Consider the following 56893-nt stretch of genomic DNA (forward strand, 5'->3'; position numbering starts at 1 on the left):
ATTGATAACGCCTAACTTATATAACTGCAAAATCGACTTCTAAAACAGAGAACGGCGCTAAGCGCGAATTTAGGTAAACTGACTCAAAAAGTGATTTTTGCGTAGAAGAAACTGGCTCTCTCTCTGAAGAGGACTGCAAAATGACATGCGGTATAAGGAACGTGCGAAAAGGTGTAACTAACGAAGAAAAAAACGCTAACAAACTCAACAAACAACGCTAACGAGGAGGTGTGAAAAAAATAAGGAACCAATTAGATAAATACGAGCTCCACGAAAAATAATTAAGAAGCGCTCAGATCTTTCACTAATAAAATCACATTTTAAATAATAAATATTTCTTAATAGCTTTTAAGGTCCTGATAAGGAAATTGATATGCTAATTACAGGTCAATTACCGTATTTCATCAGGCCTTGTATTTCCTTCAATAAGCGTCCACGCTCTAATTTTGCCTTGCAAACTAAGCACATCTTTGCAACTCTCCAATTAGCACCTACAAGCTATTTTTTATTTTGGGAAAATGAATTACCCATCATACTCAATAAATTATTACTCTGAAGTACAGTTTGAAAGAAGGGCTTTCCTGGGAACTAGTCTCCAGTATGCAATGAAAACGAGGCTTGATTCGAAGCTTTCCCGCCATCATTGGCTGTGATTCATATTTTATGCAATGACTTGCTGAGTTGTTGCCCATTCTTAAAACAGGTGAGAGAATGAGGATACTTTAGAACATTAAGAGTAAATGAACATTTCATTCAAGATAAACAGAAAAAGATCACGGCCTAGCTACACCAGTAAAACGAAACTGGAGGCTTAAAACCTTCCTATCGATCAATGCATATCGACAGCTCGAGAGCTCTCGGAATTTTTTCGTGTACGTTGAATGGGATACAAGGCCAACTGATGAGTGAGGTATCAAGTTGAATTGAAAATTGAAATTTTTGCAGGATAGAGAGATCTAGTGTCGATTAGTGAGGAATCTGATCGCAAGGTGGTTACGAACAAAAGTAAATTGAAGAAATATGAACGGTACTGTGTATATTGAATGATTAGTCCCTAACGTCAGTATGCATATTCTCCATACTGTTCTCTATACATTTCCTCAGGTGCTGACAAGGAGAATTTGTTTAACAATCAAACGCTTTAAGGAGTGATCACTTCTCGTGACCTTGATGTGAAATAAGATACTAGTCACTCTAAGAGGTCAAATGGTTGATCGACATCAGTAAGCTTGATCGATTCATATTGATTGAAATCAACTGGTTTGAGCTCGTGGATTTTCACACACTGATCAGGAGATGTTTTAGAGTCATTTTAAGATAGTATCAATACCTTACTTTATGTTTGTTTTCTTTCTTTAATTTTCTTTTTTAGTTATAAAGATGCAGGCAGGTGGAAAATACCCCAGCAATGAAGATGGAAGAGTTTATTTTTTCTTTCCAAAAATGGGGTATCCCTCAGGGAACTTCCATGAGGTGGGTGGGAGAGACAAGGAGGTGAAAATCACTTGCTTCCCTTACACCACCCTCAAATTAAACCTCCTGTACTTTCAATTTGAACCTCAACCTCTGCAGATTAATGATTACTGAATGATAAATCTTGCCATTTTTTTCAAACTTTGTGCCCTTTGATAGTTCCTGATTCCTTCTCTTTCTGCACCCCTCTCAGCCCTTATTTTCCTACAACCCCTCTCTCTGCTCTTTCTGGCTTTCTCATCCCCCTCCACCCTTATCTGTTTATTGGCAAAATAATATACCACGCTGTATCAGAGCAGATGCATATAGTTTACAGTGATATGCTTCTATTTTGAGGACTTCTCGTCAGAAGACAATGATAATGGAGCCTGTCTTCTTTCTAGATTATCACAAAATATGTCAATGCACTGCTGAACACAAAGGGAGGTGTCTTGGTGTTTGGAGTTGACCCTGTCTCTTGTAAGTGTCTGGTGCTGTTAGCCTAAGGGTATTTTTTTATGTATATGAAACATTCAATTTGATCAGCAGGTCAATTCAAAATTCCTCCTAACAATCTTCTTGAATTTAATGTGATATTACATATAAGTTTTTGACTAGTTATCACCAGATAAGCATAGTGGCTTCACTGCACTGGACTCAAGGTTGAGAAATCCATCTTTGAGACCTTGCTGTCACATTGCATGATGTGTTCTCAGGAAAGACTCTTACCTTTACTGAGGGTACTACTCTGGAATCTAACCCATAACAGACAAGCACCAGGGGGCCCAAAGAGAACATAAATCAACTATCTTATGGATGATACAGAATGTAGGATTGAAGAACTTCCAAATGCTATTAATGACAGACAAGCATGGATGAAACCTGTCATGGAAAGCAGAGCAAGCTCAACCTGATGATGATGATGTGGGTTCCTTTGCCCAGGAGAATACTTGGGTACCAGCAACCTGTCAGGGCACCTGATAAAATGCTGGGAGGCAAGGGGGGGGGGGGGTTGGGAGGGTAACTTGCGTGGATGAGTATCTCACCCTGGGAGTGCAAATGCCTTTTAGCCTTTTCATCTTACAGAACCAGAGTAAACTCTAGTAGGATGGACCACATAGCAGACAAGTGCTGACTTGATCTTTTCATTCAACCAGGCAAAATTTTAGGATGTCATGTCAACAGAGCTCAGGAGGACCTTTTCAGATTGGAATTTGACAAAGAGGTCAGAAACATGAGACCAACAGTGTCTCCGAGTCTTTGCAGGTAAAGTACAGTAACTCTTTTTCAAGATTATAGTCAAGAAACTTTGAAATTGCTGCTATCAAGCATCATCCTTTTCCACCCACAAGGGTGAGAGGTATCATTCAAGGAATCATTGGAGTGATCAGTGAGTAATTTCTCCTTACAATATTCATATATCGTCTAACAGAAAGGTTATGAGAAGGAAGATAATTATCAACATCATACTTTGTTTGATTAAAGATTATATTCTCAGAGCTAACGTTTATGATGTACATGATGTATGGCAGACAGTGAGAAAAATTGACATTAAGATATTTTGAATGAAAGGGTAAAGTTATGATTGCAATGAATAAGCTTGGGATTTGCTTCTTTGAAATTTAGCTAAGCTATGCAGCATCATTTGTAGGGAATCAGTGAGGTATCCATGACAATCTATCAACCCTAAAATGAAGGGGTAAGTTTCTAAAGAAACTGTAGTGCTGCATCAGTGGGAGAGTATAGCAGGTAATTTAGTGTTAACAACTGAGTTGAAAACGTAAATTAGCCTTCATAGAGGGTAAAAATGCTGACGTTTTGAGCGTTAGCTTTTCGTCAGAGCAATTGAATCAATTGAACCAATCGCTCTGACGAAGGGCTAACGCTCAAAACGTCAGCTTTTTTACCCTTTACAGTGGCTAATTTGTTTTCAACTCCGTTGTTAACACTAAATTACCTGCTATCAATCCTAATAGTCAAGGTCATTTTCACTCAATTGATTAACTTATTTTTTACCAAATCAGGTTTATACTGACAAAGTTAGAAAATTCCCCGCTGTGTGTGCTAGAAGTGAAAATAAGCGCAGCCCCTATTGGAGAAATGTATATGAACTCATCTGAGCAGGTAAGTAACCTAACAACAGCATGTCAAGATCTGATTGTTAATTCTCCCCTCTTGCTGCAACACTTTTCCTTGTAAATTAGTAACAAGAATTTGATGTGAGATCAAGACAACAACTTCTACTTAAAAATTTCAATATTCTCATTACCTGTTTGCTGGATAATGTGTGAATATTATAGGGAGAAGTTACATGTTAGTCAAATCATGGGGATAATTATACTCGTTTTTTGCAATTTTTTTCACTCTACTAAGTGCAGTTGGATAATAAATATTCCTTAGTAGGCATTTTTGTGTGTAGTATCGCAGAGTATTTTAATGAGTTGTGCCATATTTTGGATACTCAGGGATACTCAGTGATACTACACACCAAAACTTCTAATAAGTTAATTACTATCCAACTGCTATATTTCATTTGCATTTCTTGAAAGGTGCAAAAAGCAGAGTAGACAGAGAAGCATAGTGCATGCAGCTGATCAGTGAAACAGGTTTTTTTTTTTTTGGTACAAAATAACCAACTGTCCAATGTTTTAGGACATTTGTACTTGATTTAGTGCAGTTGGATAACAACACCATTCATTATCTATTCAATAGTGATATCATTATTAAAATATTATAATTGCTTTCCAGGTTTATGTTATAAGGCAAAGAAAATTGTTTGGTCCTCTGAGACCTCAAGAGATTAAAGACTTAGTGATTGCCAAATACCGAGAGGTAGTGTTTGCTTTAATTATAAAATTTATCAATAAATACAAGTTAATCCATTTACTCCTATGATCTGGATATCAGTTCTCTATACTGTCTGCTAAATGTTTCTAATAATTTTACTTTTAAGAATTTAGTGAACAATTTTCCCTACTTGATACTTTTCTTACTTCTCGTCACCTTTCTGGACGAAAATGTATTGATATTGTGAAGAGAAATTCATCTTTTATCACCAAGAGTAGTGCTTTCCCTCCTGGATGGGATCAAGTTCCATCCAGCATTTTGTCAGGTTTCACAAATAATTCACCGGTAAACTTTTTTATTCTTTTCCCTGGTTGTTGAAATGAAGGATCATTTGCTTTCCATTGAATAAATCTCAATCCGGCCCTAGTTGTTTGAAGGATGGATAACACTATCCAACGGATAAATTGCTATCCAGCGGAGAAGTGTTAACAAAGCACACTGCGCTATCCATTGGATAGAGGTTTGTCCAGTGAATAGTGTTATCTTCCCTTCAAACAACCAGGGCCAGGTGAGTAGCAAAGTGTGTTTTGTTCACACTCATCTGCTAAAAAATCAATTTATATCCGAGTTGTTCTTAGGGCAGATAATGCTATTCAACCAGTAAATTGCCTTTCAGTGGGTAAGTGTCATCAAAACCTACTGTGCTATCCTTGAGATAGAGATTTACTTTGGATAGAGTTATCCACCCTTTGAATAGCTAGGTTCTGGGTAGAAAGGAGCAATGTGAAAGTGCAGCCTAGTAACTTAATTCTAGAACACAATACACTGACCCAGCTGGGTCTAAAATGGTAACATCTGTGAAATAATTATAACAAAATGTAACTGTTTGTTGATGAAGCATCCATTTACAAATATTGATCACTTATCTAACTGATGATCAGTTTCCATTATTCCAGGGGACTTTTTATGATTTAATTAGTCTTGGTATGTAAAAAGTATTCCAAAATTAATTTTGCTGACAGTAATTTTTTTTAATATTACCAGGAAATATCCTCCACAGTTAATCTTCTCTCACCTGCAAAAGAATCCCATGAACGAGTAAAGTAGTTTCGGAACTATTGCAGAAAAGAACAAGTTCAGTTAAATTCACAATGTTGGGAAAATTTCTGTTGGTCCCTCTGTCTGGACCTTAAGAGTCAGGACAGCAACTCAGATGAAGACGTTGATTAGAAAATGAATCTATATATTTGGTTGAAATTCCATGGGAGGCTGAAAGTCATTTATGCTTTCTCAAGGCGCACACCTCAACTTCAGTAAAACATTTGTATGCAACGTTGAGTTCCAAATGGAAACTTTAATAGTTTGCCATTGGGGATCCTGTCCTCAAGCCATGTAAATTTTGATGATTTCACATTGTTTTACAGAGGACAGCTAAGAAATGTACACAGTTTTAAGATGCATGGCTAAGCTATTTTTCTGTATTTGAGATCTTTTGTTTTGCCAGATCCTCAATGTCATCACGATTTGCATAAGGTTCTCTTAATTTTCAACAGTAACTAAAAGTTTGGTGTGCAAATTAACCCAATTAAAAGACTAGTTCACAAATCACAAAGTGATGTTTCTTATGCATACTTTACATTCAACCCTTAGTCCATTTTTCCACCACATTTTTCACAAGTATCTGCCACTTTCATGTTTTGTTATGTGGTTATTCATTTAATCTGGGTTCAGTAGGATTCCTTGTTCATTAAAATTTTTCCCTCTGCATCTTGACGGCAAGACTTGAGGGTGGAACTGGCTATTCTGATGAAAATATTTATAAGGGCTAGTATTTCTAATTGTTCATTAAAGAGACCTCAGATCTGATTAGATATTTCTACAGTATGCAATAAGATACTACAAAACTTTACAGTGCTCACTGCTCAAAGAGTTTGACACAAAGTCAAAATAGTGAAGAAACATTGACAGCAGTGTTATTTTGAAGGAATACTTTTTTATTCGGTGTCTTAAATAATGCATTGAATTAATTAAATAATATCTGCCATAATATCAAATGCAAAGATAATCATGATAACATCCAAAATAAGATGATATTCTCATTTATATCATTAAGGCTGCATAGCGGCCATGAAACATCACATAAGGTCACATGATTACATGATTATTGGTTAAGTCAATCAATGTTAAGGCTTCCAAAACTTACAAGTGCAATTAAAGCAACTTTGGATTTTGATGGTATGTTTTCATTTTTTGTTTTGTAAGATGGGTTGAGGAGGGAGAGTGATAAATAACAACTTGAGCTAAACATTCCATAACTGATAAGCCACAAACACTCTATCAAATGAATGTTGTGATGAAACTTGTAGAAATAAGATGTGCTATGAGTAATATCTAGAAACAATTCACATAAATTTATTTGGCTCACCTGTTTACACCTTTTTTGCCAGCCAATTGAGATCACTGTAGGGCTAAAATTGTGCACTTAAGCTGATGCAGAATATTTGTTGCCCAAGTGAGTGTTAGGTATGATCTCAATTGGGTTGCATCAAATATTTTATCCGTTTTGTACTAATCACATGTCTCAAAAAGAAGGCACTTGCAATTGCTTTTGTCAACAATTGAAGGAGCCCTGCCATAACATGGAACAATAACTAATATATTCTACTACATACCCTAAAACAAAAAATATATCTACTAACTAATACTTGCTGTTCTACTTCAACTACACAAAAGAACATTTTAACTCCGAGAGGTCCTTCATTTGTAACTCCTTTCAATATCTTCATGTAAAATAGCAAAAGGTGGTAATTACTGAAACACATCACAGCTATAGAATGAAGTCTTGATAAAGTGCCATGTTCTTTTACAAATCTCCAGTGAAAGGTAAAAGAGCAAGGGTGAATCTGAAGTTCAAAGATTGATTTAAAGGCAGAGAAGGGAAGCTTGTAAGGGAGTTTTTCATCAGCAAACTAACAATATTTCCTATAATGATAGAAGATGTACTTCCATTTACATGTGTGTCTGTTTCTGCTCAGTCTTCACAGAACTGTGCATTAGTCGGACTTGTGGTACCTCGATCTTCATCTCATGTCACGTCTCAGTTTCCAAAGATGAAATTATCTTGTCTGCTTCTCTGATTCCACTTAAGTAAGCTCCTGTAACTGTCTGTGGAAATTGTCGATTTGTAGCCTAGAACAGGAGTGGTTTAAAAATTAAAATGTGATCTTAAAACTGTTCATATCTGCTTCTGTCCATTTACAAAATCTCTAAAGGGATGTTCTGTTTGTTTTACACCCCCACATATTAATTTGAAAGCACTGGGTGTTTCTAAAAGGTTTCTCCACACATGAATGTTTGTGCTGAGTACAAAGATTGTCCAAGTGAAATCATCTCCCAAAAGACTTTGGCAATTAACTTTATACAGACCTCTCCTGCAAAATATAACTTGTCATCAACCTCAGAGGCCATATGATCGTACTCTTCTCCAGTGCTACCAATAGGTATGTATGAATAAGCCATGCCTGAGTAGGGATCCTTCCCCCAGTGTGTTACCAAATATGCTTGAGGGTCTGGAATCTGTTAGTAGTAGTTACACTCTTTGTTTAGACAATATTATTTAAATTTACCATAACTGCTCTGATTGGCTCTCCCTCTGTGATAAGCTCCCTCCTCTAACAAGCTCCACTCTCTAAGAAAACCTCTCCTCCCTTAAAAGCCCAGTGAGCTCCTAATCTTAAAAAAAATCTTCCTTCCTCATACACCAAACTGGAAGCCATTTACACGTATGTAAATAAGCCTCTCAGTGGTTTCATAGTATTTGCAGAACACTTTTTCACAACTGCAAAAAAACAGGTGTTAAATAGGCGTGGCCTCATGATTATTAGCTCTTTTTGTACCATTAAACAAATAAAAAGAGATAAATAACAATTATTTGGCTACAGCAAAAGAAAAAAGTTAAAACACAAAGCCATTGTGAACCAGTTGCATTACTTTGTAAGTGAAAAGCTTGCGAAGTATATTCATGCATGAATCTACGACTTCCTTATCTGTCATTGTTTGTGCTTGTAAGGCTGTCTCTCCACATAAAACAGTCATAAGAACATGGCTTGTCTTTTTGCCTTTTTCACTTCCCTTTTGAACAAAAGAAAGGCATTACATATAATTAAGAAAATTTACCAAGATACTCTGCACTAATCATCCAGGCTAAGTGAATAATTATTGAAAAAATTTTCTTTCTTTTGGTAGTCGGAGCCATTTTCAAATGAAAGTCCAGAGTCACCCTGGACTGCATTGGTTTTCCTTTGCTTTGCTTTGTTGTGGGTCCAGAAAACTTTTACCAACCTCTTCACCAATCAGGTATGAAATTTAAAAAACCGGGTAATCCTGAGTTAATGGTTAGCCTTGTCCTGTGCTTTCAAGAAGGTTGCCTGTTTTTATTTAAGGTGTTATTAGCTCTTTGTGACATTTCCATTTGTTCTCATTGGTTGTTGTAATTACTTTGGTATTCATCTTTTGACTCAATCCCAACGTACTGCATAGCCCTGAGAAATACATAGTAGCTGGAAGAGAGTTCTTTCTTAACTATTGAAAAAGACTTTACTGCACATTGTGTATGATAACACATATTACTACCTTTTTACTCAAGTTATAAAAGAGGCCACAGTGACCGCGCCCTTTGTGTGATTGGGGAACATGACCGAAAAAATCTGCTTCTTGGACAACTTTTTCCCAAAAGTTGTATTTAAATTTTAAAATGACCTGCAACACCAAAAATGGAAATTTTTAAAACTAATCACCATGCATGGTATATAAATCAAGCAGATGAGAGATGCAGTTGTTGTTAGATTTAAAAGGAAATCTATTCAAATGATTCAATAACCAATTAGGCACAAGATAGACACACTGAGATAAAGTACTTAGAAATCATGATATATGAAAAAAAAATCAGCACAAAACTGACCAAAACGTGTTGATTCATTGTCAAACAAAACAGGCTACTAACATGAATCACACCTTTTCTATGAGACCAGCTCCAAGATTTGATATAGCAGCTTGCTTCCTCATTGGGAGTGCAGGAATGAACTTAAGTTTGCCTGACTTTAGCAAGAACAGCGGGACAGTTACAATCACCTGAAAGTGAGAAGTAAAGAAATGATTTAAATTTTAACTTGCAATTTTCTTTGATCATACACAAAAATGATTAACCATATCAAATCTTATGGGCAAAGGTAGACTAGGATCTCAGTCTATAATTCACTCAAGCTTTATATCTCCAATTAATCCACTTAAAATTTTACATTACATCACAGGACTATTGAAAACTCTAAGTAAACTGCTGTGTCACCCTGAATGTCACATCTACATGCAGGTTATAGTTATTTTGACATGTAAATACCTTGTCTGCCGTCAGTTGCCTCCCATCAGAACTTGTAACGATTACTCTTTTGCTTTTGTAGTTAATTTCTTTGACCTGATTGAAGAAATAAAAAGTTTCATTAGATACTTCATAGGTACTTGTCCAAGATCATTACATTTTAGAGTGTGTCACTAAAAGCCCTGGGTGAATGGAGATATGCTCCCATCCAAGGGAGTATATAACAAGGTAATTTGGTATTATCACCTGTTGATAACGTATGTTAGCCACCAAGAAGAGTTTGAAAGCTGACATTTTGAACATTAGCCCTTTCCCAGAGCAAACGAAGAAGGGCAAACACTGACAAAGGGCTGATGCTAAAAACATCAGCTTTGAAACTCTTAATTAAAAGTGGCCAATTTATGTTATGAACTCAGCTGATGATACCAAATTACCTTTTGATTTGAAGTTCAGCACCTCAAACCATAAGCCCACTCTTTCTCACACACCCTTAGTAACACCATTCTAAATTACATGTTACTTATAACTTCATAAATTAATAAGTTTAAAGCTGCACTCAAACAAAAAGCACTGAATGCCTGAAGTCTCTTGTTATCTCAGAAACCTGAAGTGTCTTGCTTCTCAAAGCTTTAACAAATATGCTATAGTTTCATTCACATACTTCATACTGGAGTTTGGTGTCCAAATTCTCAGCAAGTTTGTCCAGAAGAACACCAAAACCATGTTGAAGAAGAGTATGATCACCACAAAACTGAGGAAGCTCTTCATTTTGATCCCAGGACATTGACGAGACTTTACTGAGTGGAGCTGCACAGCTGAACTCAAGATTTCCAAGGTGAAATTGCAGCAGCTTTTCTTCAAGCTGGAAAATGAAGATCATAAGATGATAAACAGAGCACTATAACCGATTGAACTTGAAGTTATTGACATATACAGTTACACATCAACTTCGTTTCCTTTAAAACTACTCATTAACAACAACAAAAAGAAAAAAGAAAGTGAGAAGGGTGTTATCTTTCAAAATCACTACATCATCCTCAGACAATTGAAAGGAAATGTCTGACAACTTGAAAGGAGACTTACTTCACTAAATGATACTTGGGTCTCTTCCAAAAACAAACTGTGCATCTCTTGTACTTTATCTGTGCAAGAGAGTACAATGGGGTGATCAAGATGTTTATAACAAATGATTAAATCTTTGGTGTGACTCATTATAATAGTCCATTTTACAGTTGTGTGCTTGGTTGCCAAGCCTTTGTACAGGAATGAGGCTAAGGGTGACCTTGTTATGATACAAACCTTGCTGCTTTTCAAATGCAAATTACTTTGTTATCATGCAAACTACATACTGGTCTCTATCACAACAAGGTCACCTTCAGCCTCACTCCAAATCAAAGGCTTGGCAACTAAGTACACAACTGTAAAATGGCCTATTGCAACACTATTATGCTGAGAGAGCACATCATCAAAATGCACCAATCCCAGCTGTTAAAAACCAACCAATCACAGCTAAGCATAGTGCTCCATTAAGATGATACCTCACCAATCAAACCAGTCTGTTCTGTAATAGACTGCAGTTGACCTCAAAATGCAGTAAGAACAAAAAAGTTTCACACACGAGTCATTACAGTTTTAGTGTTTATCATTACCTTCTAAAGATTTATCCTCCGAGGCCTCTTCCCTGTTTTCAGCAATAGCATCTAAGAGAGCATTGAAGTGAAATTCAACTTTACTATCTGTGCTCACATCTACGCAGTGGCCTTCCTCAGTAAGAAGATCACATTTGCTGGTAATGTGGTGCATGGGAAGACCAGCCTATAAAGAGTGTATGCAGAAAGTTAATCTCATTTATAACTTTTAAGAGATTAGTAATTTAGTTCTTAAAAAAAAAATTAATTATTGTATTGATTGGATCTTGGTTGCCATTGCAAGGGTAGCAGGCAGCTAGTGGGTAGATCCACTTGCTTGCACATAATTATGCCCTGGTTCCCACTTGAAGCCTCTGCATAAATGAATAAAGGGGGTAAATTTCTAAAAAACTGTGGTTCTGTATTGGTGGGAGAGTATAACAAGGTCATTTAGTATTATCAACTTTAGTTAGTCCATAAATAAACGTAAATTGGCCACTGTAATGAGTTTTAAAGCTGAGTCGAACGTTAGCCAATCCCAGAGCAAATGGAGGAATTATGGGTTATGGAGGAATACTGTGACAAGAAAACATAAATAAATTAGTTGAATGAAAAGTGCTCTTGGATACTGTGGGGACTAACAGTGCCAATTTCAAAGAGTAATTTTTTTTCTGGAGTTTGCAGCTTTTTCTGTTTCAAAGAGGTATAACTTTATACTATATAAAATTTTAACAGTTAGCTATAAAAAAGCTAACTGTTAGTAATAATTTTTCTGTATACTTTAACAGAAAGAATTAACCCTAAGCTGTAAAATGGCCAAAATATTAACCATAAGCTGTAACAGCCATTGCCCCATTAAGACCCTCTTGTGTAATTCTCCTCAAATTGGTTGGGATCAAGCAACAACAAAGGAAAACAAACTGGAATGAACTTCAAATAACAGCAAAATGTATCTGAAAGGATCTAAACCTTAACTCTTTACCCCCAAGATCTTATTAGTAATTCTCCCTACTGTCTGCCATACAATACTTATGATTTCAATTTGGAGAATTTGGTATTGGATCGACTTGTAGTCCCCTAATTGAGTTTTCATCTTTATTCTCCTCACTAGTCTGCTTGATTCTGTGTTGATATTGTAAGGAGAAATTCTGTCTTGGTCACTCATGGGAGTTAAAGGGTTGAAGATTTCCAAGAGGAGTCCAGACCTCTATGTAAAGAAAAGGCTCTCTACACCTACAAAACTACTCACCTTCTGTATGAAACAATGTGCCTGTTTTGTATTCATGTGAATATTTCTAATTTATATATTTAAAACTATTGTTTCTAAACGTGTGATTTTTCTCTACATTAAAAAAAATTCTTAAGTTTATCCATCACTTGTGGAAAAGAAAACGTATTCTTTTACAACAACCTATACAATATGAACACATTTTCCAACTAACAAGTGTAAGGATAGATCATTTATTTTCTCAGCTTTGCTATCTTTATATAAAATGGCAATTAATATAAATTATCTCTGCTTTATATAGAAAATGTATTGCTGTAGAAGAGAGGATTAAAAATCAAAAATTAATTGAGTCAAAGGTTGGATTATTATCTACTCAGCAATTTACAGTATACTTTCACCTGCTCACACAATACTGATATTGGATTATTCACACAGCCATTTAGTATTTGTGCTCCAGTACCAACACAGCATCCTAGAGAATGTGTGTCGTCCCATACACGCCCTCCAATCCTGTCTCTACTCTCAACAATTGTGACCTGCAAGAGAATCACAATATAAACTCACAGAGATTGACATTAAAGATACAGTGCTAATTGAATTTCTTGTCATAGTATTACTGCTGAATCATACATAATGGCAGCAAGAACAAAGGAAATGATCACCAATTAAAGCGCTCTTAATTGTTTAAGAAATTCTTCTTGTTTATAGGGATCAGTGTGGATGATATGAATACTGATGTTATGGTGTTAAGGGTTAACATAGGAGGAAATTCGTCATCAGAGACGAGGGAAGAATTCTGTGTCAGTTGAACAGTTCAAGTGTAGTTCATGGCTTTTGACTGGTGAGTTTTTCCATCTGATGATGTTTTTGGCTGTAATTCTCAAATAGTAAGTATTCCATTTACAGGTTAATGAGATAGGACAGCACCTTAATACCAAATGTAGCAAGATGTCTTGCTGCAGCTAAGCCAGCAGCTCCTGCACCAACCACAATGACAGAAAGCTGCAAAGAAAAACAATGAAAAAATCTGACTCAGATGTACCCAGTGCATTTTAACAAATATTCCCAAAACAGATTGGATACTCTGATTGTTTTATACATGCATAGAAGTAAGTTAAACATTTGAACCAAAGATGCAGTATTCACCAAGAAGTTCTAAGTTCACATTTGCCTACTCTGAGCAAATAGCATTTCAAATTTCTTACACAGCAGCCTCGTCTATGCACGAAGATAAAGGCACTTTAATTTCCATTTGCAATACATTATAATTAATTTTCTGTATTATACATGTAGCTTCAACTAAAATTCACCATTATCAAGAAACATACCCTTGTAGCCTTTGGTGTGCTGAGAACATCGGGCACATTGCCTAAAATACCATGATTGACAAATCCTTTTTTTGTTAGAAAAAACAGGACACGTTTAGCCTCTGTAACCATCAATACTCTGATCAGACCTCTCACAATGATATGCTGCGCACACTTATCTGGTGTTAAAAACTCCTGTGGGAATATCAAATAAATAGGAAGGCATAAAATCTTATTTCCTGGTGGCCCCAGGACTGCCAAAGGTTATTCTATGTTGTTTTAAAATGTATGCTATACTGTTTTGTCAAATGATCAAAGTTCACAAGTTACTTCTTTCATCACTGTTTTACAAATTTCATGTGAGCAGATCTGAGCTTTTACATTACCATCTCTTTTCTTGTGGAACACAATGACCCACAAAGCAAAGTTATGGCCCGAATGAATAACAAAAGCACACACACTTTGGCTGATCACATTTTAGACTAGTCTGTCTTCAGACATAAATAAGTCAGCGCATGGTACTAGTCTGTGATGTTCCTTTATCTTTGGGCCACACTGTAGGATGTGCAGGGAGGGGCACACCCCTGGTTGGATGCAAGTCCATGGAAGCTTATTCCCTTTGAGGGGTTCTTTGATTTTCAGGTCACCTGACAGTTTCCTAGTATCAAATCACACTCACAGGTGGAAAGAAAAACTGAGAGAATCATTAAAAGCACCTTGCTACATGACCTGCCCCAAGGCTTGTCTTAGACACCTCATTTAGATCAAGTCTCAAAAGAGTAACTGGCTAAAGTAGCTCCCTTCTCTATATAAACTGGAATTTTCACATCAAATAACTTTTATTATTATTGCTCTATTGAGCAGCATACATTTAACAATAACAGAGGTCTCTATTCACCTTGTGTTTCAGTGTCCACAAAGACAAAATGACATTTCGCAAGGCAAGATACAGCATTGGTTGCCTGAAAAATGCAAGAAGGACAGAAGCAATTACTGACATCATTACTTTCTATTATTCTAAGTGTTAACCCTTTGACCCCTGAGAGTGATTAGCATCTAATTTCTCCTTACAATATCACCCTGAATCATACATTTAGGTCAGGAGAATAAAGAAAGTGATCACCAACTTAAGACTCTCTTGATTGTTAAACTAATTCACCTTGTTAGCACCTTTGGAAAAGTAAAGAGAAAAGTATGGAGAATATACATATTAATGTTTGGGTGTAAAGGGTTAAATGATAAAAATGGTTTTAAATTTAAGTTTCTTTCATCAATCTTTAATTTACAGTTTATCAAATAAACATTCATTAATAAATGATTAGCCACAGATACCTAATATATTCAGGGAAGGTTTCTTCTTCCTCAGGTTCCATGACATCTGGGCGGATGTTGTATGCCGTGTGTGGATTCTCTGGATGATAAAACAACTGAACATATCCTGCAAAAGGGTAAGAGAAGAAGGGGTTTAGTCAGCTTCAGAGCCAGAACACCCACCAATCTTGCTGAAGTTTACAAAAATTTCTGTAGCAAGATGTGACCAGGAGAATTGGCAGATAGTTCACTGGTCCCCATCTACGGCTGTTTGCAGAAAAGTTGTTGGAAAAATTAAAAAGGAAAGGGTGCACAGGACATTCTTGAAAGGTAATCTGGGTATGTGGTTAAAAAACAGCTAAAAAACTGGGGAGAAATATTTAACATGCAAGTGAAAACAAGATGAACAAAACAATAGAATAATCATCATTCACTGGGGTCAGTTTGTTCTTTTTTTTTTTTGTTTTTCATCAAGTTCATAATTAAAAGTCAGTCCTGCCAACAAAATAAATTTATAAAATAGCTATGTCTAGGCCTCTTCCTTACATTGATGTTTTCACAGATTTCCCTAAAATCCTGAGGTCAAGGATCCGTGACCTGAAAACTACCTACAATACCTTCCAGGGTTGTTGCGGGCATCTTTTTGATAACCTTTCTGCAAACAGCTGTATACCCCTGGCTGGGGATATGCAGCACATATTAACCCAGCCACCTGTCTTAGATCTGGTCTTTTTCATTCAAAGTTTAGCATAGTAACTTCCAAGACATTGCATCTCTCCAGACATAAAAACACATGCAAAAGACAATAATTATTTTGCTCAGTAAGAGAACACACTATCCATTAAATTTATCAAATTCATATCAAATTTATTACCTGTAGAATCTTCTAATCTACACCCCCAGGTGTTTGATGTGGGGCTCAGGCCAACACCATCAGGAAAATATGACCCAAGGAATTGAGCTGCTGGGCAGTTTTGAAGCAGAGGAGGTTCTGTCAAGCTTTCCAGCCACTTAGCACTATTAACAGCTGATACTCTCTTCAAAGAAAACATGTTAACAACAATGTTATAACAGTTGCATTCTGTCTATAATCATAGCTACTATTGCTCACTGGAATAAATGTCTCTGTCACTTTCATATATTATCGTGACATGGTGACCTAAAAGTTGGTAAAACAAGAAGAACTCTGAATCTAGAGGTTTCTGTTTGAGCCGTTTTTCACATACCTCATCTTCTGGAATACCACATGGGCTAACTGCTTTCTTTTTTCCCTGTTCATGAGACAATAACAATTCATATTTAAATTTAGAATCTGCAAGTGGTGTACAAAACCCCCCACCCCTCAATACATGTAAGTCAGTATTTGATTCATCCAAAATGTAATTGAAGGGGTCCATGGAAATATACCCCTAGATTCTCCTTCCATAGTAATAGGAACATTACTTAACAGCTTTCTACGGGACTGCATTATTTAGTTCCCCAAATAGAAGACAAAGGTTGCAAACTTGGTCTCCAAAATTTCTTCTCCTTGTCATGGCAACCAAAGCAATTGCATCTTGAAGAACTGAACCCTTAAGTTGCGAACACATTGTCAGCAGTGTACCTTTTCTTTGTTTGTTACTATTGCTGCTGGTGATGAGCATTTCCAGGACTTTATATCATCAGGTGTGAGTTCCTTTTCTGGAAACTCCCTCCATTTTGAACATGACACGCACTGGACCCAGAAGGGCATTATCATCTCTGAAACATACACCTTAATGTTTGCTTCTTTTTTTCCAATAGAACTCCAATCTAGTTTCCATTGGGTGTATGCTTCATAGCCATTTTTAAAGCTTTAAAACAGAAAATAACAAAGTGATGCCCTCAGTAGCATTTGGGGTACATTTACTGTAGGTATCTAACAACCTAAAAACATAGGCATGCATAGCATGCAAGAGTTATTTTTTTGGCTGGGTGGGTTGAAATGGGACAGTTTGAGCACTTAATGTTTTCATTTTTGTCACCGAAAAAAGCATAAATTTCAAAACACGTAAATATCGCAGAAAGACAAAAAAAACCTATAATTTATCTGAATTCACACGGATATTATGTGGTCTACTGTCTCTATTGTCTGAATACTTCTTAGAAAAAATGAAATGCATTGGTGCCACGCTTACTGTTGTCTCTTTTGCAGCCGTTGTTTGGTCTTGTCACACAACACCCTCAATTTCCTTTTTGAGAGAGAACGCATTGCATGATGAAACCAAATAATGGTTGCAAAAGAGACTATGCTTACTGTTGTTCCTCCAACAGAGAGAAAATCAAATTTATTCATCTATAGTTAGTTACCTCAGAGTTTACTATGAAAAGCAAATGGAAACTCTTTTGTACCTCTAATAGACCAAAGATAATTATATTGCGATCTCAAGTACAGTAAGTGAAGATACATTGAAAGGAGAGAAAAGAATAATGTTTCAAAAGAAGGCTCCTTGATTGGTTGTTGCCCATCTGGACTTTGCCCTCTGTGTGTGAAATACGTGATAAAATGAAGGCTGTTTTCCAAGGAATGAACACGTAATTGGGTTAAGTCTAAGGTAGCTTAAAGCAGCTATAATTTGTAGAAAAGTCAAATGTAGGAGAATTGCCTAGAAAATTCAATATCAGTAGCATTTACCTCCGTATGAATTTTTTTCAGCAGGATTGCACCATGTGTTTAGAATAAGTAATAAAATGCAGGTTGTTTACAAGAAAATGACATGCATATTCAAATCCTGTTAATGATTGGTGTGAGATACATACCCTAATGTGGCAATCTGTTGGTGTAAGAAACATACCCTAATACAGCAATCTGATTGGTACGAACAACATACCACTCTATACGCTAACATTAAGTTATTTTTTTTAATTAAAAAAATTTTAATTTTAATTTAATTTTAATTTTTAATTAAAAAAAATAACTCAAAAAAGGGGGTAAGTTTCTGAACTGTGGTGCAACATCAGTGCCCAGGGGCATTACAAGAAAATTTGGTTATCAATTGAGGTGATAAGGGAATTTGACCACCGTAGGGAGTTTCAAAAGCTAATGTTTTGAGCATTAGTCCTTTCTCACAGCAAATAGAAGAATTGTGGGTTGTGTGTAGTTTATATAAAGAAACATCGAGCAACACTATTGGTGGGCACATGGTAACAAAAAAAAAACACATGAAGAAATTTGTTGGATGAAAAGCATAATGAGCCTTGTGAAAAATAAACAAAAGTGCAAGAGTAGTAAGAGTGAGTATTACAAATTAAATCCTAAATCGTCCCCGACTTTTTCTGTGCGACCTCGTAGCTCAGTCGGCAGAGTAACAGTAGGTCGTGGGTTCGATTCCCACTGAGGTCAAAAGATTTTTTCTTTGCCTCGTGTGGTTCCCTGTTTCCCTTTATTAGGGCTAACGCCCTGTGGGTTATTCATGGGTTTAAGCAGCACTTTAATTTACACTTCAGAGTTAATTCTCTGTTTCACCATTTGTGTTCCCAGTGCTACGCGGCACAACATTCATATGTACCCTTACTTTCTCTTCGCCGCGATTCACCATCCTAAATCGTCCCCGACTTTCTCTGTGCGACCTCGTAGCTCAGTCGGCAGAGTAACGGTAGATCTAATCCGGAGGTCGTGGGTTCGATTCCCACCGAGGTCAAAAGATTTTTTCTTTGCCTCGTGCGGTTCCCTGTTTCCCTTTATTAGGGCTAACACCCTGTGGGTTATTCATGGGTTTAAGTAGCACTTTAATTTATACTTCAGAGTTAATTCTCTGTTTCACCATTTAATACAAATTAACCTGAGCAGCTGTAAATCCTAAAGCTGTCAGCAAATAATCATAGGGTGTTGCCTCCATTTCAAGAACTCTAAAATTACTATATTATCATGGAAATAATTCATTTATTCTCCATATGCCAACACACACAAGGGAATTCATGACTGAGGTAAGAGGTTTTGGGCTTTCGGTGATAATTCTGAAAACAACTCAGTGTATTATGTAATAACCAGTCATCAAGATTTAGCTATAGTGTAGCTTGCCTTACCTCCGATACATGTAATCAAAACAGGCATTACAGAAATGTTCCCCATCAGACATGTGATACCATCTCGAGGTATAACCACATCCAGCACAGCTTTATGAAAAAACAATTAATCATTGATAAAATTAACAAACAATTAAATAAATCGTAATTCATACTTACAAGCTGATTAAAATCAAATTTTTTATACTAGCCATTCTATAAAAAATTGCAGCTGCATGTGTGTTATTTCACATTAAACATAACTATTAAAACAAAATAATTGAGGACAAAATGTTTTCTGTCTTGTAACAAATGTGGTAAAATTGATTGGAAAAGAGGCTATGATTGACAAAGAACTATGTGGACTAGTAATATCAAGAAATGGATAGAAGGAAAATTATAAAGAATATCTGAGGAGAGCTGAAGACTAGGAAGGCTGGAGATCTAAATGTGTGATTGCCAATTTACATAATTATATGTGAAGTGGACAGCACCTCATGATCATGAACAAATGTGGGATGAAAAAAAAGTTTCTGAGTTCCTATGAGGAATTGAACCCCAGTCCCTTAGTGCTGTGTTTCTAGCCTGCAAAGCCAAAGAGACTCTACAGTGAGCTAGACTATTACTAAGGTTCTTACATGTAAGATACACAAATCATTTCATTCAACTATTCAAGATGTTATTTACATGGCCAATGACATGTCTGATCAAGTATAACTCACGTTTCATCAAATCTTGCACAGCAAGTTGGTCTACGGGCTGGACAGCCAACTTTCTCACATGCTCTAAATTTCCCTCCTTTTTCATGAGACACACCACCATTGTCAAAAAACTGTTTTCTCTTTGCTTTTCTTGGTGATCGCTTTGTGGTTTTATCCTTTTCCATTCTGATCAATAAATGACATCAGAAACAACACTCCTGGTGGAGTATTTTGCAGTCATACTGTTAAGGACTTTAAAGAGAAATAGATTTCAGCCTAATAATAATAACAATAAGAATTTAGCCATGGACGTTCCACTAGGTGGGTGGCTCTTCTTGTTTGCAGCTTCCAGGTCGAATTGGAATTCAGAAAATTGGTTTTTGAGGAGGAAGAAAAACGGGAGGACCTGGAAAAAGACTCTTGAAGCAAGGACGAGAATCAATGACAAACTCAAACTACATGTGAGCCCAAGTCTAGGAATTCAGCTTGGACTACAGTGGTGGGAGGCAAGCACTCTACCTGCTCCCCACCTAGTTGATGTCACCTCTAAGTATAGTGCTGCTAATTGCGCAAAAAGAGAAAATTGCACAGCATTCTACAGTCACTTATAAGGATCAAAGGGCTACTGTCTGATAGAATTGGTATCAATCATTGCAGAGATTGCAAAGTGTCACTTTTAACCTTTTAACTCTCAAGAGTTCATTAGTAATTCTCCTTACAGTCTGCCACACAATTTATGTGATGTTAATTCTGAGAATTTGGACTTGGATCAACCAATAATCCCCTAATTGATATTTTTCTTTATTTTCATTACTTGTTTGCTTGATATTGTACTGATAGTGTAAGGAGAAATTCTGTCTTGGTCACTAGTGGGACTTAAAGGGTTAAGACGAATAAGGAGTGAGACACCAAGCAAGGACAAGGATATGCAGTTTTACCATCTATTCATATAAAATCCAAACTCTCATTAAGGTTTGCTAAGAGATTATGGTTGGTATGATCTCATGAATGGTGCATTGCATAAAATTTTACATGGGTACTTTTATCACTGCGATCATTCCATTCTCTGAAAAGTATAACTGACTAAAAAAAAAAAAAAAAAAAAAGTTTCGGTGATATCTCATTGGTTGGCAGACATTAAGTGTTGATATCAATCGAATAAATGACAATTCACGTATGCTGTTCCACCGTACATGTGTTTTCCGGCTCCGAGCAGTAGTGCTGACTTAGTAAACCTATGAATGGAACAGTCTTCTCTTTTGAAATCTAAAATTTGTAAACGCAATTTAAAAGCAAAGGCTTCATAATGATCTTGTGTTCTATTTCATTCACTGCCTTATGGACCACATTGGTTCAACTGTATTCAACCACTTTCAGTTACTTGGCTTAATATGAATAATTTAACAGTGAATTTGAACACAACCTCATTCTTTGCTCCAAAGATTGAATCATGAGAGCTATTTGTAGTTTCTTAGTTGGATCAAAAGCCTACGAAGTAAAGATCATGCATGTATGCGAAAACCTAATCAAAAACAAAGTACCATTAAGTTATCATTCAATACTGCGAACCACGACTTTTCCATTCACGGGCAGTAATTCAATTTTGGTTTTCAATTCTACAGTTTCAGAGGTAATTCGATTCTAACCAATCAGCTTCTAACTGAGGAGCTAAAATAACTTCACAAGGACTTTTAACTCACCAGCACAACATAGCAGCCCTTCCCTCCACTGAGGAAACTTGGCAAACGATCGCGCTGAAATTTGACTGCGTCAACTAGTGCCAGATTTCTCCGAGCAAAGTGTCACGAAATGAATAATTTAACAGCTAGTGGTCACGCTTGTGTCACGGTTCGAACTTAGCTTCGAATTTCCACCCCTGGTAAATCCACCCCTAGTAAATCCACCCCTGGTAAAACACTTCGATTTAATTCCTGACTTTTCAAACCTTCCAGCAATTCCAACCAATTTGATTTTTCCCAGGAGAGACGAAAAAAAAAATTTTTTCAGAAGATGTTCGCTATGTCGCACAAATGGGATGGCACAGGAATTAATTTGAATGAGAATACTTTGAAAATTTATCTATACGGATAAATGATTCCTTTGGCGATCAGTCCAGAACTTTTGTCAAATCAATGTAAGTCTGATAACTAATATGTATATATGATATGTATTCAGAGCTGCGCGAGTTCCTGATATTCTGCGAGTCATGAACGCGCCCAGGTGTGTCACGTGACTGTCGATTGATTTATCGAACGGAAGGAAAAACGGTAACTACCTTAATTTTCACCAGTACATGCAAACCTTTCGATAGCAACTTTTTTTAACCCTTTTATTTCTTGTATAACTTTTCGTGTTGTTTACTCTAAATCTACACTATTGTGCCTTCAAAAAAATGACGAGGAGTCTACAAAGGAAACATGTAAATCATAAGTCATTTTAGTTTACTAAATGAACCTCTCCGAGTTATCTAAATCCTATGGATTTTTTTATAACACTTGATTCAACAGATTTATGTTAAATAGTTTCATAAAACACTTCAATTTCATCAGGTTGCAAATTGTAACTTCCTGCCAGGAATGATTTGGCGAAGGAGCTGCCATAACTGTGGCCAGATGGTGGGCCGTAGGTGTATCCAAGGTCTGAGTAAGAATTTGAATTGGATGAGGCGTAGCTTGAGATGTAAATATCGTTTCCTCCACCAAATATGGGTCCATATCTTGAACAACTTAATATGGAATATCTCCTATTATAACTATACCGGCCTTGTTGGGTTAGTTTCACTGGTCCCCAGCCAGGCTTGTTAACCAATGAGAACATAAAGGCGCTCGAAGTGTAGCGGTATCCACAACTAGAAGAAGCTGAATGATAAGTAAATAATTCAGAATAGAATTCAACCGTCTATCCTTTTCAAGGGAACAAACCAATCACCGCTTCACATCTGTATTAAAATTTTCAGCGTCTCATGAAATCCTGCAGCTCGTGCACAGAATATCATATGAGAGGCTGAGGCATTTATCACAATGGTTTATTCTTAGTAACACGTTTACTCGATTAATCGTCGCGGCATTAATTACATTTTAGCGCTTCCCAAGCGGCGTATATCCGTGGGCGGTGCGCCTTTATGTCAACTCATGTTTCTTAACTCATTGACACCAATCCCAGTAAAACATTCGTAAATAGTATTTAAAATGGAAATTTTTTCGAGATCGTTGGTATGAAAACATCGAGAGTCGGCCCAGAAGCGGAAAATCGAATTTCTCCCCGTTTAATTTAAAGAGGCCTTTAGGAAAATTAATCCCTGAGATGACATTGGAATATTCGGGTTTTCTTCTTCTTTTTTTTCCTTTCTTTAAAATTTAGAAATATATAAGTTCACTGGTGTAGGCGAATTTAGATATTTCTAAATTTTTAACCTTTAAATTTTATTTAAATTTTAAACGCGAGCAATGTGCGGAAGAAGTGAATGATATGTTCAAACAAGGTTTTGTTCCTTTATACGGGTTGTTGAAACCTGCGTCATTGACGCAGGTTTCAACAACCCGTATAAAGGAACAAAACCTTGTTTGAACATATCATTCACTTCTTCCGCACATTGCTCGCGTCGTCCTCTAGTAAGTAATGATTCAAATAGTTCATCCATCTAGCGCCAATTCGTTTTCAACAGTTATGTAGAAAAAGATACTCGTTGAAAAAGCTCAACTTAAAAAGCAATCTCAAGTAAGGGCATGATTAGTTTCTATTGCTTACGAGACGCTAGTGGTCCCAATAAAATATGCCACGGACCCCATTGCATTGTTTTGTTTTGACTGGTTTGTTTTCTTTGTTTTTGTTTGTTTTTTTGTTTTTTTTTTCAAATTAGAAAACAGATATACCCTCAGAGTTTAATTTATAGGTTCTACTTCGGCGAGGAGAAAAGGCAAGCAAATTCAATCCATGATGCACTTACTCCATGATATCCTGGTGTATCCACCAAAGATGTATTTTCCCACACGGATTATAGTCACTGTAGGCCCTTTGCTGTCGCACAATGAATGGAAGGTAGTACTGGCCCAACCATCCGCTGATGCTCGCCAACAGCGCTTCCAGTAAGAGGACTGGCTCTGTACAACAGGGTTTAACCAATTGCTCAGGGTTCCAAGGTAATTGTCATCGTTTGCCAATATTGCTGAATAACCCAAGCCTTAATAAAAGAATAAGTATTATCACACCCTTTGCAACCTATTTTAATGTTAATGTATAAAGAAGGCGAGGAACATTGACACCACAACAACACACAACTGATCTATGGCGAATTCGTTGGTGACGCAGGGTATAAACAAGGCTCTTAAAACGGGAAACTTGTCCACTTCAGCGATGTCGAAAGCGGTATGTTAATCGGTATTTCGGGAAAAGTGTGATAAAATTTGAACTCAGTTGTCACGTACGGAATACACTTTACATGGTCGAGAAAAAAAATGAAAAACTAGTCTTCCAGAACTATTTTTTGAGATTGATAAAAGGCTCAAAAGTGTTTTTTATAGTTTGAAAAGAAAGCCAGTTTACGGTTAAGACTTGAGTTACGAACCCCAAATTTTCGCTTTGCTGCTTTACCGACAATTTCTTGTCAAACTTAGCCCAAGATTTGTTGGGCATAAAGGGCTATAACATTGTATTTCAAGTTGCTTTTTAGCACATCTTACCTGCATAGGAATTACAATCAAATCCATCGCCAACGTATCCAGTTTTACACTTGCACGTGTACGAGCCACGTTCATTTGTACAAGTGGCAAGCTTGTGACAGTAATTCAGATCATTTTTGCATTCATCTAAGTCTAGTAATGGAATACAATGAAGCAGTTAACACGTTTTCAGTTCAGAAGAAACAGAAATAGTTACGTTAAGCCTCGTGAACTTAATTTCCCATTACTGACTTAGCGTATTTCCGTACATTGAATTGATTGGGAGTATTGCTAATATTCGTGCCTCTCCCTCCCCCTAAGAAAGTTATGAAGTTCGCCTTGTAGACAGGTGGTACCCAAATTCTAGCCCAAAAAGAACAACACGGTGGTCCACTCTGAGGCTCACCCAGACTTTTTGATGTGCAGTCCAGCGAGCTAACTTTTATACAACAACGGAACAAGGGAGTCAACAGGTCAAATCTGAGCCTCACAATAGGATCATTGAGTTGTGTTGTTTACATGATTAAGCAATATACCCAATCTTCTCAGTGCCTCTCCTCATCAAGGAGATCTAATGGTTTTCGGTGAAAGTTCTGAAAGGAAACATGGCAAAATGCAAGGACTTACATGTGATGGACTGACATCTTATACAGGAAGAGGGGAATATTCCAAGTTTCCTCACCTTTCCAAAATCAGGATAAGCCCAAACAGAACTGAGTCATTACACAAGTAACACCAAACCAGCCATTGTAAAGCATTAATTAAGTGTTGCTTGTGAAAATGATATCGTAAAAGCTCCATTTAATATGTTTGACTTACCTTTCTTACAAGTAAACTGATGACAATCACTACACTGCACGTCGTTCCATTCGTAGTTGTATTTCACGCCAAGTGCATGCACACAATCTTCTTCTTTGAAATTATTTGGCTGATTCTTGGCCCAGGCTGTAAAGTTTCCATGTCCACGATCCACCCAAGTAAAGTCACCCTCTGTTGATCTGTCATTCAAACCCATCCAGGACTTCTCTCCATTATGGCGATGTTGTATGTAAACATTTTCTTCGTTATTGTTGACGTCAATAAGGACTGAGTTTTCTTGTCTACATTCTTTAACTGCTGCGGTCCAATCTGCACAGGTATCACTCGTGAAATAACAGAAGCCATCGAAGTAGCTCCACTCGGAATCGCAGGTGTCTAGTAATGGATGTGTTATTTAATCTTGAAATAATTCATATATTTGCAAGTTTGCTAAACGAGTTTTGCATCTTCTCCCTCTAAATATTGTTGAAATCTAACCCCAAAAGTGTAGCTGATTTACTTGGAATGATTACTGACCTGTAAGGACCGCATAAGCCACTGACACAGGATCATATCTAGTCTCGTACAATTCCTTGACACAAACTCTGAATCCAGATTCATTTATATTCTGTAAACAATCAAAATTTCTTATTTTAAATCTTCTTTTCATTTCTAGGCTGTCTTCGCAATAGTACATGGGAAAAACGAGGGTGTGATATCGATCTCGCTCGAGATATAGTCTTATACTGCTCTATAGGTAAGGAAATTGAAATTGCGACATGTGATAATCATCTTTCTTCAAGCCAATCTCCTGTGTCATTTTAAAGTCTTCCGAGAAGTAAGCTATTTACCTCAATCCATGTAGAAAGACCGTTATGAACTGGTGCCGAGTTTCCACTTGCTAATGTGCTGTGATTCGCTGAGATCTGGACGGATGGTGTCGCATTGTAATTTCGTTTGAAATGCACAAACTATTAGTAAGATAAAAAAAGGTATTTAAGGGGAATCCTGGAATATTTGTTACCCAAAAGTCCATTTTTTCTCATAACATCATTGTACACTTACCTCGCAGTAAGCATTGTTATCTTCATCTGTTGGTGGATTCGTGTTTGGAAAGTTTACAGAGCCGTGTTCAGTGAAGAGCGGCTTATGCAATTTAGCAAACGCCAACCAGTTCTGTGAAGAAGCAGTGAACAAAACAAAAGACTTACTTCTAGTAAGCACAGTATCGTATTGTATTTGTTGCCACACATAGAGGACCTTGAAATTCAATTCAATAAACAATTTAAAAAAAAACTATTTTTACTGTCAAAACGAGGGAAACTTTTGGAAGAATCCTAATCAAGCTTAATTAAAAATGCAGACATAAAAAATGTCCCTAATCTCAGATCTTTATCGATCTTACAGTTGTAATATTTGGACAGAACATATCACGTACCACATAAACGTCTTGATGTTTGCCGTCAAAGTTTTGCAGCTCCCGCAAACAAGCCTTGAACGAGTTCTTGGTTACATCTTCTGTCCAAATCAAAGCAGCGTCATGTTCCTTCCCACTTCTTTGGTGATTGGACGTCACAAGAACAACTGGTGAATCTTTAAATTTGTCCTGAACACATAAAAGTAAATCATTCCATCACACATCTTGCTAAATTTTCGCAGTTTTTTTTGAGTTTGGTATAAATGGATAAATAAACTGAAATCAGAGTTCAGTTAATTTCTGTCTGTTTTAACCTCATGCTGACAGTCTTTTTTATATCAATTTTGTTATCATTGTTATCAATATTACTACTACAGTTGACTCTCAACCTGCAGACGACTCGCTACTATGGACACCCCGCCATGCTGACAAGAGCCAGTCCCCCGAAACGTATAAGAAATGATTGAAATAAACTCCTGTTATTACGGACCCTCGCTATTACGGAAATGCGCCCCCCCTTTTACCAGAGGACTTCTTTTCACTTGTTTTTCTCTCACTTAAGCGGACACTGAAGTACTTCGTCCAATATCCATTATTTCATATGTTTAGAGAAAAACAATTTGTTCTTCTCCCGTACCCAGCTATAGCGGACTCATGCTATTACGGACATTAATCTCCCACCGAGGGTGTCCATATAAACGGGAGTCGACTGTATCATTATCATATTATTATTTTTGTAATGATCATTTTGACATGGAAACGAGATGGAACCCGTCATTCAGAAAAGTAATAAGGATGCCGACAAATATTTGAATAGAAACCTACTTTTGGAAAAGTCACATCTGCACAATTCGTTCCTGACCACCACTTCGTCATCTTCACTCTTCCCGTCGTTCCCTCCGTTGGTGCTCCTTGGTATGCCATCCAATCAACAGTGGCGAAAGGATTGAAGTTGTTTCCATTTCTCCCAGATTGCATTGCGCATACTGTAAAATTTTGCGTATTGATTTTTTCGGTCCAGGATGTGATAGCATGGTGCACTGTGACGGAGTCATTCAAGTTCATGTGATTAAGGGTGATCTGTACTTGGACCTCTTTGTTCGGATAGAAGCGGTATGGTGGGAACACCACTGTCTGGCAACTTGAGTCTGACCAATCGGGAACTCGAAGAAGCTTGACACGACCATGAACGATTGGAAAGCCTGCGGAGAATTAAAAAACTGAAGTTTTTTGCTCTCCGTGACCATTTGTTCTGTTATATCTCAAGTTGCTGAGGGGTTCTATGTACATCCTTGGAAACTTTAACTTGTTTGTATCTCTCCTTAGCGGTAAATGATTAAAGGGGGTAAGTTTCTAAGGAAACTGTGGTGCTGCGTCGGTGGGAGAGTATATCAGGGTAATTTGGTGTTACCAACTGAGTTGATAACGTAAATTGGCCACCGTTAAGAGTCTCAAAGCTGACGTTTCGAGCGTTAGTCCTCCGTCAGCTCGAAACGTCAGCTTGGAGACTATTAACAGTGGCCAATTTACGTCATCAACTCAGTTGATAATACCAAATCACCTTGTTAGCGGTAAACAGATCTCATTTTCATAGAAATATAGCCTTACCCTCACAGCTGCCAGGATGATACAAGGTATTATTGTCCATTCCCTTGCAGAAGCTCAATTTGTACAGGCATTCATTGTCATATGTTGTTCCATTTTCCGTGCAGACAGGATCTTGATACGACGGGCAGTTGTCATCGCACACACAGCGAGCTTCATGGGCACTGTAAGTTTTGCAGACTCCGAATGATGGGCAGAACACGTCTAGACAGGGATTGAGGTCTGTGGATGCGAAGCAAAATGATAGTTACCACACAATTAAAGGCAGATTCCAAAGTTACGTTGCACCAACATATTGAAGTTGAATCCAAACCTCCGACTACGACGTAGTTAACCGACAGAGGGTCGTGTTTGCTTCCTGTTCCACTCAAGTCTTTGACGCAAATCCTCATGGATGTAAGGCTAACTTCCTACACCAAGACCAAAGAGCACAAGGTGAAGTAACAGTAGAATAATAATCGTAGAAGTAGATTGGATAATTTGGTTTTATCAACTTATTTTATAATATATATTGGCCACCGTAAAGAGTTTGTAGCCTGACGTTTCGATCGTTAGCCCTTTATATGAGCGAAATAGAGATAGACTGTTTATTTACCTCAACCCAGGCTGATATAATGTTATTGTTCGGTGAGACGAGGCTTTTCATGCTGACTTGAGGGTTGTACAGATGATGCACGGACACAAGGACAACAGGTGAAGCATAAAAGGTTGTGTTAAACTGCACTTGCTATAAAAATAAAAAGAGATAAAACATTGATATGTGAAACAATACGCATAATACTAGCTCTGTTTTGCAAACCAACCCGTTCAATAATTTTTCTGCCTTAAAATAGCTCCTCATGAATAGTTAACAGTAAGCTAGACTAAATTACACTCACTTGACAGAAACCATAATTGTCCTCAGCTGTTGGAAGGTTGCTGTTTGGAAAATCTGCTTCTCCTGACAGCGTAAAATTAGATTCAGAGCCATTGCCAACAAATGCAAACCAGTCCTGCAATAAAGTAATGCAAAGCAAGACCTGCCGTCAGACAACGATAAGGCTATTGGACAAAAAAAAAACAGAAAACAGAAAAGTTGGCTTACAGGTCCACCCATGAAAATACAGTAGAGATATCTCTTACCACAATGGTGTCTTGATGTTTTCCATCGAAGGGCAGGAACTCCCGGATGCACACCTCGAGACTTTTAGAATTAACATTTTCCAACCAAACATACATAGCGTCATTCGGCTTTGTGTCACGTGTGTATCTAGCTGACGCAAACACAGATGGTCTTCCGGGAAAATTCTGCAATGTTGTTAAATATGTGAATTTATATCTGTGAAGTCAATTTACCTCAGCTTTAATAAAAATCATACGGCTTGACATTGCATAATGGCTTTAAGATGAAGATATGTATCGGATAGTTGAGAGGGAGAAGCTTGAAGTCTCTCCCAATTCCTCTCTTTTTTTACCTTGCAGAGTTTGGACTTTGCAACCCACCGACAAGATTTCTGAATATTGAATTGCCTGTCTGAATGACCGCAAAAATCTGTCCGACATGAAGTGGACAGGCTTCACTCCGCAAGTTGGTCTAAAGTCTTTTTTATTGGGGTAGAACATACTCCGAGGATTTGACCTCAAACTTTGGTATTGCTTTTCTTCTAACCTGTGAGAAGGTAACTTTTTCACACTTAGTTTCCGTTGTCCATATTCCATTAAACGAAACACTACCACGCGTCATTTGTGGATAATCTTGGAATGCCAACCAGTTGATGATTCCTGTACCATTTGATCCAATACCTGACTCACGTGCACACACATCAAAGTCACGTGTAGTGACGGACTGAACCCACATAGCCGAGGGTGAATGGACACGTGAAAACTTCTCACCATGGCTCACCGTCACATAGATGTTAACCTGTAATTTTGAAGCCAGGACGCACAAGGGATTATGCTAACATAATAGGAATAATCTGTACACGCATTTCAAGCAAAACAACTTAATATTTTCAAACGATCGACGCATCTTGCTGTTCCATAGCCCATTAATGCTACTTATTGTTTGATCAGGTCGGAAAGTACTTAGTTGAAGGATTTAACCTTCCGCAAAACCGTTTAGTTTCTGTCTGACTGCATATTGGATTAATAGTTGCTAATACCTGTCACGTGACAGAGTTGCTTTTCTATTGCTTACAAGGAAAGATGAATATTATTTCTTAGGTGCTAATTTCTGGAACTTGCAAGAGGTGTCTAGACTTTTCAATTTCCGGGGCTTCATTGTGAATTGTGTCTAATTTGTCTTTTGATCCCCCTTCCTAATTCGTGGTATTTGAAGTTGGAGATATGAAGGTGGAGAACATAGATAAAACAAGAAACCTATTTCACGCGGGGAGAAGTGCAAAATAAAATCAAGTCGATCCAAAGATCGATCGAAAATGAATTTGATCGAATGGAAAGACATCTGTTGTTCGACCGTAGACCTTCCATTACCGCCTGGTAATGTTGGATGGTGCCACGAAATGCTCCGGATCCTGAACTAGTACTTACCGTTCCGGATCCACTGAATGTTTTGGGAAATACAACGTTTGTACAACGAGGCAGTCGACAGTGTTGAGAGGGTGAACAAGCACTGCTACAGCTCCAGCCCTGCAGAGTCTGAGAAATGTTAAGCCTACCAGTTTGGAGGGAAATACCTACAAGTAAGGACAAGCATCTTTATTAAAAGGATCATTTAGCGTACAGCGGAGGTAAAAGGGAAATATTTTTCTTACATTGGGCATTGCAACTTGGCCTAGAAGTTCAGATAAAACAAACAACGCATCTAAAAGCTACTGATGTGACGAACATGTTAACATGCACCTTCAGCACAGAACTATTTGAACGCAGAGCAATTTCCCATTGAATGATGTAAGTAATCAGGGTTAGTTCTGGTTTTGCATAGCTTCACTCTCGCGTCACCTTGTCAAACGGTCAGATTCAAAACTGAAATCAATCTTGATTTGGTCCCTCTTGTTTTCCCCACTTTTCAAGCAGTAACTGTTTTTACTTTGAGTTATCACTGACCAATGTTAATGTCAACCTTCGTTTTGCGTGACCACTGCAGTCAGTTTGCCTTTGATTTTCAGATACTATTCAAGTAGAGCCGAAATCGTTTTTATGTACCACACTTATGTGACTAGTTTCCTTAATAAGGAGAGAAATAATTTTCTAGAGTAAGCTTATCCAGCATATAATGCAGGTAAATTCCAGTTCTAGATGACAACTAGAATTTGTAGTCAGATTTGTTAATTGTTTCAGTTTAACGTTTTGACCTTATCAGGTGAACTAGGACGGATTTCTTTTACAAGCTGATATTCTTCATACAGTGCAAGTGTGGAATTTATCATTCTGGTTACTCTACTACTAGAGCATGTTTGTTTCTATAAATACTCGGTGATTTTGCTCTTTTTTCCATGAATGGATCAGAGGAAAACCAGTGAGGAAGATTTGGTGACAAAGTCAAGGCAGTCCAGCTCTGAAGTTTTGCAGACCCAACGGTAACCATCCAGAAAACACTGCGATACTAGCATGTAAACAGAACTTTTATAACGTGCGTATCCATGCGAAGGTGGTAACTTTTTCTCGAGGAAGATACGACTGAAGAGCTTTCATTTTCCGTATTAAGCGTGTATTTTGGTGTTTCGCAAGACTTCAGAAACCAAAAAGTCAAACATGACATTCTTCACGACTTGACGGATCAGAAAATTCAACTTCTTCGTGCGAGCTAATACCTGCCACGTGACTGGCATTTCTTTTTGTTTAAGCTTAAGGCAGAGGTGACGAAATCACTTGACATTCCTTTTATTGATTATTATTTCTATGCTTCCTTGAGAAGATAACCAAATTTTTCCATTTCTGATAGGATCTACTGTCTGATAGCCTTTCGCTGTAAAGCCTGCTTAATTCGCAAGTGTCTTTGAATTAAGTTCAAACATTTATTTCAAAAGAAAAAAAAGTTTTTAAAACGAAAAAGACATTTCGGTGGTAATTACCAAAAAAATTGTGAAGTAACTTTAATTGCGAAGCTATGTAACATCAAAATCTCCTACCCAAGAGAAAAATGTCTTTTTTGATATAACGGTAACAACTGCATGTAATAAAATTTTTCGGTATTAGACAATTTCTTTTTTTAATTTGAACAAAAAGATTGCTATGAATGTTAAAACTTGCGCTTTCCCTAATTCACGGATAGGGATCCTGCCCGAAACAACAATTAAAGCAGTTCGGCCTCAGTCAAAGGAAAATTGAAACTTAGGGAAGGTTTGACGAACAGAAATGGTGATCATAAAAGATTGTATAGGAAACATTTTTTTTCTCTCTCGAATTACTCTAATATATTCATTTATGGGTCCTATAGAAACAGAGAGCAATAACACTATGAAAGATGAAATTATTTTCATCAGAAATGACATCACCTTGATGGCTTTTATCATTAACAATGAATTTTGAGGAGTTGACACCTAAAGTTGAGGTCGAATGGATTTTTGCTTTACTACATCTGTTTTCCCTCCAAAATATATTTCAAGAAACTAGGCTATATTACAGTGAGATAGGCTGTGATATCTGTCTTAACAGCCCTAAAAGAGGACTGAAGAGGAAAGTGATAACTTAAACTCAGACTTATCACATTTGAAGCCCTAGTTTTTTGGAGAATACCATGAATTTCTGTGTCATAATCTTTAGTTCAATCTTAGTTTCGTCCATGTGCAGTTTTGTTCTTTTTCTACTTGATAGTGATGGGATGACTTATACACGAAGTCTTACCTTTCACAGCTAATAATAAGCTTCCAAAGATGAGAACAGTCAGCATCAACATCGTTGGACAAGTCATCCTCAAAGACTTACTTTACATGCACCGAATGATTGTGATCTGTATCTGTGAAGTGTGATTTATAATTCAGTACTGAAATCAAAGTATCATGTGTATGAAAAGAAAACAACACCATATCACCGACGCAAATTGTTCATCTCTAAGAGTTTGATTCTGACCTAGAGGGCAATAACATCACGTAGCGGCATGATACACATTTCCAAATGATTCACAGGGTAATGAAATTTGTAGATTACTCAGCCTTACTTATTTAGTTGGAAAAACCTCTGTAAAGTATTTCAGACTCTGAAGCGAGATCCCCTCTGTAAAAGTTGTTGCAAACTGTGATTTGATTTGTTTGCTTCCGTGAGAAGACGGGCAAAGTTTTGAAATATTTTTGAGGATTATTCTACGGCCACCTGCAAAGGAATACTAATATTTCAAGGCTCTTTTTTTAAGTCCAAATTCATTGCTCAAAGTAACAGAGAAAAATAAACTTAAAAACGGATTAATAAGGCGGGTTAAGACTTGTTGGCAAGACCAAGGGTTCCATCACGATATCATAACAGACTAGTTATACTAAGAAAAAAAAACAGTTATCTGTCAGAGAGATCCCTTATACCAAATATATACGCATGCGTAAAACATCGTTTGATAACAGTGCAAGTTTTGAACCATTTAATGAATGCGTTTGTCACGGGATACCGATTCTCGAAAAGGGGGCGTGTCTGAATTTGACCGCGGATCTCTCTGAACGGTAAAGCATAACTGCACTTAACAGTTGAACTATTGTCTCTGTTTTTCGTCGAATTTGCTTCCCCTTCGTGTGCAAGTATCATATGTATCAGTGAGAAATGGGGTAAATAGGATAAAAGAGGGATTAATTCAATAACTGTAGCTTTTACCTTTTTTTTTTGTCTACGTTGCAATAAGCCGTTTCAAAAGAGCTTCCAACTAAAAATCTGTTGCTGGCCAAAATTCAAATAAACACGTCAACTGGAAATTATGAAAGGTTAATGTTCGATCAAACTTACACGACGGGTTGCTTTTGATTATGGTTTGGCAATGGTCAGTTTAAAATTGCAATTTTTAATGTGCGTGTTTAGGCCATGCAGATAATTAAGAGCGGAGCGGATTAACATGTATTCCAAATTTTTCCTATTCAAAAGACATTAACGGCTTACGTTTTCCAAAATCCATAAGCCATGAATGGTTTTTTAATCTTGGCCATCATTGTTTTTCTTCTGGCTCGATTTTGGTTGATAACTGGCTTCTCATTGTGTTTGATGTTGACCCAGAGGGCAACTAACAAAGATAGCTTACACATAACTGCATGATTCTTAGGATAGTAAGATTTGTTTAGGATTTTTTATTGTTTTTTCACAGGTAAGAAACAGTCCAGCCTGCCACAGTACTAAAGGATTTCGACCAGGAAAACTCAGTAAGGGACGTATCCAGTTGAAGTTATTTTTTTAGCTATTAAACCAACTTGGAAATTAACCCTCTGACCCCTAAAGTGATTAACATCTAATTTCTCAAAAGTCAAAACTTTAATTGCAGGCAAGATATTTTCTCTCCTTTTCTTGACCGTAACATTAGAGGAAAATTCTACAAGAGAACTCTCTGATTTGATCCCAGGGTCTGCCCTCTCTACAACAAGGCAGAAATGGTCCAGCCCAACCAAGAGTACACTAAGTCCCCCTCCCCCTCCACCCTAATCTCAAATTTGGATGGCTTATGGTTTTAAGAGACATCGCGTGAGAGTTTTCCTCTTGAAGGAGTGTATGCTCTAATGTTCATGAAATCCTCCAGTTGTCGTTTGTTCTCCGTGAAAATGTATGTTTAAGAAAATGGCGGCAGCAAAACAGTGATGAGATATTACACAAAATGCATTCCGTATCAAATAAATTATTTCTTTCAAGATTAAAATGTTGGTGCAAAGACCCAGATTTTTGCCTACCAAGTGTTAGATACCGTGCGCCAGAAATCCAAATATAAATCCAATAGCTTGAAAAAGTAAGTTAATCAAAAGCATCAGAATGTGAATTGTAGACTACCTTTGAAATTGGCGGACAGATTGAAGGAGCGTCAAATCCTCACTCTCACTCATTCTGTAATGCAACAAATATATTACTATTATTTGCTAGTCATATTAGCAAAGCAGCTTAATCAATTCCTCGTCGGTGGAATGAGAGATCACTTTTCACAGTTTAAGTAGTTAAAGCTAAGCCTTAGGGACTTTTTCACTGAAATACTGTACATCATGACTTTACAACTTGCCACATTCAGTTGTTATTTAATTTTGGTTGCAAATCACCAGCTAGTTCCTGATGGACCCCTATCCAGTCAAGGACCCTTCTCACGTCATTCATTTTGAATTACGGAGTCAAACTGCTTTCAAGTTATGTGTTTCTTCATCATTGCTTTTCTTATTTACCAAGACACTAATTAAAACAGATTATTTTCCTTTCAATATTTCAGTAAAATACTTCAACTTCATCACGTTGAAAATAGAAACTTCCGGTTGAGAACGACTGGGTGAAGCCTCCAGGGTTGAAAGCAATGAATGATGGAATGTAGGTCCATCCAGGACTTGAATAGGACTTTTTGCTAATTGAAGCATAGCTGGAGATGTGAAGATCATGTCCATTACCAATTAAGGGGCCACTGTATGGACTTCCCATAATGCCTATTCATTCCTCTTTGTGTTAGTTTCACTGGTATCCAGCCTGGCTTGTTAACCAATGAGACCAAAAAGGCCTTTGACTGCTCTGAACTGTACTGGTATACACAACTCTGTGCTTGTTTGTGGAATCAACTTTAACTGATCACTCTTCCAATGGGGCTTTTCAGGGCCAGCACAAACAAATACTGTGAATAAATTTAATGCTTAAAAATCCCAACTAACCGGAGTCAGACCAGTCGGCTATTACAAAGCAGGGCTAGGAAGTTGAACACGGGGTAAACGAGAACAAATCCAGTGAGCAACATGGTGAAATTCTTACCTTTTCTAGCTCGTAAGTATTTGTCCGCATAGAGCTTTTGTCTCGAAATGTTTCTCTGTCATTTTTGCCTTGCGTCGATTATTTTAAACTCTGGTCACCAAATGTCCTCCTCTATTTTTATTTCAAGTTATGATTTCTGAATACAGTTGCGCCTAACAATCCTTTTTTCAGTTTGGGAAAAAATCGATGACCTGGTCTTCTCTCATCAGAGTATGTATTGATCAAAAGGCGATTTATTTGGTATTTATTGCGTGCTGTCTTTCTCAAAAGTTTTAAATTGTGAGAAAACAACCGCGCCTATCGTGCTCTTCAAACTTCTCGCGCACTTCATATCCCCAAACACGCGCGTTGGCTTATAAACCAGTTATTAAACTTTATTTCATTTGTAACAACGGTTAGATGGATAACTTCCTAAAAGTTTCGTTCGGCGGAATCTTCAATTGCTGATATTTGACCCAGAACGGAGCTTTTTAGTTGGGTAGGTCGAAATGGGAAATTTCGTGTCTCTAACGTTTTAACAACTTTCAAAAGAACGAATATATCGCATAACTTCACTTCAAGAGAAAGAGAGTAAACATAATTGATCTCAACTCACACAGGTATTTTGTGGTCTATTGTCTCTGTTTTCTAAATTCTTCTGGGCAGAAATAAAATGCATCGGTGCCACGCTTACTGTAGTCTCTTTTGCAGCCGAAGTTTGGCCTAGTCACAAAACGCCCTCTGTTCCCCGTTGGAGGGAGAGCTATTAGGTGACGAGACCATAGAATTGTTGCGAAAGAGACTACGTTCCTCTAACAGAAAGAAAATCAAAATTATTCGTCTACAGTTAATCACCTCAAAAAATATAATTCCACGTAATTTTACTGCGAAAAGCAGACTGAAACTGTTGTATGTCCAATAGGCCCTTGCCAAAGATATATTGCGACCTCGTATGAGGGGAGATACATTGTGGAAGAGAAATCGATAATATTTCAAAGAGGGCTCCCTGACTGGTTGTTTTCTGTCTGGACTTTGCCCTCTGTTTGTGAAATACGTGGTACAATGCAGGTTGTTAACAAGGAATTAACATGCGATTGGGTTAATTTCAAGGTAGCTAAAAGCGAATTTTGCTCGTAAAAAAGTCAAAACGTGGGAGAATGCGTGGAAAATTCACTATCAGCAGCATAAAATTTTATGTGAATTTTTTTTTCAGTGGTGTTGGATAATGCGGTTTGGCGGAAAAGGTTGTGGTTATTCATGGTGGTGAATACCAATAAAAAGGTAAGTTTTTCGTTTGTCTCACGATGTAGTCACGTGTGATGTAGATCGCGACGTTTCGACTGCATACTGCTAGTCTTCTTCAGGCGATGAGGTCGACTGGTCATGCGCGATCTTATAAAGCATGATGCTCTGCTGTGATTGGTTGTTTTTCAACAGCTCTGATTGGTGCATTTCGATCCTTGCTGTTCACTCAGTGATTTGCTCCCTCGGCGGTCGGCTGTCGCACGGCTCTCCTGTTGTTGTGTTTTTTGATCGTGGGCATCTATGCTTCTGGAATTTCTATTCCACTATCCCTGTTGATGTTGTTAGGGTGAAGTCTTATATGAAATGCATGTTGTTTACAGGGAAATGCCATGTGGTGGAGCGAAGTCTAAAGTGGCAAAATGGAATTTGATTAGTAGAATACAATTCAAGCACGTGAAAAAATTGCCTTATCTTCATGTCGTGCACTGATTGGGTATATTCAAATTGGACTTTGGACGTTGTTTTCATACTACGTGATGGAATGTAAGTTGTTTGGCGTGTGTGTTGTGAGAAAAAATGCGGGAAAAACAAATTTTAAATTAAAAATTATATACAATAAGAATAAAGGCGAACCTTTCACATCCCGATAAATCTCGATTGAATATTGCAATTGGTTGTCCATACAACACTTTCATGGTCCTTTGCTCCAAGTTAAAAATATTTGCACGATGCTCGAGAACATCTCTAACAGTGACTATAAAGCAGGACTCGCTTTGAAAATGAGGCCATAGGTAATTCGGAAATGACCTATTGCAAGGAATTCCGATTGAATAATGCAATTGGTTGTCCATACAATATTTTCATGGTCCTTTGCTCCAAGTTAAAAATTTTTGCACGATACTTGAAAAAATCTCTAACAGTGACTGTAAAGCAGAGAGAGAAGTTGAAGAGATCATTAGGTGTAAATCAATGAAAGTGAAAGTTGAAATCCCCACGATTGGGAGGCCTGTGCACGACCTGCTATCAGACTTCTACTGGTTTGGGTAGGCTCGATCTCCGCCGCTCTCTCCTGTCCGGTCCACGCCCCTTCCCAAGAAGAGAGAGGGGTTCCGGGGAGGAGCGCGGGCACATATTCTCAAACAGCGCCTGGTAATTGAGCCTTTCGTTTAGGTTCCTCGCAACTTCGAGGGCACTGATCTTCGAATTTCCTTCCTTATTCAAACAGCTTTGTTTTAATAACGACTTCTCAAACATTCTAAAAACTTAAAACAATTTCATTTTTCCTCAGAAGAATTGAAACAACGGAAAATCATTAAGAGATGGTGAAAATGTCGTGGAAATGACTTTTGCCTACTGGAATTGAGTTGACGATAATATTTTGCGATACCATAAAAGCTAATAATAATGTCTTTGGCGATCAGTCGATCAGTCTTGAACTGATGTCACATTAATAAAAGTCTGATTACTAAATTGCATATGACAAATACACAAACGACATTGGTAGCCTGATGGTAAACAAATATGTTATCGGTGCTGCGCGTGTTAATGAATCCTGCGGACACGCGTACGTAAGTGTGTTATGTGACTGTCCATTGTTTCAGGGAGTCTGGGATGGAAAAGAGATAACCACCTTAGTTTCCACTGATGTATGTCAACATTTTGATAAGGGCTTTTTTGAACTCTCTTATTGCTTCTATAACTTTTCATTCAGCTCTAAATCTACATTAAGTCACAAGCCTTTAAAGTGACGCGGAGTTTACAAGGGAAACATGGCAATTATAAGTCATTCTAATTTCTGAATTCACTTTTTTGAGTTTTTAAATCATGAGCGTTTTTTAATTGATACTATTACGCTTGATTTGACATGTTCGTTTCAAGTAGTTTCATAGAACACTTCAACTTCATTAGGTTGAAAATAGTAACTTCCTGCTAGGAATGAGGCGGCGAAGGAGCTGCCATAACCGTGGTCAGATGGTGAACCGTAGGTGTTTCCAAGGTATGAGTAGGAATTTGTGTTGGATGAGGCGTAGTTCTTAATGCTGAGATCGCGTCCTCCACCAAATTCGGGTCCATAGATAGAACAACCGTATATGGATTTGCCATTAGAACTATATCGTCCTGTTTGAGACAGTTCACCGGTCCCCAGCCAGGCTTGTTTACCAATGAGAATAAAAAGGCGTTTTCATCGTACTTCCACAAACAGCTAGAAACTGAATATTAAGTACATAATTCAGAATATAATGCAACTGTCAATCCTTTACAAGAGAGCAAACTAATCACCGCTTCACATATGTGTTTAAAAATATTCAGTGTCTCATGAAATCTAGGCATTTTTATTCCATCTTCAAGCACAGGATATCACATGATAGGCTGAATCATTTACCGCACTGGTTTTGTGTTAGTAATGCGTTTACACGATTAATCGCTGCTGCGTTTATTACATTTTAGCGCTTCGTCAGCGGCGTACATTCATGGGCTGCGTTTATTCGAGGGCGGTGCGCGTTTATTTCAACTCATGTTTCTTAACTCATTGACATCAATCGTGGTAAAGCATTCGTAAATTTATATAAGTATATAAAATGAGAAATATATAAGTATTTAAAATGAAAAATTTTCCGCAACCGATAGTCTGAAAAGATCGAGAATCGGCCCAGAAGTAGAATATCGAATTTCTCCCTGTTTAGCCCAAAGAAGCCTGGGGGAAAACTAATCCCTGAAATGACATTTGAAGCTTCGGTTTTTTTTTATTTCTTCAAATTCAGAAATATCTTAATTCGCCTACCCCGGTTGAAATTTGGTGCAGGTTTCAATAACCTGTCCAAAGGAACAAAACCCTGTTTAAACATATCCTTCACTTCTTCCGCATATTGCTCGCGTCGAGCTTTAGTAACTGGTGAATCAAATCATTTATCCAGCGCCAACTAGTTTTTAACACTTATGTAGAAAAAGATGCTCCTTGAAAACCTGAACTTAAAAAGCAGTCGCAAGTAAGGGCATGACTAGTTTATATTGCTTAGGAGCCGCAGCTATTCCTGATCAAGTATGCCGTAGATCCCATTGGATTGCTTTGTTTAGTTTTGATTGTTTGTTTGTTTTTTCAAATTAGAAACCAGTTGTACTCTCAGAGTTTAATTTGTAGGTTCTACTTCAGCGGGGAGAAAACCAAATTTCATCAATCATGCACTTACTCCATGATATGCTGGTGTATCCACCACAGATGTATTTTCCCACGCGGATAATGGTCACTGTGGGCCCTTTGTTGTCACATAATGAGTGGAAGGTGGTACTGGCCCAACCATCCACTGATGCTCGCCAACAGCGCTTCCAGTAAGAGGACTGGCTTTGCACAACAGGGTTTAACCAATTGCTCAGGGTTCCAAGGTAATTTTCATCATTTGCCAATATTACTGAATAACCCAGGCCTTAATAAAGAAATAAGTAATACTCCACCCTTGAAAACCTATTTATTCATCACCATAACATTTTCATATGTTAATGTATAAAAAATACCTGGAACATTGACACAACAACAACACACAACTGAACTATAGAAAATTGCATGGTAACGCAGAGCATAAACAAGGCTCATGAGACAGGAAACTTGTCCACTTCTGCGATGTTGAAAGCGTTGTGTTAATCAATAAATCGGGAATAGTATGTTGAACTCGATTGTCACGTACGGAATACACTTTTCATGGACGAGGAAAAAACATGAAAAACCAGTCTTCCAAAATTTTTTTTTGAGATTGATAAAAGGCTCAGAAGTGTTTTTCACAGTTGGAAAAGAAAGACAGTTTATGGTTAAAATCTCGAGTTACGAACGCCCAACTTTAACTTCGCTACTTTACCGATAATTTGTTTAGTTAACCTAAGATTTGTTGGGCATAAAGGGCCATAACAATGTATTTGAAGTTGTTTTTCAGCACATCTCACCTGCATAGATGTAATAACAATCAAATCCATCTCCAAAGTATCCAGCTTTACACTTGCACGTGTACGAGCCACGTTCATTTGTACACGTGGCCATTTTGTGACAGTAATTCAGATCATTTTGGCATTCATCTAAGTCTAGTATAGGAATAAAATGAAGTAGTTAACCCTCTTTCAGCACGGACAAAACAGAAAAGGTCAAGTTACCCCTCGCGCACTTAATTTCCCATCACTGACGAAGCGTATGCGTATTTCCGTACATATTGGTATTCGTGCCTCTCATTCCCCCTGAGTAAGTTATGAAGTTTCCCTGCACGATAGAGCGGTGGTACCCAGAGTCTTTCCCAAAAACTGAAACACAATGGTCCACTCTGAGTATCACACGGACCTCTCGATACGTAGTCCAGCGCGCTAAATATTACACAGCAACATCTGACCGTACAACTGCACCCTGGAAGAAGAGGGTCAAATCTGAGCCTCAGAACAGAATCATCGTGTTGTGTTGTTCACATGATTAAGCAATATACTCAGCTTTCTCAGTGCCTCTCCCCATCAAGGAGGACTAATGGTTTTTAGTGAACTATCCTGAAAGGAAACATGGTAAAATGCTGGTACTTACCTGTGATAGACTGACATCTTGTAGGGAGGAGTGGAATGTTCCAAGTTGCGTCACGTCTCCAAAATCAGAATAAGCCTTGACGGAACTGGATCATTACACAAGTAGCACGAAACCAGCCATTTTAAAACATTAATTAAGTTTTGCTCACGAAAAATGATATCGTAAAAGCTTAATTTAATATATTTGACTTACCTTTCTTACAAGTAAACCGATGACAATCACTACACTGCACGTCGTTCCACTCGTAATTGTATTTGACACCAAGAGCGTGCACACAATCTTCTTCTTTGAAATTATTTGGCTGATTCTTGGCCCAGGCTGTAAAGTTTCCATGTCCACGATCCACCCAAGTGAAGTCACCCTCTGTTGATCTGTCATTTAAACCCAGCCAGGACTTCTCTCCATTATGGCGATGTTGAATGTAAACATTTTCTTCATTGTTGTTGACATCAATAAGGACTGAGTTTTCTTGTCTACATTTCGTTACTGCTGTGGTCCAAGTTACACAAGTATCACTCGTGAAGTAACAGAAGCCATCGAAGTAGCTCCATTCGGGATCGCAGATGTCTGGAAATGAATGTGTTATTTAAACTTAAAATAATTCATATATTTGCAAGTTTGCTGAACGATTTTTGCACCTTCTCTTTCTAAATATTGTTGAAATCTAACCCCAAAGTTTGGTTGAATTATTCGGCATTATTACTGACCTGTAAGAACCGCATAACCCACTGACACAGGATCATATCTAGTAACGTACAATTCCTTGACACAAACTCTGAATCCAGACTCATTCATATTCTGTAAACAATCAAAATTTCTTAATTTAATTCGTCTCTCCATATTCTAGATGTCTTCGTATTAGAAGAGGGGAAAAACAAGAGTATAATATCGATCTCGTTCGAGATATAGTCTTACACTACATCATAGGTGAGGAAATTGGAAACGTGACATTTGATAATCAGTCATCTACTTTTAAATTTTGTAGTCATCCAAGAAGTTAGCATTTTACCTCAATCCATATAGAAATACCGTTATGAACCGGTGCCGAGTTTCCACTTGCTGTTGTGTTGTGATTCGCTGATATCTGGACGGATGGTGTCGCATTGTAACTTCGTGTAAAGTGCACGAACTATCAATGGGATAAAAGAGGTACTGGTGGGAATCCTGGAGTATTTGTTATCCAAAAGTCCATTTTCACTTATAAGATCATTTCACACTTACCTCGCAGTAAGCATTGTTGTCTTCATCTTTTGGTGGATTCGTGGTTGAAAAGTTTACAGAGCCGTGTTCAGTGAAGAGCGGCTTATGCAACTCAGCAAACGCCAACCAGTTCTGGGAAGAAGCAGTGTACAAAACAAAAGACTTACTTCTAGTAAGTACAGTGTCGTATTGTGATGAGTTACATTTCTTTCCACATATAAAAGAACCTTGAAATTCAACACTATAAACAATTTACAATGTATATTAATAACCTCCCATCCGTTGTCCATCACTGTGAAATTTTATGCGGATGACACTGCTTTTCTATAGCGGTAGTTTTATCGAAGAAATCGAGTCTTACCAGTTAGCTGATCTAAGCAACATCATAAGCTGGCTAGGTAATAACCATCTGTTTCTTAACTAATTTACTCTGTAAAACGAAAGTAATGCTTGTGGGAATACATCAAATGCTCTCGGGAGTAACTTGTTGTAATGTTTCAGCGTTCTACAAAACCTTTAGAAGGGTCTACCAGTTTAAGTATGTCGGAATCATGCTCGATCCAGTCCTCTCTTGGAGTAATCACATCGATCATATTGTCTCCAAAATATCTGCTTAGCTGGGCATGCTGTGGAAAGCCAGCAAAATCATTCCTCGAGAGGCCTGTATCACACCAGGAGCCCATTAAAGTAGACTATTCAACTCCCATTCTGAGCTGATGTCACGGCATTTTCACAGTTTATTTTTAGACTATCTTTTCGCGGGAAATAGGCTTCTCGAACTCACGTAGGTAATACGATCCATGAAACGCGAAGAAAAATAAAAAGGTGGCCTTATGCGGGCACGTCTTCATATCAAAACTTCGCAAATTCCGTCTTTCTTTTGCTGTATTCCAGTATTCCAATCCCTCCTTTCCTTACCTTACATATCTCACTGTCCTTTGTAAAATTTTCACACTTTCAACTTGCGGAGTTGGGGGGAAAATTAGCAGGAGAGCAGAGCATCGTTGCATTTTATTGTAATGTAACCGTTATCTGTCTTCTTATTCTGGCCCCTTTAAAGAAAATCTCATGAAAAGAGTTTCAAATTCAAGACCATGAAGAGGCGCAATCCATGCGATCATGGAGAGCGTAGAAACAAGAAATTGCGTGAGTAAACTATATGCGAGTCGTCTTCATCTCAAGAATCTTCTTCCACACCGTGACACAAGAGACATTTTGCGACGCAGGATTGAACAGAAGCAGGTGCAAAAAAATGAAGAGCTTGTTCTTAGATCGCAAGATAATCCTACTCTTTCAAATTGGGTTTCGATCGTGTCAAATCTTGGTTATTTTTGGGAAGTGCGGTCGATAATGGAGAATGCTTTATTGCCGCATTCGGCAGAATTCACAGTGCCTATTGTCGCTTTGATAATTGAACAATCATAAGTCAAGTTTATCTTCAATAATACTTTCCTCGGAACTGCTGCTTCCCGAAGTATTTTCAAAATCTTCGCACGAATCTGCACTCGAACTATCGCGAGAATCCCTACATCTCTTCCATTTTTCTGTCGATATGTTAACGAGTAAAGTTAGAAATTAACTAGGCGCTAATCTTTATTGGTCAATGAGCTCTCGTGGGGAGTCCTAATTCACGGTAAATTCAAACTAGATATAGAATTGTCAGTGAAAACGCCGTGACAAAAACACAGGGCAGTTGAACGCTCCAAGTAATGGCTCCTGATCACACTCTATGACTCCATGATACTTTGAACGTTCGACTACTGCTGTGTAATCTCGCATGGCTGTGGGAAAATAAATTGGGACTACCTGGACAAATTGTAACTGTGAGCAGCTCCTATCATCGAAGGGTGTAGAGTAGAAAATACAGCAATACTTTTAGCTGGCCTTCCTTAGAAAATGGCAGGAAATTTAAAAATTTGCTCATGCGTAAGAGTAGCTCGGGGCGCAGCCGAGAGCAACTCTAGCTTTTTGAGTGCTCTCCAAACTTCCCAAGTGCATTCATAACTCGATATACGCACAGCTAAAAGCATGAGCAAATTCTTTTATAACAGAGCGACAACAAGGATCTGCGAGAAGAAGCCTTTTATTGCGATATTGTGCAGAATTCCCTAGGTTGAACAAATTCAAAAACTACAATAAAAACGGAAATTTTACTTTAAATGTTGTTAATGACCAATTTGTGACTCTTTTTGTTCCCAGTGAATGTCTTTCGGCCAAAATTTGCTACAGCTGGTCTTCCGACAAATTTGAAATACGTGCAACTTGCGAGTTTTTTTGGGCTTTATTTTTGTTGCTTGTTGGATCAGGACCTAAATTTAAAAGGTCAATGCCTATAGAAAAATTTGGCAGTTCTTCGCTGGTTTCTTCCATATTTCTAAGACTGCACTGCAGCTTAACAGGATGGAAACTCTGAAGAACAAATGCTCACGTCATCTTATTTACGCACGGGCGTGCGTAAATAAAGATTTTGTTCATAGCGGCTCAATAGGACTTATATATGGCAAGCACGCGCGCTATGTTACAAATCAAATTTGCTTACAAGTGTTTAAATGCCTACACGGTCTCGCACCCGCCTATCTGTTGAATAAATTTAGTTTTTTCCCACTAATATTATGCCTACAATGCCAGATATAGAGACCTGTTGCAATTACCCCAGGCAAAAACATCTAAATTTCAAGGTTCCTTACGCTACAAGGTGCAAAGGAATGGAATACTCTGACGTACTCTGACTAGTAAGCTACGAAACATTTCATCGCTGTATAATTTTAAGAAACTTCTCAAACCTAGTTTTTTTAATTGATGTAATGTACATTGTAATGTAACGTATTTTGTATATCTTAAGTGTAAATTGTAATTTGTGTTGTGGGCTCCTTTTTTATTATATTTCTAGATGCATTTTGTTTTACCAAGTATGTCCTAAGCAGGCCCCATTCAAACCAGCTCAAAGTTCTAGGAACTAAGCCAGCCTGCATAAATATCGCTAATGAATAAATAAATGAATAAAATAAATAAATGAATAGATAAAAATTTTTTTATTGTCGAAAAAGGGAAAACCTTTGGAATAATCCTGATCAATCTTAACTACAAATGCTGAAATCAAATTATTTTACTGAATCAAGCTTATGCCTTGAAGGGACTGAAGCAAAATGTTCCTAATCTCAGATCTTTAGCGATCTTATATTACAGTTGTAGTATTTGGACAAAACATATCACATACCACGCTAACATCTTGATGCTTGCCATCAAAGTTTTGCAATTCCCGTAAGCAAGCCTTGAACGAGTTCTTGGTTACATTTTCTGTCCAAATCAACGCAGCGTCATGTTCCTTCCCACTTCTTTGGTGATTGGACGTCACAAGAACAACTGGTAGATCCTTAAATTTGTCCTAAACACATGAAAGTAAATCATTCCATCACACATCTTGCTACATTTTCGCAGTTTTTTTACTGAGGGGTGTAAATGGAGGCTTGAGGTGGATAAATAACTGAAATCAGAGTTGAATTTATTGCTGTCTGTTTTAACCTCTTGCTTACGCTTTTTTATATATACTACTACAGTAGACTCTCGCCCTGCAGACACCTCGCTATTACGGACACACCGCCATTGGGGACAAGAGCTAGTTCCCCAACGAAACGCATAAAGAAATGAATGCAATAAACTCTCGTTATTACGGAAATGCAGAAACTTTCATGCTCCCTCAGCGTGACATTTCCTGCTAGCAGCCAGATCTTCTTTCGGCTCGTGTGGCCATGTTAAAAGCTTTATATTTGTGTAGTTACACATTGTTTCATATGTCTAGAGAAAGACGATTTGTTTTTCTATTGTACCCAGCTATTACGGAATTTCGCTATTACGGACATTAAATATTCCCCCCTTCCCAGGGTGTACGCAATGACTAGAGTCGACTGTATCATTTTCATATTATCATTTTTGTCACTGGCTTTATTTCGTTATGTAAACGAGATGGAACCTGCTATACTAAGAAGAAATAAGGATACCAACAACTATTTGAACGTTAACCTACTTTTGGAAACGTCACATCTGCACAATTCGTTCCTGACCACCATTTTGTCATCTTCACTCTTCCCGTCGTTCCTTCCGTTGGTGCTCCTTGGTACGCCATCCAATCAACAGTGGCGAAAGGATTGAAGTTGTTTCCATTTCTCCCAGATTGCATTGCGCATACTGTAAAATTTTGTGTGTTGATTCTTTCGGTCCAGGATGTGATAGCATGGTGCACTGTGACGGAGTCATTCAAGTTCATGTGATTAAGGGTGATCTGTACTTGAACCTCTTTGTTCGGATAGAAGCGGTATGGTGGGAATACCACTGTCTGGCAACTTGAGTCTGACCAATCGGGAACTCGAAGAAGCTTGACACGACCATGAACGACTGGAAAGCCTACAGTGATTTAAAAAGCTGAAGTTCTATGCCCTCAGTTACCATTTTTTCTGCTATATCTCAAGTTTCTGTGGGGTTCCAAGTGTACAGTTGGAAACTTGAACTTGTTTGTGTTTATTGTTGGAGGTAAATGAATAAAAGGGGTAAGTCTCTGGGTAAGAAAGTGTGGTGCTGCGTCGGTGGGAGAGTATTAAAAGGTAATTTACAAGTATCAACTGAGTTTGTAACGTAAATTGGCCACCGTTAGGAGTTTCAAAGCTGTCATTTCGAGCGTTAGCCCTTCGTCACTCGAAACGTCAGCTTTGAAACTCAACGGTGGCCAATTTACTCTATCAACTCAGTTGATAATACCAAATTACCTTGTTAGAGGTAAACAAAGCTCATTCTCATAGAAATATGGTATTACCCTCACAGTTGCCAGGATGATGCATGGTATTATTGTCCACTCCCTTGCAGAAGCTCAATTTGTATAGGCATTCATTGTCATATGCTGTTCCATTTGCCGTGCAGACAGGATCTTGATACGACGGGCAGTTGTCATTACATTCACAGCGAGCTTCATGGGCACTGTAGGTTTTGCAGACTCCGAATGATGGGCAGAACACGTCTTGACAGGGATTGAGGTCTATGGATGTGAAGCAAAATGGTAGTTACCACACAAGGAAAGAAATATTCTAAAGTTACTCTCCAGAATGGTTGCACAGACACATTCAAGTTGAATCCAAACCTCCAATTAGGACGTAGCTAACCGACAGAGGATCGTGCTCGCTTCCTGTTCCAATCAAGTCTTTGACGCAAATCCTCATGGATGTAAGGCTAACTTCCTACACAGAGACCAGAGAGCATAAGGTGAAACAACAGTAGAATAACAGTCATAGAAATAGACTGGTTTGGTTTTATCAACTGAGTTGATGAGTAACTTGGCCACCGTAAAGAGTTTGTGAGCTGACGTTTCGATCGTTAGCCCTTAGTAAGAGCGAAATAGGAACAGATTCTTTATTTACCTCAACCCAGGCTGATATGATGTTATTTTTTGGTGAGACGAGGCTTTTCATGCTGACTTGAGGGTTGTGCTGATGATGCACAGACACAAGGACAACAGGTAAAGCATAAAAGGTTGTGTTAAACTGCACTTTCTATAAAAATAAAAAGAGATAAAACTTGATATGTGAAACAATATGTATGATACTAGCTCTGTTTTGCAAAGGAACCCTCTAAATTTTTTTTTGCCTTAATATAGCTGCTCATAGTTTACAGTAAACTAAAATAAATTAAACTCACTTGACAGAAACCATAATTGTCTTCAGCTGTTGGCGGGTTACTGTTTGGAAAATCTGCTTCTCCTGACATCGTAAAATTAAATTCAGAGCCATTGCCAACAAATGCGAACCAGTCCTGCAATAAATGAATGCAAAACAAGACGCCATAAGACGACGACAAGGTTATGGGACAAAAATAAAAACCAGAAAACAGAAAAGTTGGCTTACACGTCCATCTATGAAAATACAGTAGAGATATCTCTTACCACAGTGGTGTCTTGATGTTTTCCATCGAAGGGCAGGAACTCCCGGATGCACACCTCGAACCTTCTGGAGTTTACATTTTCCAACCAAACATACATAGCATCATTCGGCTTTGTGCCACGTGTGTACCTAGCTGACACAAACACGGATGGTCTCCCAGGAAAATTCTGCAACGTTGTGTAATATATGAATTTATACCTGTGGAGTTAATTTACCTCAGCTCTAATAAAAATCATGCCGCTTGACAACGCATAATAGCTTCAAGTTGCAGCTATGTATCGGACAGTTGAGAGGAAAAAGATTGAAATCTCTCCCATTTCTATTCCTTTTTTACCTTGCAGGGTTTGGACTTTGCAACCCACCACCAAGATTTCTGAATATTGTGTTGCCTGTCTGAATGAGCAAGGAAATCTGTACGACATAAAGTGGGCAGGCTTTACTCAGCAAGTTGATCAAAAGTCTCTCTCATTGGGGCAGAACATGCTCAGAGGGTTTGACCTCAAACTTTGGTTTTGCTTTTCTTCTAACCTGTGAGAAGGTAACTTTGTCACACTTAGTTTCCGTTGTCCATATTCCACTAAAAGAAACACTACCACGCGTCATTTGTGGATGATCTTGGAAAGCCAACCAGTTGATGATTCCTGTACCATTTGATCCAATACCTGACTCACGTGCACACACATCAAAGTCACGTGTAGTGACAGACTGAACCCAGATAGCTGAAGGTGAATGGACACGTGAAAACGTCTCGCCATGGCTCACCGTCACATAAATGTTAACCTGTAATTTTGAAGCCAGTACGCACAGGGGATTATGCTAACATAATAGGCATTTCAAGCGAAAGAACTTTATATTTTCAAGTGATTGATGCATCTTGTGTTCCATAGTCTATTAATGCTACTTATTGTTTGATCAGGTTGGAAAATACTCTGTTGTAGGATTTACCCTTTCCTTCGCGTAGAATTGTCTTTGATTTCTTCACAGAGTTGCCTTGTTTAATGCTTTGAAGAAAGATGAATATTATTTCTTAGGTGCTCATCTCTGGAACTTGCGAGAGGTGTCTGACCTTTTAAGTTTCCAGGGCTTCATTGTGTATTGCATCTAATTTGTCTTTTGATCCCCTTCCTAATTCCTAGTATTTGAAGTTACAATGCCAAATGAAGAGCCTTAATTACCACGGAATATCTTAAGTCAAAACACAAGCTGCAACTATTTGGATACAATGAATAATATCCAGGAAAAAGTGATCACAGCTGGCGCTGTGGAAGCCGCGTAAGAAGACATGGAGCTGGAGAACATATATCAAACAAGAAACGCATTTCACGTGGGGAGAAGTACAAAATAAAATCGACTCGATCCAGAGATCGATCAAAAATGAAATCGATCGAATGGAAAGACACCAATATTTTCTTAGTGCTGCTGGACTGGAGACCTTTCATTGCCGCCTGGTGATGTTGGATGGTGCCACAAAATGCTCCGGAACCTGAACTAGCACTTACCGTCCCTGATCCACTGAATGTTTTGGGAAATACAACGTTTGTGCAACGAGGCAGTCGACAGTGTTGAGAGGGTGAACAAGCATTCTGAGTCTGAGAGATGTTAAGCCTGCCAGTTTGGAGGTTGATACCTACAAGTCAGGAGAAGCATCTTTATTAACAGGATCATTCAGCGTACAGCGGAGATGAAAGGAAAATATTTTACTCATATTGGGCATTGTAACTTGACCTAGAGGCTCAGATAGAACAAACAACGCATTTAAAAGCTATTGATGTGTCGAACATGTAAAAATGCGCCTCCAGCACAGAACTCGTTGAACGTAGAGTAATTTCCAATTAAATGATGTAATTAATCGGGGCTAGTTCTGATTTTACATAACTTCACTCTTGCGTCACCTTATCAAACGATCAGATGCAAAACTGAAATCAGTCTCGATTTGGTCCCTCTCGTTTTCCCCGCTTTTCAAGCAGTCACTGGCTAATGATAATGTCAACCTTCATTCTGCATAGCCACTGCAGTCGATTTGCTTTTGGTTTTTTCGAACACTTCAAAAATATATCCAAGTAGGGCCGAAATCGTTTTCTTGTACCACGCTTACGTGATTAGGTTCCTTAATAAGGAGAGAAATATTTTCCCAGAGCAAGCTCATCCAGCAGATAATGCAGGTAAATTCCTCTTGTAGATGACTAGACTTTGAAGTCAGATTGTTTTAGTTTAACATTTTTAACCTTATCAGGTGAATTAGGATGGATATCTTTTACAAGCTGATATTCTTTACGATCAGATGCAAAACTGAAATCAATCTGGATTTGGTCCCTCTTGCTTTCCCCGCTTTCCAAGCAGTCACTTTTTAAATTTGAGTTATCATTGGCTAATGATAATGTCGGTCGTCGTTCTGCGTGAGCATTGCAGTCAACTTGCTTTTGGTTTTTCGACACATCCCGAAAATATTCAAGCAGAGCCGAAATCGTTTTCTTGTACCACACTTACGTGATTAGGTTCCTCGATAAAGAGAGATATATTTTCTCAGAGTAATCTTATCCAACAGATAACGCAGGTAAAAATCACTTATAGATGACAACTAGACTTTGCAGTCAGGTGTCTTAATTGTTTCAGTTTAACATTTTGACCTTATCAGGTGAACTAGGACGGATTTCTTTTACAAGCTGATATTCTTCATGCAGCGCAAGCGTGGAATTAATCATTCAGGTTCTTCTACTACTAGAGCATGTTTGTTTTCTACAAATACTCGGTGATTTTGCTCTTTTTTCCATGAATGGATTAGAGAAAAACCAGTGAGGAAGATTTGGTGACAAAGTCAAGGCATTCCAGCTCTGAAGTTTTGCAGACATAACGGTAACCATCCAGAAAAAAACTGCGATACTAGCATGTGAACAGAACTTTTATAACTTGCGTATCCATACGAAGGTGGTAACTTTTCCTCGAGGAAGATACGACTGAAGAGCTGTCATTTTCCGTATTAAGCGTGTATTTTGGTGTTTCGCGAGACTTCAGTCAGACAGAAACCAAAAAGTCAAACATGACATTATTCACGACTTGACGGATCAGAAAATTCAACTTCTTCGTGAGAGCTATTACCTGCCACGTGACTGACATTTCTTTTTGTTTAAGCTTAAGGCAGAGATGACGAAATCACTTGACATTCCTTTTATTAATTATTATTTCTATGCTTCCATGAGAAGATAACCAAATTTTTCCATTTCTGATAGGATCTACTGTCTGATAGCCTTTCGCTGAAAAGCCTGCTGAATTCTCAAGTGTCTTTGAATTAAGTTCAAACATTTTTTACAAAATAAAAAAAAGTTTTTAAAACGAAAAATAGGACATTTCGGTGGTAGTTACCAAAAAAATTGTGAAGTAACTTTTATTGCGAAGCTATGTCACATCAAAATCTCCTATCCAAGAGAAAAATGTCATTTCTGATATAACGGTAACAACTGCATGTAATAAAATTTTTCGGTATTAGACAATTTCTTTTTTTTAATTTGAACAAAAAGATTGCTATGAATGTTAAAACTTGCGCTTTCCCTAATTCACGGATAGGGATCCTGCCCGAAACAACAATTAAAGCAGTTCGGCCTCAGTCAAAGGAAAATTGAAACTTAGAGAAGGTTTGACGAACAGAAATGGTGATCATAAAAGACTGTATAGGAAACATTTTTTTCTCTCTCGAATTGCTCTAATATATTCATTTATGGGTCCTATAGAAACAGAGAGCAATAACACTATGAAAGATGAAATTATTTTCATCAGAAATGACATCACTTTGATGGCTTTTATCATAAACAACGAATTTTGAGGAGTCGACACCTAAAGTAGAGGTTGAATGGATTTTTGCTTCACTACATCTGTTTTCCCTCCAAAATATATTTCAAGAAACTAGGCTATATATTACAGTGAGATCGGCAGTGAGATCTGTCTTCACAGCCCTAAAAAAGAACTGAAGAGGAAAGTGATAACTTACACCAGACTTGTTACATTTGAAGCCGTAGTTTTTGGAAGAATACCATGAATTTCTGTGTCATAATGTTCAGTTCAATCTTAATTTCGTCCATGTACAGTTGTTCTTTTTCTACTTGATCGTGATGAGATGACTTATACACGAAGTCTTACCTTTCACAGTTAATAATAAACTTCCAAAGATGAGAACAGTCAGCATCAACATCGTTGAACAAGTCATCCTCAAAGATTTACTTTCCACCGAATGACTGTGATCTGTATCGTTAAAGTGTGATTTATAATTCATTACTGAAATCAGTGTTGCTTTTGGCCAAAATAGTCCCCTACTTAAGCAAAGTATCATGTGTATGAAAAGAAAACAATATCATATCACCGACGCAAATTGTCCATCTCTAAGTGTTTGATTCTGACCCAGAGGGCAATAACATCACGTAGCAGCATGATACACATTTCCAAATGATTCACAGGGTAATGAAATTTGTAGATTACTCAGCCCTTTGTCTTTTTGTTATTTAGTTGGAAAAACCTCTGTAAAGTATTTCAGACTCTGAAGCGAGATCCCCTCTGTAAAAGTTGTTGCAAAACTGTGATTTGATTTGTTTGCTTCCGTGAGAAGACGAGCAAAGTTTTGTCATATTTTTGAGGATTATTCTACGGCCACCTGCAAAGGGATACTAATATTTCAAGGCTCTTTTTTTAAGTCCAAATTCATTGCTCAAAATAACAGAGAAAAATATACTTAAAAATGGATTAATAAGGCAGGTTAAGACTTGTTGGTAAGACTAAGGGTTCCATCACAATATTATAACAGACTAATTATACCAAGTACAAAAAACAGTTATCTGTCATAGAGATCCCTTATACCAAATATATATGCATGCGCAAAACGTCGTTTGATAACAGTGCAAGTCTTGAACCATTTAAAGAATGCGTTTGTCACGGGATGCTGAATCTCGAAAAAGGGGCGTGTCTGAATTTTTACCGCGGATCTCTCTGAAGGTTAAAGCATAACTGCACGTAACAGTTGAATTATTGTCTCTGTTTTTCGTGGAATTTGCTTCCCCTTCGTGTACAAGTATCAAATGTATTGATGAGAAATGGGGTAAAGAGGATAAAAGAGGGATTAATTCAATAACTGTGGCTTTCACGTTCTTTTTTTTTTACTTTTCAATAAGCCGTTTCAAAAGAGCTCCCAGCTGAAAATCTGTTGCTGGCCAAAATTCAAATAAACACGTTAACTGGAAATTATGAGAGGTTAATGTTCGATCAAACTTACACGACGGGTTGCTTTTGATTATGGTTTGGCAATGGTCAGTTTAAAATTGCAATTTTTAATGTGCGTGTTTAGGCCATGCAGATAATTAATAGCGGAGCGGATTATCATGCATTCCAAATTCCAATTCGAAAAACATTAACGGCTTACGTTTTCCAAAATCCATAAGCCATGAATGCTTTTTAAATCTTGGTCACCATTGTTTTTCTTCTGGCTCGATTTTGGTTAATAACTGGCTTCTCATTGTGTTTGATGTTGACCCAGAGGGCAACTAACAAAGATAGCTTACACATAACTGCATGATTCTTAGGATGGTAAGATTTGTTTAGGATTTGTTAATGTTTTTTCACAGGTAAGAAACAGTCTAGCCTGCCACAGTACTAAAGGACCAGGAAAAATCAGTAAGGTACGTTTCCAGTTAAAGTTTTTTTTTAGCCATTAAATCAACTTGCAAATTTACCCTCTGACCCCTACAGTGATTAACATCTTATTTCTCAAAAGTCAAAACTTTTATTGCGGGCAAGATATTTTCTCTCCTTTTCTTGACCGTAACACTAGAGGAAAAGTCCACACGAGAACTCTCTGATTTGATCCCAGAGTCTGCTCTCTTTACAACAAGGCAGCAATGGTCCAGCCTACCCAAGATTACACTAATTCTCCCTCCACCCAACCTAAAATTGGGATGGCTTATGTTTTTGAGAGACATCGTTTGAGAGTTTTCCTCTTGAAGGAGCGTAGCCTCTAATTTTCATGAAATCCTCAAGTTGTCGTTTGTTCTCCGTGAAAATGTATGTTTGAGAAAATCGCAGGCAGTTAAAATAATAATGAGATATTATACAAAATGCATTCCCTGTCAGATAAATTATTTCTTTCAAGATTAAAGTGTTGTTCAAAGACGCAGATTTTCGCCCAGCCACGTGTTAGTCTACTGTCTTTGATAACGTGCACCAGAAATTTAAATATAATTCTAATAGCTTAAAAAGGTAAGTTAATCAAAAGTATCAGAATGTGGATAGTAGACTACCTTTGAAATTGGCTGACAAATTGAAGGAACCTCAAATCCTCACTCTAGATCATCATGTAATGCAACAAATATATCACTGTTATTTGCTAGTCACACAAGCAAAGCAGCCTGATCAACTCCCCGTCGGTGGAATGAGAGATAACTTTTTTACAGTTTAAGTAGTTAAGGCTACACCTTAAGGCCTTTTTGGCTGAAATACTGCACGTTCTGACTTAGCAATTTGCCACATTCACTTGTTATTTTTGGTTGTAAATCACCTGCTGGTTTCTAATGGGCCCCTATCTAATCAAGGACCCTTCCCATATAATTCGGAATCAGTAAGGTAATTACGGAATCAAACTGTCTGGAGTTCATTCTTCATAATTACTTCTCTAATTTATCAAGACACCAATTAAAACAGATTATTTTCCTTTAAATATTTTTGTAGAATACTTCAACTTCAACAGGTTGAAAATAGAAAGTTCCTGCCGAGAAAGACTGGGTGAAGCTGCCAGGGCTGAGAGTAATGAATGATAGGATGTAGCTCCATCCAGCACTTGAGTAGGTGTTTTTGCTGGTTGAAGCATAGCTGTAAAGATCATGTCCAGTACCAAATGAGGGACCACTGTGGTAACAACTGGATTTATGGACTTGTTATAATGCCTATTCATGTACTCCTATTTGGGTTAGTTCCATTGGTCTTCAGCCTGGCTTGTTAACCAATGAGAACAAAAAGGCCTTTGTACTGCACTTGTATACACAATACTGTACTCGTTTGTGGACTAACATTAACTGACCAATCTTCCCATGGGGCTTTTCAGTGCCAATACAAACAAACACTGTGAATAAATAAAATGTTTAAAAATCCCAACTGGCTGGAGTCAGACCAGTTGGCTATTCACAAAGTAGAGCTAGGGAGCTGAACTCAGGGGAACCGAGGACAAATCCAGTGAGCAGCACGATGAAATTTGGACCTTTTTTGCTTGTAAATATTTGTTCGAATAAAGCTTTTATCTCGAAATGTCTCTTTGTAATTTTTGCCTTGCTTCGAATGTTTTGAAATCTGGTCGCCAAAGTTGGGCCTAACTATCCTTTTTTTTAGTTTGGGAAGTCGTTGAACTGTCCTTATCTCATTAGAGCTTGTATTGATCAAAAGGGCATTTATTTGAGATTTATAGCGTGCTGTCTTTCTCAAAGTATTAAATTGGGAGAAAACAACCGCGCCTCAAGTAACTCTTACGCATCTCTCGTGCTCTCCAAACTTCTCGCGCACTTCATATCTCCAAACACGCGCGCTGGCTCAGGAACCAGTTATATATTAAACTTTATTTCATTTGTAACAACTACGGGTAGATGAATAACTTTTTAAAAGTTACGTTTTGCGGAATCTTCAAATGCCGATATTTGACCCAGAAGGGGGAGGGGGAGAGGAGCGTGGGCTCATATTCCCGAACAGCGGCTGGTAATTGATCCTATGGTTTGGGTTCCTCGCAACTTCGAGGACACTTACCTTTGAATTCCCTTCTATATTCCAACATATTTATTTTAATACTGGCTTCTCGAACTTTCGAAACGCTCAATCCAATTTCATTTTTCCTCAGGAGAATTTAAAATACC

The 56893-nt window shown here is 37.8% G+C and overlaps 3 protein-coding genes, 1 non-coding gene and 1 pseudogene across 7 annotated transcripts; 2 read left to right on the forward strand and 3 right to left on the reverse strand.

Moving 5' to 3' along the window:
• The first annotated feature begins 624 nt into the window (after positions 1-624).
• On the forward strand, positions 625-6472 carry LOC131783023 (schlafen-like protein 1). 3 transcript variants are annotated; one of them, XM_059099767.2, is made up of 7 exons: positions 625-703; positions 1373-1473; positions 1857-1932; positions 2610-2718; positions 3477-3576; positions 4201-4284; positions 5284-6472. In XM_059099767.2, the coding sequence occupies exons 2-7, from the start codon at positions 1381-1383 to the stop codon at positions 5344-5346; spliced, it is 525 nt and encodes a 174-aa protein (XP_058955750.1). In that variant the 5' UTR covers positions 625-703; positions 1373-1380; the 3' UTR covers positions 5347-6472. The 3 variants fall into 3 exon arrangements, with proteins under 3 accessions (XP_058955750.1, XP_066023355.1, XP_058955749.2); XM_066167258.1 differs by lacking the exon at positions 625-703 and adding an exon at positions 801-910; XM_059099766.2 differs by lacking the exon at positions 625-703 and adding an exon at positions 962-1027.
• Positions 6213-21583, reverse strand: LOC131783022 (lysine-specific histone demethylase 2). Of its 2 annotated transcripts, XM_059099764.2 has the most exons (20): positions 21512-21583; positions 19833-20063; positions 19132-19221; positions 16691-16919; positions 16314-16358; positions 15962-16124; positions 15109-15214; positions 14675-14738; positions 13798-13971; positions 13397-13471; positions 12868-13005; positions 11263-11428; positions 10697-10755; positions 10275-10475; positions 9635-9709; positions 9253-9369; positions 8872-8997; positions 8230-8370; positions 7666-7815; positions 6213-7428 (listed from the first exon to the last, which is right to left on the reverse strand). In XM_059099764.2, the coding sequence occupies exons 2-20, from the start codon at positions 19994-19996 to the stop codon at positions 7330-7332; spliced, it is 2382 nt and encodes a 793-aa protein (XP_058955747.2). In that variant the 5' UTR covers positions 19997-20063; positions 21512-21583; the 3' UTR covers positions 6213-7329. The 2 variants fall into 2 exon arrangements, with proteins under 2 accessions (XP_058955747.2, XP_058955748.2); XM_059099765.2 differs by lacking the exon at positions 21512-21583 and having other exon boundaries at positions 16691-16827; positions 19833-20058.
• Positions 18673-18746, forward strand: Trnar-ucu (transfer RNA arginine (anticodon UCU)). Its single transcript has one exon. It is a non-coding gene; the product is annotated as a tRNA-Arg (tRNA).
• A 529-nt stretch (positions 21584-22112) lies between the features above and the next one.
• On the reverse strand, positions 22113-33191 carry LOC131783006 (uncharacterized). The gene is made up of 17 exons (XM_066167242.1): positions 33075-33191; positions 30819-30964; positions 29938-30189; positions 29412-29576; positions 29168-29281; positions 28885-29016; positions 28603-28699; positions 28293-28511; positions 27510-27886; positions 26706-26873; positions 26333-26443; positions 26119-26238; positions 25805-25895; positions 25289-25663; positions 24491-24622; positions 23758-23991; positions 22113-22669 (listed from the first exon to the last, which is right to left on the reverse strand). Exons 1-17 carry the CDS (start codon positions 33139-33141, stop codon positions 22326-22328), a joined length of 3144 nt encoding a protein of 1047 aa, XP_066023339.1. The 5' UTR covers positions 33142-33191; the 3' UTR covers positions 22113-22325.
• A 5834-nt stretch (positions 33192-39025) lies between these two features.
• On the reverse strand, positions 39026-53256 carry LOC136281059 (uncharacterized; annotated as a pseudogene).
• Between the last annotated feature and the right edge of the window lie 3637 nt (positions 53257-56893).

This window comes from Pocillopora verrucosa, chromosome 5 (genome assembly GCF_036669915.1).
Source record: "Pocillopora verrucosa isolate sample1 chromosome 5, ASM3666991v2, whole genome shotgun sequence".
NCBI lineage: Eukaryota > Metazoa > Cnidaria > Anthozoa > Scleractinia > Pocilloporidae > Pocillopora > Pocillopora verrucosa.

What these genes read in the sequence shown, in the direction of transcription:
- LOC131783023 (XM_059099766.2), top strand. An exon ending in TGGAGTTGACCCTGTCTCTT is followed by an intron (nt 1,933 to 2,609) that starts GTAAGTGTCTGG and finishes TCATTCAACCAG; the next exon opens with GCAAAATTTTAGGATGTCAT. An exon ending in GTGTCTCCGAGTCTTTGCAG is followed by an intron (nt 2,719 to 3,476) that starts GTAAAGTACAGT and finishes TTACCAAATCAG; the next exon opens with GTTTATACTGACAAAGTTAG.
- LOC131783022 (XM_059099764.2), bottom strand. Translation starts at nt 19,996, where the DNA reads ATGGAAAAGGATAAAACCACAAAGCGATCACCAAGAAAAGCAAAGAGA. An exon ending in ACCTTCCCTGAATATATTAG is followed by an intron (nt 14,739 to 15,108) that starts GTATCTGTGGCT and finishes TGCATTTTTCAG; the next exon opens with GCAACCAATGCTGTATCTTG. An exon ending in GCACACCAAAGGCTACAAGG is followed by an intron (nt 13,472 to 13,797) that starts GTATGTTTCTTG and finishes TTTTCTTTGCAG; the next exon opens with CTTTCTGTCATTGTGGTTGG.
- LOC131783006 (XM_066167242.1), bottom strand. Translation starts at nt 33,141, where the DNA reads ATGACTTGTCCAACGATGTTGATGCTGACTGTTCTCATCTTTGGAAGC. An exon ending in ACAATTATGGTTTCTGTCAA is followed by an intron (nt 29,017 to 29,167) that starts GTGAGTGTAATT and finishes TTATTTTTATAG; the next exon opens with CAAGTGCAGTTTAACACAAC. An exon ending in AACATCAAGACGTTTATGTG is followed by an intron (nt 26,444 to 26,705) that starts GTACGTGATATG and finishes GCTTCTTCACAG; the next exon opens with AACTGGTTGGCGTTTGCTAA.